The sequence below is a fragment of the Gekko japonicus genome, unplaced genomic scaffold (genome assembly GCF_001447785.1).
Source record: "Gekko japonicus isolate JY-2015 unplaced genomic scaffold, Gekko_japonicus_V1.1 scaffold563, whole genome shotgun sequence".
Taxonomy (NCBI): Eukaryota; Metazoa; Chordata; class Lepidosauria; order Squamata; family Gekkonidae; genus Gekko; species Gekko japonicus.
Window position 1 is genome coordinate 705,677 of NW_015166439.1, and position 54,748 is coordinate 760,424.

The 54,748-nt window shown below is 45.4% G+C and overlaps 2 protein-coding genes across 3 annotated transcripts in view; one reads left to right on the forward strand and one right to left on the reverse strand.

Annotated features, from left to right (window-relative positions):
- Window positions 1-10,217: 10,217 nt before the first annotated feature.
- Window positions 10,218-43,069, reverse strand: SYVN1 (synoviolin 1). Of its 2 annotated transcripts, none has more exons than XM_015411950.1 (16): window positions 43,005-43,069; window positions 38,398-38,553; window positions 35,728-35,820; window positions 34,820-34,972; window positions 33,592-33,640; window positions 29,858-29,961; window positions 25,127-25,253; window positions 23,328-23,427; window positions 22,406-22,471; window positions 21,954-22,070; window positions 21,062-21,225; window positions 20,147-20,296; window positions 18,495-18,614; window positions 14,956-15,142; window positions 14,032-14,189; window positions 10,218-13,181 (listed from the first exon to the last, which is right to left on the reverse strand). In XM_015411950.1, exons 2-16 carry the CDS (start codon window positions 38,527-38,529, stop codon window positions 13,024-13,026), a joined length of 1,878 nt encoding a protein of 625 aa, XP_015267436.1. In that variant the 5' UTR covers window positions 38,530-38,553; window positions 43,005-43,069; the 3' UTR covers window positions 10,218-13,023. The 2 variants fall into 2 exon arrangements, with proteins under 2 accessions (XP_015267436.1, XP_015267435.1); XM_015411949.1 differs by having other exon boundaries at window positions 18,495-18,617.
- An 11,063-nt stretch (window positions 43,070-54,132) lies between these two features.
- SPDYC (speedy/RINGO cell cycle regulator family member C) overlaps window positions 54,133-54,748 on the forward strand; it is a 4,477-nt gene continuing 3,861 nt past the window's right edge. The window contains exon 1 of the mRNA XM_015411912.1: window positions 54,133-54,349. Coding sequence (XP_015267398.1) covers window positions 54,133-54,349 — 217 coding nt within the window. The remainder of the gene's footprint in view (window positions 54,350-54,748) is intronic.

A 54,748-nucleotide genomic window follows, 5' to 3' on the forward strand; every position in this document is an offset into this window, starting at 1 on the left:
GCTGAAATAAAGTATGAGAGCTGAAATCACTAGTAAGTCTCAGTACTTGTCAATTCCATTCCCAGAATACTCCCAGGGGCTGTCATTCCACTTAGTGGTCTCCCATTCCAGTTCCAGAACACTCCTACCACTTCCTGGGGAAGTCATTGCAGTCCAAGACCACTCCTGCTACTTCCAGGAGCTGTCATTCCACTCCGTGGTCTCTCATTCCAGTCCCAGAAAACTCCTGCTACACCCTGGGGCTGTAATTCCACTCTGGGGGCCCTCATTCCAGTCCTTGAACACATCTGTTAGCCGAATTGCTCTTTAGGATTGACAATTGGAACAGTTTTATTAATCGGGATTCAGGTCAATGTCTACGGAGGATGGGCTGCACAAATACGTTCCCAATGAAGAGACAGAGACAGAAGTAAAAATCACTTTAGTTTACTAAATATCATTCAAGGCACACAATAACATACACACACACAAGAACTGAATAAAAGCAGAGAGAATTGGTAAAGCACTTTCGCATTGGTAGGAATATCGTTGGTGGGAGATATTTACCTCAGGCGATGCGCAGCTCCTAAAGCTTCCAGCGGGAGGTATTAGGGAGGGAAGAAAATGTAAACGGGAGAAGCGTGTGTAATCAGACCGGCTGAAGACACGTGGGGCACTATAGATGCAGACTAGAATGTAAAAGCACGCAGACTAGAATGTAAAAGCGAGGCAAGGGTTGGGGATAGAGAGCTTGGCTTAAGGGGAAAAGAAGACAGGCAGAGGTCATAGGTAAAAGGGAGGGATGGCATGGCTGCTTGGGGGCAGGAGGGGGTGGGCTCAGGCGGCTTACCTGGTGTCCCTTCCCCTCAGGTCAGGGATTGTCTAGGGGGTCAATTTCCAATCTATTGATTAACTTGATCATTGGTACCTGGGCGGGGGAAAGAGGTACGTGCGGAGGCAAAAATAGCGCTGACTCATCACTACCCATGTGGAACTGAAGTCCATTGTAGTCTGGCAGAGGGGGAATGCTGAAATAAGCCTCTCATCTGGAGGCTTGGGCTAACTGAGCGTCTGGGCTAACTAATGAGTTTTCTGTACTTGCTGTAAACTTGTGTTTGCTCACACATGATAAACCGGAGACATTGGGGCATCTCTGGAACGATGTTGGTTCAGCAGATTATCAATCCCTATCAACCCCAGCTGGAATCTTCTTTCTCTGGACGCCCTCAATGTAAACCCTCCATTACACAGTCTCCTTTTATTAGCCCTTTGCATCGAGTTTTATTCATATAACACAGTCTGAAATAGCCCAATATAAAGCGTTTGGGCTAACACATCTGCTACACCGAGGGGCTGTCATTCCACTCTTGGGCCTCTCATTCCAGTCCCAGAACACAGCTGCTCCACCTTGACGCTTTCATTCCACTCTGTGGCCTATCAACCCACTCTGGGGCCTCTCATCCCAGTCCCAGGATACTCCTGCTACACCCTGGGGCTGTCATTCCACACTGTGGCCCTGTCATCCCAGAACACTCCTGCAGCACCCTGGGGCTGTCATTCCATTCCGTGGCCCGTCATCCCAGTTCCACTAGACTGCTCGTACACCCTTAGACTGCCATTCCACTCTTGGCCCTGTCCGTGGCCTGTCATTCCAGTTCCAGAACACTCCTGGTACACCCTGGGGCTGTCATTCCACTCCGTGGCCCTGTCATTCCAGTTCCTGAACACTCCTGGCACACCCTGGGGCCGTCATTCCACTCCATGGCCCTGTCATTCCAGTCCCAGAACAATCCTGGCAAACCCTTGGGCTGTCATTCCACTCTTGGCCCTGTCATTCCAGTCCCAGAACAATCCTGGCAAACCCTTGGGCTGTCATTCCACTCTTGGCCCTGTCATTCCAGTCCCAGAACAATCCTGGCAAACCCTTGGGCTGTCATTCCACTCTTGGCCCTGTCATTCCAGTCCCAGAACAATCCTGGCAAACCCTTGGGCTGTCATTCCACTCTTGGCCCTGTCATTCCAGTCCCAGAACAATCCTGGCAAACCCTTGGGCTGTCATTCCACTCTTGGCCCTGTCATTCCAGTCCCAGAACAATCCTGGCAAACCCTTGGGCTGTCATTCCACTCTTGGCCCTGTCATTCCAGTCCCAGAACAATCCTGGCAAACCCTTGGGCTGTCATTCCACTCTTGGCCCTGTCATTCCAGTCCCAGAACAATCCTGGCAAACCCTTGGGCTGTCATTCCACTCTTGGCCCTGTCATTCCAGTCCCAGAACAATCCTGGCAAACCCTTGGGCTGTCATTCCACTCTTGGCCCTGTCATTCCAGTCCCAGAACAATCCTGGCAAACCCTTGGGCTGTCATTCCACTCTTGGCCCTGTCATTCCAGTCCCAGAACAATCCTGGCAAACCCTTGGGCTGTCATTCCACTCTTGGCCCTGTCATTCCAGTCCCAGAACAATCCTGGCAAACCCTTGGGCTGTCATTCCACTCTTGGCCCTGTCATTCCAGTCCCAGAACAATCCTGGCAAACCCTTGGGCTGTCATTCCACTCTTGGCCCTGTCATTCCAGTCCCAGAACAATCCTGGCAAACCCTTGGGCTGTCATTCCACTCTTGGCCCTGTCATTCCAGTCCCAGAACAATCCTGGCAAACCCTTGGGCTGTCATTCCACTCTTGGCCCTGTCATTCCAGTCCCAGAACAATCCTGGCAAACCCTTGGGCTGTCATTCCACTCTTGGCCCTGTCATTCCAGTCCCAGAACAATCCTGGCAAACCCTTGGGCTGTCATTCCACTCTTGGCCCTGTCATTCCAGTCCCAGAACAATCCTGGCAAACCCTTGGGCTGTCATTCCACTCTTGGCCCTGTCATTCCAGTCCCAGAACAATCCTGGCAAACCCTTGGGCTGTCATTCCACTCTTGGCCCTGTCATTCCAGTCCCAGAACAATCCTGGCAAACCCTTGGGCTGTCATTCCACTCTTGGCCCTGTCATTCCAGTCCCAGAACAATCCTGGCAAACCCTTGGGCTGTCATTCCACTCTTGGCCCTGTCATTCCAGTCCCAGAACAATCCTGGCAAACCCTTGGGCTGTCATTCCACTCTTGGCCCTGTCATTCCAGTGTCTGAACACTCCTGCTTTTACCTGGGGTTGTCATTCTACTCCGTGGCCCTGTCATTCCATCCCCAGAGTAGTATATTTGCGCCCAGAGACCCTAATGGAAAATCCGTTCCGCATTTTTATTGCAACTCTACTTGTGCTGTAATGTTTTCCAATGGAGCCCATGCAAGTCAATTGGCATTCCCAGCTCCCATTATTTCCAATGGATCTTCCAGCGTCTCCCATTGTTTCCCTGGCCCGTGATATAAATCATTTTCTACTTGACCACACTTTGCACACACTGTATGATGACATCTGACTGGAGCTGTGGGACTGCAGGTGTGTGGATTACACTAAGCATCATCCAGTCCAGCAATCAAACGTCTGGCTCTCTATCTGTCAACTAATTTTTCCATCCCATCCACTGCTAATGAAGCCTAACAATGCTGCAACAATAGATATATTGAGTACATTTTAAATTTTAGATTTCCACTGCCACAGCAGAAGAGGAAAGTATTTGTTCACAAATTTTGCAATGTACCACGTGCATTCATATACTACACAAACAAGCACACTAGAATGTTACATGTTGTGGGCCATGTTCTCGGTGCTGTGTGTCAGTGATAGCAAAATTAGATAAGCCTCTATCCTAGACTCATTGGATAGCAACCAAGACCACACAACCATACAATAGGCAGAAAATGTAACATATTGTATAGTATGAGATCTCTCATCTGCCTTTTACTTTAAACCTGTTTATGAGTCCCCTTCATGGAAACGGCTTTGATAGATTACATTACCTCTTATCCCAACTTTTTCTCCTCTGAAAAAAATCGGAGATTTGGGGAATATACTGTTTTTTATATGCCTTATTACTTCCGAATTCTTTCTAATGGGTAGTCAGTTCCTATAGACTGTGTGTGTGTGTGTTAAGTGCTGTCAATTCATTTCTGAGTTCTAGTGACCCTATGAATTAAACCAAAACGTCCTATCGTTAACAGCCTTGCTCAGATCTTGCAAATACAGGGCCATGGCTTTCTTGATTGAGTCAATCCATCTCTTGTTGGGTCTTCCCCTTTTCCTGCTGCCTTCAACTTTTCCTGGCATTATTGTATTTTCCAGTGACTCCTGCCTTCTCATAATGTGACCAAAGTACAATTAGCCTCAGTTCATTCATTTTGGCTTCTAGGGAGAGTTCAGGCTCGATGTGATCTAGAACTCACTTATTTGTCTTTTTGGCACCTCACGGTCTCTGTAAAACCCTCCTCCAATGCCACATTTCAGAAGAATCAATTTTCTTCCTATCAGCTTTCTTCATTGTCCAACTTCATTGACCCATATGTAGTAATGGGGAATACTATGGCTGGCATGAATTAACTTGGTCTTGGTCACCAGCAACACATCCTTACAGTCAAAAATCTTTTCTAGCTCCTTCATGGCTGCTCTTCCCAGTCTTAGTCTCCTTCTGATTTCTTGGTTGCAGTCTCCCTTTTGGTTGGTGATAGAGCTAAGGAATAGAAAATCTTGAATAATTTCAATTTCTTCACTGTCCATCTTAAAGTTGTGAAATTCCCCAGTAGTCATTACTTTTGCCTTTTTGATGGTCAGCTGTAATCCTGCTTTGACACTTCCTGCTTTAACCTTCATCAATAGTCATTTCATCACTATTTTCTGCCAATAATGTGGTGTCATCTGCATATCTCAAATTGTTAATATTCTTCCACCAATTTTCACTCTGCCTTCATTTAAATCCAATCCAGTTTTCCTTATGATCTGCATATAGATTGAAGAGACAAAGAGATAAAGTACATCCTTGTCTGACACCTTTGCCAATTGGAAGCCATTCTGTTTCTCCATATTCTGTCCCTACAGGAGCTCTTGTCCAGAGTACAGGTTGTGCATCAAAACAATCAGATGCTGCGGCACACCCATTTCTTTTATAACCAACCATAGCTTTTCATGATCCACGCAGTCAAAAGCTTTCCTGTAATCTATAAAACACAAGCTGATTTTCTTCTGAAATTTTCATGTGTTCCCGCAACCAATGTAAATTTGCGATATGATCTCTCGTCTAGTGCCACTTCCTTTTCTGAATCCAGCTTGAACATCTGGCATTTCTAATTTCAGTCTTTGTTATAAGATTCTGAGCATCACTTTACTTGTGTGAGAAATTAATGCAATGGTCCGGTAGTTGCTGCAGTTTTTGATGTAGCCTGTTTTTGGAATTGGAAAGTAAATTGAGTGTTTCCACTGTGTGGGCCATTATTTTGTTTTCCATATTTGTAGGCATATTCTTGTTAAAATGTTGATGGACTGTTTCTGTGGCTTGGAATAGCTCTGTTGATATCCCATCTACTCCTGGTGATTTGTTTCTCCCAGTTGCTCTCTGTGCAGCTTTCACTTCACTTTTTAAAACTGTATGTTCTTCAAAAGATTCTTCCTGGAAGGAATCTGTCATCCTTCCATCTCATCGTACTGTAGATTACATCTTTTAAATTTAACTGACCAGCTTTGGATTCCTCCATCTTCTTCCACAGCATGTAGAAAAAAATGAGAATATACTTACCAAAAATCAAGTAATAAGCTAACAGGTAAAGTAGTTAGACTACTGTACTAGGGCTAAGATGACCCAGGTTCATATCTCTACCCATTCATAAAAGTTCACTGAGAGAGGCGTAGTCACTCAGCCTTACATACTGAATGAGCCTAGAAATATAATTGAGAGAATAAACTCATAGTCTACTCTGAGCATCTTGTAGGATTGTTTGACTACACAAATCTTGTAAGTACATAAAAATAAATGTTCAGAACTGGGAATCTATCTATTGCTACTTCAGAAACTGATCCTAGTAAAGGAAAAACTTAAGCCAAAAGGGAACAGCCACTAAGAAACCTAGAACCTTTTTGAAGATTTCTTGTTTTGTCTAGTGATACTTTGGTGGTCTCTCCATCCTGCCCTATTTCGCTGTGGGTTTTTGTGTGTATTTCAGCTTTGTTTTAATGGTGTGGGTTTCTTTGTTTAAACAGTTAAGACTGTTTTTAACCAGTTGGCTGCGTTGGTGGCCCTGATGAAGGCAGAATCATGGGGTATAAATTTTGCAAAGAAAACAAACTTCTAAGTGCCATTGCTCAGGGCATGGAGGGGTGAGGGGAGCAGCCAGGCATCCCTTGATCACACCTGGATCCTCCACAATTGAAAACTCTCTCCACAAGGAACATTTTGTATTTTGCTTTAATCATTATTTGTGCTAGGTTCTGATACCAATGAGCTCCTTTTCAGAGCAAATTTCCACTGCAAAGCAGGGTTAAAATCAAGAGAAATAAACACCCACCAGTTCTGTCAAGGATGAAAGCAATGTACAGACTAACTGCTGTTCTACAGTCTGCCTTTTTCACAGAGACTTGAGCTGGAATACATAGCATACCCTAAATCAATCCAGTCCACAAGAGGGGACAGCCAATAAGCAATGCAATAGGATTAGAATTGCAGAAATCCGTGTTAGCAAAGGTGTCATAGTCAGCTACCACACCACTAACTCTTACTAAACATATATGATGCTTTCTTACACTGTCAAGTCTTTGATCTGTACTGTCTACCCTTCAGCCACAGCGCCAACCTCCTTAAGCTGCAAAACAGCATCAGACATCTCATTAAATGGCTCAAAAAAGCAAACATACCTTCTTTGGCCAAAAAACCAGGTCTTGCCTACATATTACTATTTTTCATATGTAGATGCCACTGTAATTAATAAAAAACAAATTCATTTGAAAACATTACTGAATTCACAACAGCTCTGTCATTATTATTTCCCCCCCCCCCCAACCAAAGTATAGCTACAATCACCTGAGGGTCCAGGCAGACTGTTGGGGAAATGAGGAGAGCAGGAACCTTTTCATGGACTCCCATCCCCACTGTATTCATTGGGCAGGGAAACTGGCTTCCCAATTGCATCGAGAAAGTGTGTTGTTTCAAAACACCTTTTAACTTCAAACTCAAATGTTAAACCCTTTAAAACATAAGAATCTGGTATGCAGCATACAAAATTAATCAAATGAATCAAATACCTAATTAGAGTGCACTGTGAGTTCATAAAGGATATATCTTGGTTGCCTGCCCAAGACCCATAACACAGGGTGGTTGGCATACAACAACGAACAAGATTAAATTCAGACATTGAGTACCTTTTCCCATCTATATGAGCTAATGTAGTTTATTATTTATTTGATTTAAACCCACCCACCCCCAACCGAGGCAGGCTCAGGGTGGCTGTCAGTGAAGTCTGCTGCGGAGCACCCTATCTCTGGGGTCAGGAAAGTCAGGGAAAGCTAGGGTGACTCATCAAGGAAGCTAGTTACAGATATCCTATCTATTTAGAATTTGATAGTGTATAAACATTCCAAAAGGCAAAAGTCATGTACAGGTTTATCGGTACCAGAAGGCCACAGCACCAGCACAGTCCTGAAGCCTCCTGGGAAACACAGCCAAAGGTTCAACTACACTTTACTATAGAAATTAAAGTAACATAGGTTTAACAAAGGACTCAATCCAGGCCCTTATTCCGCAACATAAGAACATAAGAGATGCCAATGTTGGATCAGACCAAAGGCCCATCCAGTCCAACACTCTGTATCACACAGTGGCCAGAAATACCAGTGCCATCAGGAGGTCCACCAGTGGGGCCAGGACATTAGAAGCCCTCCCACTGTTGACCCCCCCCAAGCACCAAGAAGACAGAGCATCACTTGCCCCAGAGTCCCTATCTATACTGACTGTGCATGCTCCAAGGGAAGAAGTCTTGCTTTTCCTGCTCAGTTCCTTTATTTCTGCTGCAGCAGAGGTTATTTTGAAACTTCTGGATGGGTAGATATATGCATTCTGCATTTTGATTAGAATATTCTGCCATTCACTGTTGGGATTCTGGATGGTATAGTGGCTTTTTAAAAATATGAAATTACTTCTCTTCATTTTATGCCCTTCCCCCCCACTTGTGGAAGTATCCTTATGTGTGGAAATATTCAAAAATGATAATGCTATTTCAGATAGTATTTACCTCTCCAGCCAAAAGGAAAAGTCTAAACAAGCTATAAGGTCTGTTGTGCATGACGATTAACTTATTTGCTTATTTTAAAATGAAAACTGTGAAGAGTATCAGTGCTTGGAAACAAATGATACAGAAGATAGAAATCTAAACTGAATACCAATTTGATTTACGTGATTACTTGAGAAGATGCAGGGATTTATGTAATTAGTGTATAAATAGTATGTTGAATATTATGTGTAACCTTGCAAGACAAAATAGTTTTAAAAAAGAATTACAGCTTAGTCATCCAGCTCAGTATTCAATGCAAGTTTATTTGCTGTGTATATACACAATTCAAGCTATTAAAAATTATACAGTATTTACAAAAATTAAATAGTTAACCAAACTTTCTTCACCTCCACATGTAACACAGCTGAAGAAAAGCTGCAAGGATAGAGAGGTCAAACATTGTTTTGCTGTGGGCTTTCAGCTTTCCAATCAGCTCCTTTTACTCAAAAACAGAAGAGTGCTGGCATTCAACAAACCCTGTGCCAAGCACCCGCGACATTAGAAGTCTGAAGACAGGAAATAGAACTCCCCAGAACAGTTCCATGCGCCCTGCTGGTAAAAGTTCAAATCAGGATTTTTTAATTTTTTTAAAAGACCATTTGCGGGTTTGACCTATAACCAAAATTTTTAACCTGGCATCTCCTATGTGCAAAACAGAGCTTTTTCTACAACACAGAAATTTTTCCATGCCAAAGAGATTTGTCAGGAGAGAAATCCAAAAAGACAGTAGTCTGGGGGTCACATTCTTGCCTCCTTTATTGCCACAATTTCCTTTCACTAATGAGCCAGAATGTAAGTTAACTTCCCAAGGGACAGAGAGCTTTACAGAAATGCAATGAAAGAAAGTATGAAATGTTGCAGGCAGAGAGATGAGAAAGGATCAGCCAGTTCTAAAAGGGACCATTTTTAATCGTGCTCCTTTGGAGGAGTGAAGGCCACTTGGGTTTCAGAAAAAAATTGCATAAACTCAAAAAGTCTTTAGAGGGGGTGGAAGAGAAGGAAACACAGGTACACATGTGGTCATTCCAAGCAGCCTAGTAGCCTCCCTGTGAAAAAGGTCTCTTCTAATTTCAGTGAAACCCCCAGTGGTTGGCTGCTTGCAGCTGCTGTGGGGAAAACCCACTAGCAAGACACTGTAACCTGCCCCCCAGTCACACCTCCCTCCTCTGCACCCAATTTTTTTTCTCCCCCCCCCTCCCTTTTGGTCTGTCAAAACTAAGTCTACACGTGCCCTCTCATTGATCGGTGTTTGCTCTCCCCTCATTTAAAGTTTGCCCCTCAAGACTTAGCAAAGGTACGCCATAGGTCAATGACATTGCACTTCCAAGAGCAAGGTAGCCTGCTCCCTTGCTTCAAAGTAATATGAAACGGGGGCCACTTGAGCCCTGCTCTGCCTCCTTCCTCCCTCCCCTATCAGGTCCCTCTTCTCAGTCCAAAGTGCCTCCCTCCTACTGCTGCTCTCCAGCGGGAAAAGCCACTTGGTGGTTTCAAGTTACATTCCTGGCCCACGTTGGTTTTGTATGGCAGAAGAACCCATTTTTGTCTGCTCTCTAAGAGGTAGGAGTGCAGATATTGACACACACACACCCCAGGTTGGAATCTACTTTGAATATCAGAATTTGGAGACGTGGGTAAAAGAGGTGCAGGTGCAACCTCATGAGATCTGAACGGCAGGATCCAGGATTAGTGAACGCAGTGAGCAGGCAGAGAGAGTTTTTAAAAACTACTCGGCTTGGTCAAGCCTCCCACCTTCCACCCCAGCACACACTGGCATCGCGCTTCCATTCAGCAGAACTCACCCAGGGTCAGCTGCAGCTTCCTGATATGTATTCATTTAGGTGTATTTTACAAATATTGATTATTTTTTTTGGCAAAGACAGACACACACCACCTTGGTACTTGAACGACAAGTGTTTCAGCTGCCAAACTTAAAGCTCCCTGAAGAGTGTTTTAATAACCAACAGCTACATGGTTGGCCACATGCACTTGCCAAGTACAGAAAGATTTGCATGTCACTTCTCAGAGGGAAGTTGACAGTTCGGTGGATGGTTCGACTTCATGATTGTTCTGCACATCCCTTACAAGAGGATTGTGCTTGCAGAAACACCTGGGCGTAGTCAGTTATTTATCACATTCTTACAAAAGCAGCTTTGCTCCAGAGACAGACTGGCTGTGGGACTGCCAACTGCTTCCTGTCCAAAAACGACATATTCCTCTCACCCTCACTGCAGGCAGGTGGGCAAAAAAGCCACTGTATCCAGACTGAAGTCCTTCTATTCACTACCAAGGAAGTTTAAGTTATTAGAAGCCTTGACCGAAATCTTCTATTTAACGCAATACTTTGAACAATCCCTGGCGTGCTTCTTCCAAACACAAGAACAGAAGAGCTACGCTGCTTTCACCCCAAGCAGCAAAGTGACAGCCCAGGAAGTAAAGCAGGTCTACATTACTCACTATTCTGCCAAAAAGCCAATTTTAATACTGCATCTGAGAGTTAATAACCACTCTTAAAACTACTATTCTTCCTTAGAAAAAAGCCCTGGGGCTTTTTAAAGAAGAAAAGGTGACACGCCTATCTTGAAAAGCGGACCGGGTCTGATCTCAAGAATCTCAGCTATAAAGCAGGTGTACCTGAATGGAACAAAGTTCCAGTTTCCTGAAACACCACAGTGTTGAGCTAGGGATGTGGGAAGATGGTGTAGGACAGACAACACCCCCCTTCTCTGCAGAAGCAGCAGTACAGAGTATTTCCCCCTACCAAGCATGTATATAGGGACCCCCCCATAAGAGAGTCAAGCAACTCCACCCACTTGGATTATGGAAATCCAAAGTTAGAAAATACTGTTGGCTCCAGCACTCAAAGCCCCTCCCCACGCCGGACATGTCCCAATTCCTGCCATAAACACCTACAGCCGTTTAAAATTATAGAGACTTCATTGCATCTCACACAAAACCATGGTTCCAAGAGACACGCGCACACACTGATGGCGCTCTAGCAAATACTTCTGAACATGCACTGGGGCTTCTGTGGCGGTTCTTGCTCATGTGTAGGCTTCCTTGTACTGTCACAGCAGGTCTTTTCCAAGGCTTGGGAGCAGTTTGCCACCTAGTCTGGTTTGTCGTTGGCAGAAGCCCCACTATATGCACAGAAGTCCTCCCTCCACACACACACAGTCTTTTGGATCCTAAGCATTTTCTATATACACCATTAATGGGTGGAAATACAAGCACACTACACCAGACAGATAAAAGGGAACATTATGTCCAAAAACCCAAAAAGTTGGACCAACATAGGAAGTATAGCCAAATTCAGTTTCCTAGCACCTTCTGCAGGGAGATAAACGACGACCTGTACTGCCTGCAACAGCTTTTGCACGAGCTTTGCTGTGTTGGAGCAAGACTGAAAAGCTCGTGCACAGAGCAGCGGCAGATCCAAATTCTAAAAAGCTGTTTCGGAGAGGGGGAGGCGTGCTAGTCAGAAACTCAGGGCTTGATTCTAGAGAACTACACAGCAGAGTTCTCCTGGACAAGAATATACTTTAAGTGAGTTCCTAAGTCAGTTCTACTGGGCTTCTCTTGACCATGGTCTGTAGCAGATTGCTCAGTACTAGAATCAAGGAGCAGCCACCATGGAGCTCCTAGGGCTGCATCAGCAAAGTCCCCATCACCACCTGACCCATCCTTAAACCAGGAAGGTGAAGCAGCCAAGGACGTTTGGCAGGGCAAGGCAGATACCTCCAAGATCACGCATCCCTTCCCAAACCCCCTTGGGGAACACCATGCCAGAACTGCTACAGCTAACTATTGCTTGCCTTAACTCACACCACAAGAATTGTTGTTGGGGATGTGTTTCGTGGTTGTTGTTTTTTAAGCCAAATAAGGAAGCACAAGGAGAAAATGGATTCAAGTCACAAGTTTACTGCACTGAAAAGCCACCCCACAAATCTGTGAAAATAAGGAGGGCACACGCAAGTTTACAATCCAGTCAGATGCAGCCAGGAGCAGAAAGATCTCTCCCTGTCTCTGCAGTCTCAACGCTGGCCCAGAAACACAGTTCAAAGTCCGCAGGATGCAATTCCAAGCTCCTCCTAGGCAACTTTGGCTCCCACCACAGGCAGGTGGTTTTGGAGATGGGAGCGAGGCCTTGGGAAGACGGCTGTGGTTCCACGCTCAGCTATCCTGAGAAGGCCTCCTGCATTTTACCTCCACCTACAGGTGGCAAAACATACACACCTCAGTCAGCTCTTCCCCATTTATTACTGCTGCTTTCCTCCCAGGAAAAGGAGGAGTCCACACAAAACCACTACAGAACTAGAAAGCTGGCGGTCCAAACCGGGGGGAGGGGGTGGTGGTGAGAGATTATATGTAGGTGAAACAGCTCCTTTCCAGTTGGGGGAAGGTCCCTTAACTGGCAGCTCCCACCCTGTTTAGGGGATAACCCAAGGAAGTTCTTCCCCAAGCTCAATGCGCTGCTCTTGCAACTATGAGTCTGTCCAGCTGATATCCAGATACCAAACATGACTTTGGAAGCAAGAAACATTACCGCACTGGTGAGAGTAACTGGATCAGGGCCAGTCAGGATGGAGGGACGGGTGATTTACGCCCCCCCCTTAGAATTAGGACATCGAGAGGCAGAACTGCCGCTGCCACCACACAGCCACCCCTGCCGAACGGCATTCCCAGTGACCTCTCATCGTGTCGGCACTTGTTGGTGCAGCAGTTGAGCTGTCCAGTTCTCGTTTTCCCCCTCTGCTCTCATCCCATGTTTGCTGGGGGTTGGGGTTGGGGGCCGAAATCAGTCAGACTGTTAACTGAGGCACAGAGCAAGGCTCGCCGGAAAGGGGCAGGAGGGACGTCAATGAGAAGAGGAGGAGGAGGGCAGTTCCAGTTTTTGAAGGCGACGCCTGCGCAGCTCTGCTGTATCCGGCTCCTCCAGGGAAGAGGGCTCGTCATCTTGCTCAGGAGGACCGGTTGGGGCTGTGTAACCCTCAGCGCCTGCCTCTGGGGAAGGAGCTGGGGGGGGGGGGGGGGAGAAAAAACAGTAGTCAATCAAAACAAAGAAAATATTCCTTGGTATTAAGTTGCAGCACCTGACATTCAAACTGATCTGTTCTTAATGCCGGCCTTCTCTAATCCACACTTCCTTGATTCTTCAACTCAGCATACGCTTATCTACTGCCAGCCCCACCCACCTTGCCAACAGCTTCTGCCACACTGCTCCCCATTCCTCCGTCCATCAATCAAAGCAGTTCTCTCTCTTAAGACTGCCAGCCATGCCTTTCTGGAGCCTTGCCCTGGTCACCTTAGCCACAGCTCTCCCCAGTCACAGAGAGCTGCATGGCTTCCGTTAATCCACACAATATTTAGTTAGCATCCACCATCAGTGGCTTTATAGTAGCAGTGGTGGCAGCTAGAAATCAATCACAACCGAGCAGCTTCACAGGTATCAAGTATTTCAACAATATTTCTAGTCCCTGGTGAGCTTCTGTCAAAGAGTCCGAACCCGCTACTACAAAGCAAAGCCTCCCTTCCTTGACACTGTCAGTGCATCCAATATTTGAAGAAGTGAGCGGTGACTCATGAAAACTCATGCCCTGCCACAAATGTTGTTAGTCTTTAAGGTGCTGCTGGACTCTTGCTCTTTTCTACTGCTTCTCTACTACTATCAATGCATGCTGTCCCAGAACACCACCTGAGGCAGACAGGCAACCCTCAGGACAGAGGCTGAAGTGCAGCTTGGTTTTAAGAAGTGAAAAGCAACGCCCATAAATTAGAAGATTTCTAAGGTGCCAAACTGGGGATGTTTGCATGGTGCCCAGTGAAACAGCATTTTACAATGAAGGGACCCACCCCGGTTGCCCACCTGCTTGGGTTGAGGAATCTGGGACCACTGCTGCCGAAGTAGTGCTGTCAGCGGACTGGAAAGTGGTGGGTTCGCTGGTGCTGGGCTCTGCACTGGCAGTCTCCTGAGAGGATGCTGAAGTGGCTGGAGCGCTTGGTGGTGGTGCAGAGCGGGGCGTCCTGTGCAAGACAGAAACAGGTCCATTAGGATGGATAGCGGACAAACACCCGTACCATCCCAACCCCACCAACAACTCTCTCCAGCTGTGTCTGGGCACCAACTTGTTTTGCTGCTTCCATTCCCATTTTACAGATAGGGAAACAACGGACTTACTGAAAAACTGAACTAGGGAAAAAAGGACCAATGGCTGCAGCATTTAGGTCAGACCTGAACAATCGAGGCTGAAAAGGAAGAAGCAGCTGCTACCACTCAAGCCTCTTTTTGGAAACAGGCTAGATATTTTGTTTCTCTTTCTCAAAAATTATCTCTTCTTAGCAAGTTGAATCTTGTCGCTAATATTGCATGCAGCAGTTTTTCTGCAGAATGAAGACAGCCCTTCCAATAGGGAGTGGGTGCAAACAGGGAACATTCCTGTAAAAAAGGGTCAAGGAAGTAGGTGAATTGGGAGACAGTCACTTTCCTTGGGCCTACTCCAGATGATCCTCTACACACCAAATACCACACATTTGGGGGGCAAGATGCCCCCCCATTCTCCCCCCCATCAACCATAGATACTGGCCAATCCAAGCTGAGGAAAAATCCTCGCTGATATTCAAATGAGGCAATCACTCACAGTGAACAACACTCACCTACCAAGCTGTCTCACCAAGAAACTAAGTGTTACTGTAAAGTATTCTGCTTGTAGCTGCTGCAGAGTGCATTTGTTTAATATGCTTTGCCCTGACTGACGGACATGCATGTAGAGGAAAGAGCCAGTCAATTTACCCAATAGTGGCCAGGACTGTGAGATACTGGTTGATCTGCAACATGGCCGCATCGAGGAGCGTGTGAATGTTCTGCAAGCACTGGAGCCGGGCTTCCAAGTGCTGCCGTTCATGGCCTTCCATGGCTCGCAGCTCTTCTTCAGTCAGTCCTGCAAACCCGGAGGGCGGAACCGGCATAGGAGGGAAACCTGCGGGGGGTGGGTGGGGTGGGTGAGAAGAGAGAACATTGTGTGAGACCAGCATGACAAGGGGGCAGCTACGGGCTACAACGAAAGCCACTGAGGACAACATAGGAAGGAACACAGAACAATTGCCACAGAGTGGCCACTCCTAACATGCCATCACAAGGTGTTAAAAGACATCCCGCTCCTAAAGAGTGCTGCATTCAAATGGGCTGGAGGACCAAGCTGCCTAACCATCAGATATCCATCATTTTTTTCTGAAGAACCACTCATTTTTGATGAGGGGGACTGATTAACTTAAAGGCGCCCTTTCGCTATTCAACCTGTGCACTTCTCTTCGTCCTGCCAAAATACCTTCACAGCTGCTCCAACTGCTGGCTTCCTACTCCACCATCATATTAAGCCTTCCTCCTCACGTGGCACTGTTTGCCTCTGAAAACACAGTCAGGGGGTCAAAGCTGATGCCCACCTCTACACATCCTGGTCATTTAACTGGGAGTGCGGGAGGCTGTTGAGATATGCCTCCTTTGCCCCAAGAAAGACAGACACAACTTCCTAGGCCTGAAGACAGTTCTGCGATCTGGGTGGAATGTGACAAACATGCTGTGGGCCCTTACGTTTGACACCAATTCTTTAAATAGGGACCAAAATGTCCGGTATCACTACTAGTATGTCTACACTTGATAATATTTTACAGATATTCATAAATAAGTAGTATGTGCTACCGTGTGAGGGAAGCACCCTTGTGGATACCAGCTGATCTGGCAACCACCAACAGTCCTCTCTTCTGCCTGGAAACTTGGCACTTTGGGCTATGTGAAGGGTTAAGTGGCTGCAAGGAAACAAAGGCTGAAGCATCTAAGATGGGGAGAGACTGAGAAAGGACTCATCAGGCAGCACTGAGAAGGGAGGGAAGGACTTTTGCTATTAGTGGTGGTTCCCAAAACAGGGCCTGCTGGAACATCAGTGGCTATTAGCCACAAGGTATAGATAGGGACTCTGGGGCAAGTGATGCTCTGTCATCTTGGTGCTTGGGGCGGTCAGCAGTGGGATGGCTTCTAATGTCCTGGCCCCACTGGTGGACCTCCTGATGGCACTGGTATTTCTGGCCACTGTGTGATACAGAGTGTTGGACTGGATGGGCCTTTGGCCTGATCCAATATTGGCATCTCTTATGTTCTTATGTTCTAGCAGCATTCAGCCAGAAGTCCTAGACAGTCACTCTCAGTTTAGGAAATTCCCTAGTGAAAGGAGTTCCCTACAAGGCAACATTCTAGATAGCAGTTTCCAGCCTTTTTGGTACAGTGACCCACAAGTCCAACTTTTCTTGATATGTGGACCAGAGGTGTGCAAAAAAACCCCCAAAAAATGGTATTTTCCAGCTTTGGGTAAATCAGAATAGAAACATATCGATAAATGCTGAATTTCCCCAGTCCAATACCGGTAAGGTATTCGGATTGGGGAAATATTAGGTATTGCTGAATATATTCGGAGCTGATTTACACCACCACAGGGAAAGGAGGCATGTTAAAATGCTTTCTTTCCAGCTGGAAGCCCCTACAGATTTTCCTGTCAATTTCACTCCAGGCTAATCAGCTGAGAGTGAAATTGACAAGGGAAAGCCTCTCTCTGTCTTCCCTTCTTTAGCTGACATATTCTAGCTGAAGAAGGACAGATCGGGAAACCAGGCACGTTTAAAATGCCTTTCTTTCCCTCGCCGAGATCAGGGAGGGAAAGAAAGGCATTTAAACATGACCCCCGCACTTCCCTGAATCTCTGCGCAAAAGTGGAGAGGCTCAGAGAAGAAAGGGGGCATGTGTGTATGCCTGCCTTCCCTTCCCCAGCCTGTCTGCCGCAGCGGGCAGGCTGGGGAAACAAGGCAGACATGCTTGGGTTCCCCTCCTGATCTTCTCCAGGTGCCCCGTGGCTGTGGGGCACCTGGAGAAGATCAGAAGAGGAACCCAGGCATGTTTAAAATGCCTTTCTTTCCCTCCCCGAGATAGCAGACATGCCTGGGTTCCCTTCCTGATCTTCTCCAGGTGCCTCACGGCTTCGGGGCACCTGGAGAAGATCAGGAGGGGAACCCAGGCATATTTAAAATGCCTTTCTTTCCCTCCCCAATCTTGGGGAGGGAAAGAAAGGCATTTATACCCAACAGCTGACTGGAGGCTCAGGCTGTTAGGTTTGAGTCCTTCTTTTTGGTATAGCAAAAAGAACTCGAAAAATACTGGCGTTTTCGGGTTCAGCTACACAGGTAGCCAAATACAGATTATATGATACCCAAAAAATACTGACAAGGTATTTTCGGCTATCTTTTCAGTTCGGCTGAATGTGGTCCCCCCTAATGTGGACTCATCCAGGACTGGCCCAAGGTTTTTTGGTGCTCTAGGCAAACTACAACCTTGGCATCTGTCAAGTTCAGCATTCCATTTTCTACAGTGGTTAACCAGAAGTTTTTGAGAAACCAACAAACATTGCACAAAGGGCACATCCCAAGCAACTGGCATTCCAATGTACACAGCCTTTGCATATGGAGGTTACAATCCAGCCTTTGACCGTCCTAGCCTTCTCCCTTACTCCCTAATCCTTCCTAAGATTGTAAGAACTTCACTCAAGTAACCATTACGATACATTTTACTTGATTAACATGCATATGCAATGAGCAAAATATCAACTGATGTATGACATGGAAGATACTGTTTCCAGCATCAGGTCTTGCTTTCCAAAATACAAAAGAGAGCAATGGGAAAGGGAGGGGTGGCCATTAGAGAAGTCCAGCCTGTGACCCACTTTCAGAGGCTTTGCAACCCACTTTTGGTTCTTAAACCACAGGTTGGGAAGCCCTGGACTAAAGAAGGGAAGACATATGTATATCTAAGTGTATGGGAATTCTTCCCTGCCTTATCATCAATTACACTGTTTCCCTGCTGTTCTTCCCAGGAGCTCAAAACAGTGCAGTAGCCTAATAACCCATACAGAAGTCATTTATATAGTTTGAGGCCAAAGATACGACAGCCCAGGGTGAGGTGGAGAAACCAAGGAAGTTTCCCTAGAGGGCTTTAGGAGAACCTTCCGTAGCCTCAAATATTTCCAGAAATTGAAATTGTACGTCCCTGCCTGATGCATAATGACTTATCCCAGACTATCCTCTGGCCTTCATGGCTCAGCAGGGGATTTTTTCTTTCTCACAAGCTTCTTTCGCCCCAAAACCAACACCATATCAACCATGTCACACTGACTTTCCCACCCCACTTAGTGACGCCTCACTCACCAGCATCTCCAGGCAATTCAACAGCCAGCTAGAACAATATACCCCCACATATGCATTAGTGGTGGCTGTTCAGCTTCCAACACTCACCAAAGAGAGGGGGGAAGGGCATCCCCATCCAAGGTGGAGGGAAGGGGAAACCTGGCACTGTTCCTGTAGGGGCAGTGGAGTCTGATCCAGATGCTGAGCCTCCACTGGGCCGTGAAGTGCCTGCTGAGAAAGATGATAGAAACAGAAGCTCAAAGCCAGAGTAAACTTTTCCATTTAATGCTGCATTATGCACACACTCAACTCAGAGGCTGTAGGCATCTGCTGTAGCACACATTCCCCATGACAGAATGGGAGGCTCGTGGACAATTTTCACATCAGACCTCCATTCAAATCTGGGCACCAGAGTCACCTAAAGAAGAGTAGTGCCTAGAAAAAGCAATCTCCCTGTCAGTTCTATATAGGACATTACCAGACATATGGTTGAGAATAGCAGGCAGTTAGAGAGATCTGCTAGCCTCCCTTTTCCCTTCCCTCCCCCTTCCCTTTTTTCTTTCTCTGTACCGGCTGCCCCCACTCGTCCAACTGTGATGGATATTAGGCCACCATCTGATGTAGTAAAGAAGTCTTAGGTTTTAACTTAAAATAAAGTGGATTTTAAAATTGTAAAAAATGCTGAAGTATTGCATCTTGATTGTTGTAAACCCCTCGAGCCCTGCTTGGCAGGGAATGGAGTGGGATATAAGTCTAATAAAAAATAAATAAATACCAACCTGGTTTTCGCTAACATTTTAATGCTGCCGTTGCTCTAAGAAGCTCCAGGCAGCATAGAGTTTCCTCTCTACCTTTAAGCCTTAGAAGAATACTGAGGTAGGCTAGGCTGTGAGGCAGTGACTGGCTCTAGTCACGCAATGAAAGTCATACAGTGAACGAGCAGAGATTTGAACCTGGTGTTTCCCAGATTCTATTCAGACACTCTAGCTACTACAACACACTAGCTCTTCAGCTTCCCTGGTGGTGGCCTGGAAGACAGACGTAACACGGTGGGAAACAAGAGAACAGCGCTCACTCATTCCTCCAGAAATCTATGCACCTAGATCTTTTGCTGGAGTACGCTTCAGCTGAGAGAATGCAGTGGCTTCTTCAGACAAGTCTAAGAATGAAAATCCTGGGCTAGCGTGGGAGGGGACCAAGATATAGTAGGAGAAGTCTCTCTTCCTATCCAGGGGACAATCGCAAAAGGTATTCTGAGAATTCAACTGGGCACAAGAGGCTCAAAGAGCAAAATCTACCCAGCACGGCTGGCTGTTCTGATCCCCAAAGCATTGTGGGATGTCCAATACCCAGTAAAGCACATCAGGGGTGCACTACAGTTATACTCAAGCAAATTCCACACACTGTACTTCATACAGACACAATCTCAGGGGAAACAGGCAAAAAGGGAGATATGCACTGATAAACGTAAGTCTACCAGAGTCTGAGGATTCCGGGTGGACTGTACTCTGCTCCTCCCAATACACATCAAGCTGTGCCTCCCTCCCAGGCCAGGGAAGGGAACACAGCTGAGCTCTAGAGACTGCCCCCTCTCTTCCCCAGCCCTCAGAGAGAAAGAGCTGCCTGAGTGCCGTGCATCTCATGCTGACCATAAACCACCATCCCCACCTTTCCACAGCTGCACATAATTGTTCTTACTGGAATCCCTGGCTGCAAGTCACTTTGGAAGCCATTTTTAGATGGGGGGAAAAGCATCTCACCTGCGGGTTGCGTCCCTGATGTGGAAGGAGCAGCTGAAGCGTTATCTGCGTTGTTGGGTGGCTGGGCACCAGGCACTGGAGGAAATGGGCCCATGGGGGGCCACAACGGAAACATCCCAGGTGGAAAAGGAGGCAGGACGCCTTGGGGAACTGCAAGAAGGAAGGAGAGGGGAGCATGTAAGAATGATGTATAAACGGTTCTCACGAGCCTGCTACCTGGCCTATTACAACTCTTTGGAATCTGCCACAAGGGAATGTAGACTCCGGAGGACAACGGAAGACAGGAGGGCCTGGCGTGATGAGGTCCATGTGGTTGCAAAGAGTCGGACTCGACTGTGCGACTGAACAACAACAACAACAACAAGGGAATCAGTCTGGCCACCAACATTTTAGGAGAATCAGGCCAATTTAACCCTATTTATAAAATTTTGAAAAAAACTTTAATCTGCAGTCACACAGTATAGCCCAGGATAGGCAATCCCTAGTATCTGTAATGAACAGCAGCAAACCACATCATTTTGCTTGGCAGACAGGGACAGTTCTCTGTAAGCAAGGTAAGCCCCCAAAGTGCTGGCGGTGTGTGAGAAGGCGACAGTGACCTTTTATGCCTGTTCTTGCCACCTTCTGGACCCATTCATCTGCAAGCTGGACCCTCGGCAGTGCCACTGGAGCTCTGCTTCCTCCCAGTGTTTGTCCAAGTATAATCCTAATTTCTCCCAACTCTTTTCATTTGGGACATTAACATCACCACAGGTAGATGTGTTTTTCACTTGAAGCAAAAAGGATATCTGCCCTGGTACAGCCAGTTGGGGTGTTTTGTCCATGAACTACAGCTGCCAAAAGCCACCTTATGATAACGAGATGGAAATATAATGAGGAAAGATATTTTTGATTTATGCAGCATTACAGACTCACAATTAGGTGGCTGAGGAATCAGCGGAGTCTGGTGTGCTGGCGGCTGCTGCCCTGCCTCCTGCTGCTCAGGGGGCGTCTGGGACTGAGTTGGGAGGGAGGCACGGAGGACATCCATCCGGCACGTGGGGCAGGTTTGCTGGCGCTGGAACCATGACCGCAGGCAGCTGTGGAAGGGGAGAGACAGCCTGTGTTGGTGCGTATCCATGGAGACTTGGAAAAACCCCCACTTTTTTGCGAGGGGACATGGGCGGGCGCCAGAACTACCACTGGAAACGCAACCAGACGCCCGCCCTTGCCCCGCGGTTTCCAGAAACTAGTACCTCCGAGGTACTAGTTTTTTACCCTGCATCTTCAGCGGGAAGCCTCGGGTGCGCCACGGGAGCTCTATGCTTCCCAGATGTGGCGGTGAGATCGCGCCTGGAAAATCCGCCTATCTTCCATCTCTCTAGCGTGCCTAATGCTCCGTGTGACCGAGGCCTTTGATCACCTTCCCTTCCTCTCCCCACAAAAGACACCCTGTAGGTAGGGCTGAGCTCCAAAAGAACTGTGACTGACCCAAGGTCATCCAGCAAGCTTTTATGTGAAGGAGTGGGGAATCAAACCCAGTTCTCCAGATTAGAGTACACAGCTCTTACCCCATTACACCACACTGGCTCTCCCACTACACCACAGAAAGGAACATTCCTCAGAGGAAAAGCACATGCCTTAAATTGCCTGTTACCTCCTTTTATAGAATATTAGGTAGCAGAGCTGGGAAAGATCTCTGGCCTCCAATCTGAGCAGATCATATGGGGCTAGATGGTCTGACTTACTACACAGCAGTTCCATAGGTTAAGTTACACAAGACAGCTCTGTCAACAAATTTATCAATCACACAGAGGCTTTTCTTCACCTGGTGTGGAATATGTGGTTGCAAGGTAGGCGTTTAGCACCTGTCACCATCTCCTCCCGACAGATAATACACACATTGTCCATGGCCTGCAGCTCTTCTGGGGTGGCATCAGGATACCTGAGAGAGAAAACCTTGAATTAAGGGTGGGCATATTCCATATATCTGCAGGACCTACTATAATGGCCTGTCCTGCACCCTGAGATGTACACATTTTTGTTAGCAGCTGTTTTGTTCTGTTCTGTTCTCTATTGAGGCAGTAAAAGTTCTATAACACCCAAATGCTTTGTTCTGGATGTAACCCCACCTTCTTGGTTTATCTACTGACTCTCGCCTAGGTGGTTCCACCTCCTCAGTAGTCACAAGACCCTTGCAGACACCCAAGGAGAACCATCTCCTCCTCCTCCTCTCTCTCTCTCTCTCTCTCTCTCTCTCTCTGAATGATGAATACTCACAGGGTGTTCATGTTGCGTATGGCCCGGCGGGACATGATGGCATCTGTCACAGCCTTTTTGAACTGTCTGGAAAGATACAAAGAGTCCATTTTACTAGATAAACACATAACACCATTATGACACAGTGACCCAAGAGCAAAAGACTACACAGTTTTGTATGGGAAAGGTTCTTCATGAATATATTGGAACCAATACCAGTCTGTTCTAATATTGCTTCAATTTATTTTAAGATGCCCATTAAACATATGGTACTATACTCAAAACAACAATGCTCTTCCCACTGGATTAATCTTTTGGTATGTTGGATTGTTCTATCAATTACAAAAAAAATTCTCTTTCACAAAGCAAATGTAAACACACTATTGGTAGGTCATGACTAATGTTCCCTCTAAGCTGTGGAGTCTTGTGAGCAAAAATTCTACTTTGTGAGCTACTGGCATTAAAGTTGTGAGCGAGCGATTTGGCTGCTGCATAAATTAGTTTGTTCTGGAGCCATCCTTCCTGAGCAAAGACAAAAATGTGTGAGCCAGGGGCTAAAAAACTGTGAGCTAGCTCACACGAACTCAGCTTAGAGGGAACACATGACTGGGCAATTCAGCCTCATTACTCACACAGAAGCAATATTAATTTTCACATGGGTATGAAATGTCCCTCTAAAAACAGATGCAGTAGCTGTCTTGGTCTGAAGCAACAGAACCAAGTTTGAGTCCAGTGTCACCTTTTAAGACCAACAAAGTTTAATTCTGGGTATGGTACCTGATAAAGTGTGCACACACACAAAAGCGTATGCCCAGAATTAAACTTTGTTGGTCTTAAAAGGTGCCACTGGACTCAAATTTTGTTCTATTTCCTCCAAAAACAGTTTCCAAACAGTTTTTCAAGCTGGAATAATCAGATGTACCATTACACGCCACTCACTCACCTCATAGCCAGGTACATGGGCCGGATAGCAAACAGCGGGAAGGTATGTACTTTGATCATGATGGTCATGAAGGCCATGTACAGCAACACCTTGATGAAACCTGGAGCAGGAGGAGGTGGCAGCATTAGCTTTGCTTTCACTTCCACAAACCACTATTTCTCATTACGCAGGAGAAGCAAGAAGAAGCTGCCTTGAAGCACGTACAAATCTGAGACGCAACAGGAATCGGGACACAACTGCTTAGCCGGTGCAATACTGAGGGGCAACAGAGAATCATAGAATTGGAAGGGACATCCAAGGTCATCTAGTACAACCCCCTGCACAATGCAGGGAATTTACAAATAACTTTCCTCCACATCCCCAGTGACCCCTGTTCTATGCCCAGAAGATGGCAAAAACAAAACCTGCAGGATCCCTGGGCAAACGGGCCTGGAGAAAATTGCTTCCTGACCCCAAAGTGGCAATCAGCATGTCCCAGGGCATGAAAGAAAGGACCATGAAAACGAAGCACTGATGCAACCCTTCCTGCCCTCCCTCTCGTGATCTGCCTACATTCACAGAATCAGCATTAATTTCAGATGGCCATCTAGCCTCTGTTTGAAAACCTCCAAAGGAGAGCCCACCACCTCCCAAGGAAGCCTGTTCCACTGAGTAGCTGCTTTGTCAGGAAGTTCTTCCTAATGTTTAGCCAAAAGCATTTCTGATTTAATTTCAACCCATCGGTTCTGGTCTGACCTTCTGGGGCAACAGAAAACAACTCCACACCATCCTCTATATGACAGCTCTTCAAGTACTTGAAGATGGTTATCATATAACCTCTCAGTCATCTCTCCAGGCTAAACATACCCAGCTCCTTCAATCTTTCCTCATAGGACTTGGTCTCCAGATCCCTCACTATTTTTGTTGCCCTACTCTGGACACATTCCAGCTTGTCTATACAGTTTGTCAACAGAAGGTGATGCAGAAGCTAAAGCTACACCTGTGCAACAGCATCAACACACCACCTCTATGCCACACCAGCCTCACCTCCTTGAGGTGCCTCTGGGAGAAAGAGGGAGAAAAACAGCTGGAAAAACTGAAGATGAGGGCACAGCAGCCAGTCATGGCTTGATAAGCTGGGGCCGTAGCTACCATCTGGCCGTTGTACAAAGATAGGAGAACAGCATGAAAGTTGCAAAATCATCCTGCATGCAGTTGAAAAACACAGTACAGGGGCTGCAGAAGCAATTAACACTGGGCGAAAATGGCTGATACGAGGACCAGGTCTCTTACCATGCAGGCAAGATCAGCTCAAGCCTAAAAACAACCCAACCTCTTCATGTTTAAAACCATGCAAAGGAAATCAAGATATCCGGAATACAGTGACCTGGTAGAGATTTATTTAATAGCATTTATATACCACACCCTCTCCTGTGCAGTCTCGGAGCGGTCCCTCCTTACTCTCACAATAGCCTCAATGGAATATCCCTTCAGTATGTTGCCACAATCTTACACCCCCAGTATTGGAAACCTACAGACACACGTACCCCTTCTGCTCATATATGGACGGGCCATCTGGACTAGGTCCACACTTGCCTACGTTCAGAAGCCATGGCATTAGTGATGTTCAAAGACCATTCACTGAACCCAACTTGATCTTTGTTTTTTTAAGGAGGGGAGCAGCTGGCAGGCAAACCCAGGAGGACAGAGAGCAGCCTCTTGCATTGGGCCAGTCACCAACACTGGCCCGAATGTTACAGAAAGGACCCAATAGAAGTAGGCCTCTGATCGTTCCCTTTCAGGAAGGCAACAGTCATTACCTGTGAAGAGTTCTGTGTAAAGCATGTACACTGCCTTGTTGTCCCAGGGATTCTCACTCTGGAGGTCGATGGAGTGCAGGATGTATTTGATGAAGATGGTGAGCACCATTGTCATGAGGATGGCATACTGGAGAGAAGGGAGGGGGGGAAAGAGAAGGAGAGGAATCAAAAGGATGCAGCATCCATCTGCCTGCTTCTCTGTAATCCTGTTGTCACGTCACTGGTCAAACAAAACAAAACACAACGCAGGATGGGATCAGAAGTCCCATCTCCTGCCCTCCCAGAAGCAATCCCCCCCCCCAACACCTGTATCACATAATCCACAGCAGAGATAAAATCGAAAACAACTGAAGACCAAAATAAGTCAACATCTAAATACATATATGGAAAAGTAAAAACTTTTCACCTGGTGTCTAAAACGCAAGAAATTTGATACCATATGAACAAGCTGTGGGAAAAGGAGTTCCAAATACATTTTTTTTTTCAAACAGCAGAGAACATAAGAACATAAGAGACGCCAATGTTGGATCAGGCCAAAGGCCCATCCAGTCCAACACTCTGTGTCACACAGTGGCCAGAAATACCAGGTGATATCAGGAGGTCCACCAGTGGGGCCAGGACATTAGAAGCCCTCCCACTGTTGACCCCCCCCCCCAAGCACCAAGAAGACAGAGCATCACTTGCCCCAGAGCCCCTAGCTATACCTTGTGGCTAATAGCCACTGATGGACCTCTGCTCCATATGCTTATCTAATTCCCTTTTGAAGCCGTCCATGCTTGTAGCCGCCACCACTTCCTGTGGCAGTGAATTCCAAGTGTTAATCACTCTTTGGGTGAAGAAGGACTTCCTTTTATCCGTTCTAACCCAACTGCTCAGCAATTTCATTGAGTGCCCACGAGTTCTTGTATTGTGAGAAAGAGAGAAAAGTACCTCTTTCTCTATCTGCTCTATCCCATGCATAATCTTATAAACCTCGATCATGTCACCCCTCAGTCCTCCTTTCTCCAAGCTAAAGAGCCTTAAGCGTTTTAACCTTTCCTCATAGGGAAAGTGTCCCAACCCTTTTATCATTCGAGTTGCCCTTTTCTGCACTTTTTCCAAAGCTATAATATCCTTTTTAAGGTGTGGTGCCCAGAACTGCACACAGTATTCCAAATGAGGTCTCACCATTGATTTATATAGGGGCATTATTATATTGGCTGATCTGTTTTCAATACCCTTCCTAATAATCCCCAGCATAGCATTGGCCTTCTTTATTGCAGTCACACACTGTCTCAACATTTTCAGTGAGTTATCCACTACAACTCCAAGATCTCTCTCTTGCTCAGTCTCTGCCAGTTCAGACCCCATCAATGTGTATTTATATTTAGGATTTTTGGCTCCAATGTGCATCACCTTGCACTTGGCCACATTGAACCCCATTTGCCATGTTGACGCCCACTCGCCCATCCTTGACAGATCCCCTTGGAGTGCCTCACAATCCTCACTGGTTTTCACCACCCTGAACAACTTTGTATCATCCGCAAATTTAGCCACTTCACTGCTTACTCCCATCTCCAAATCATTAATGAACAAGTTAAAAAGCAGTGGACCAAGTACTGATCCCTGCGGTACCCCACTGCTTACCACCCTCCACTGAGAAAATTGCCCACCTACACTCACTCTCTGTTTTCTATGAACTAGCCAGTTTTTGATCCATAAAAGAACTTGTCCTTCTATCCCATGATTTTTGAGCTTACTTAGGAGCCTTTGATGAGGAACTTTATCAAAAGCTTTCTGGAAGTCAAGGTAAATAATATCTATTGGATCCCCCTTGTCCACATGTTTGTTCACCCCCTCAAAGAACACTAACAGGTTAGTGAGACAAGATCTTCCCTTACAGAAACCGTGCTGAGTCTGCCTCAATAGGTTTTGTTCATCTATGTGCCTACTAATTCTTTCCTTAATAATGGTTTCCACCAATTTACCCGGTATCGACGTCAGACTGACTGGCCTGTAATTTCCCGGATCTCCTCTGGAACCCTTTTTAAAGATGGGAGTGACATTAGCTACCTTCCAATCCTCAGGAATGGAGGCAGATTTTAAGGAAAGATTACATATCTTTGTCAGGAGATCTACAAGTTCACATTTGAGTTCTTTCAGAACTCTCGGATGTATGCCATCTGGGCCTGGTGATTTTTCAGTTTTTAAGTTGTCTATCAGTTTTAGGACCTCCTCTCTCATCACCTCAATCTGACTCAGGTCTTCCAACACCCCTCCTGAAATCAGTGGTTCTGGAGTGGGCAAGCACTTCTCATCTTCCACAGTGAAGACGGAGGCAAAAAATGCATTTAGCTTCTCAGCCATTTCCCTATCATCCTTCAATACTCCTTTTACCCCTTGGTCGTCCAAGGGCCCCACTGCCTCCCTGGCTGGTTTCCTGTTTCTAATGTATTTGAAGAAAGTTTTATTGTTGGTTTTTACGTTTTTTGCTATATGCTCCTCATATTCCCTTTTTGCCTGCCTGACCTCAGACTTGCATTTTATTTGCCATAGCCTGTGTTCCGTTTTATCAGCCTCACTGTGACTAGCTTTCCACTGCTTAAAGGAATTCTTTTTACTTTTTACAGCCTCCATTACTCTGTTTGTTAACCATGCAGGCTTTTTCCTATACCTGTTTGTGCCTTTCCTAACCTGCGGAATATATATTTTTTGAGCTTCTAGGATCGTAGTTTTAAATAGATCCCAAGCTTCCCCAATTGTTTTGACCCTTTCTACTTTTCCTTTCAGTTTCCTCCCCACGTGTCCCCTCATATCAGAGAAATTACCCCTTTTAAAGTTAAAAATGGTTGTGTGAGTCTTTTTGGCCAATTCTCTATTTGTACAAATGATGAACTCAACAACATTATGATCACTGTTTCCAAGCGGTGCAATCACTTTTACATCTCTCACCAGGTCTTGAGTGTTACTTAGGACCAAATCAAGGATCGCCTCTCCCCTGGTAGGTTCCGTGACCATCTGCTCCATAGCACAGTCATTTAGAGTGTCTAGAAACTCAATCTCTTTTTCCCGGCTAGAACACATATTGACCCAATCAATGTGTGGGTAGTTAAAATCACCTATTATTACACAGTGTTTTTGTCTAGTTGCTATCTTTAAGGCATTCATCATTTTATAATCCTCCTCTATCTTTTGATCTGGTGGGCGATAACAAACTCCCAGTGTTAAGTTTCCTTTTGGCCCCCCTATTTCAACCCATAGAACTTCCAGAAGCGAATCCAATTCACTTAGCCTCTCAATCTTTCTAGACTTTATACCCTCTCTGACATACAGAGCTACCCCACCTCCAACCCTTCCCCCCCTATCCTTCCGATATAATATATAACCAGGAATCACTGTGTCCCACTGATTTTCCTCATCCCACCAAGTTTCAGAAATACCCACAATGTCTATTTTTCCCTCCCTCACCAAGCACTCCAACTCCCCGATTTTACCTCGGACACTTCTAGCATTTGTATAGAAACAGCTGTAATTTCCCTTACAAGTTAAGCCTGCATCCTTCCTCTTGCTATCTCGAGTCGTTGTCCGGCAGTCCATGTCACCAGCCATGGCCTCTGTGGACAATTTCAATCCACCTCCCTGTAGAAAAGAAACCGGTACCCCCTCACCTCTCTCAGATGAGCCAACCCGAACCAGAGACTTTTCATCTCCTGTCGGCTTTCCCCCAATATTCAGTTTAAAAGCTGAGGGGACCCTACCACATCACAAAGTGCTTATGAAATGCCCTGTTTTCAAATGTGGGTGCCATGTGACATAGAAAACTGTTGCTTGACACACTCTGGACACAGAACTACTCGTGCCATCCTGTGGGTGCAGGCCATGGGGATGAGTCAGAATTCACATAAACCAGGTCCTTTGCACTGGCTGGGAAGAGGAACCAGTCCACCTTGTACCCTGATCTGTAAGTGCAAGCATTTTTAACACTAGCCCCTCCCCAAAACCACACCTAGGAATAAAACCCTTCCTCACCCCCATGAGCACGAATCACAGGCTGCTTTAGAAGGAAAAGCATCATGCAACGCCATTAAAAACCAGCCCACTTCTTGCCTAGAAACCAGCTAGGATTTTTGCTTGGTATTTTTACACTTTTACCAGTCAGAAACTCTTGATATGCAATTAAGTCACTGGTTATTGTTTGTGCTCTTGAACACCCTGTCAGTCTTCGATCTTTCGCGATGGAGTAAAAGCAACAGTTCCCACACTGCGTCTTAGCTCTGGTCTGCAGATAATGAACTCCCTTATGAACTTGGCTGACCACTAGGGTCATCTATGGAGGCCCTGCTTCAGGTGCCCCAGCCTGGCGGGTGGCAATGCGGGAGAGGGCCTTCTTGGTCATGGCACCAGAACTCTGGAACTCGCTTCTCTCCTGCTGCTGCCTTCCACTAGCAGATGAAGACTTTTTTCTATTGCCTGACATTCCCTCAATGATCCCTCCTTCCTGCCTAATGTTGTTGTTGTTAGTATTAGTAGTATCTCTTTGTATGTATTTTTGCACTGTTTGTAATTATTTTAATGTGTGTTTTTTGCATGGGGTGGATTGGTTTTCAAATGTGATTTGTATTGGTTTTTAAATGTGATTTTACTATGTGTTAATTTGTCAGCCAATGTTGATAGCCCTTGTGTGGACAGAAAAGCAAGATATAAATTTTGTAAATAAATAGGTCTGTACATTTGAAAAGCACACCCACTCACTTCAAACCCAAACACCAGCTGGACGGAAGCTCCCCGTGTGAGGATACTGTGGTAGGCGTGGTTGACAAACAAGAAATCCAGGATGCCCAACAGCAACATCAGAGCTGGAAAAACAAAACATGATTTCACCAGGAGAAGGGCATAAGCAAGCAAGACATCAAGATTTCACACAATCTCCATGCCCACTACATTCCAAGCGACTTAAGGAAGCACTACTAGGTTCTCTCATTAATGGTAGAAGGGTAAGGTTAAAGGTTAAGGCAGGGGGGCAGATCTGGGACGCCAGGATTCCCACTACAGCTTTGGAAGTGAGAATTGGTAATGCAAGACTTTTGTTCTACAATTATTTCTTGGTAATGTCCACAGGCAGAGCAGCTCTCCCTCAAACTGCCCAAGGAAGTACAGTCTTGCGTTCAATGGCTCAGTGGGGCTGTGTACTGGCAGAGGCCACATGCAAATTGCTGCCTGAAATCATCCTTCCTGGCCAGCTGCTGCTCTTTGCAAATTCACTGGAAGGAAGTGCTTAAGATGAGAGGACAATGGCACCCATGCATCTGACAGGGGACACCCCAGAGGCACACTTCCCCTACTCTCCCCAGCATCTAACCACCTGTGCAAAACCACAACACGCAGACTAACTGCCACTCTGCAGCCGCAAAAGGATCTTTGACAGGTTTTTTAACTGGCTCGGATGAGGTGCGCATGAGCAGCTGGACCTCCTTCCTGTTCTGGTTGGAAACGCCTGGCAGAGCTCCCCGCAGTTACCCACACAGGAGGAGGAAGGGCTGGCAGAAGGTGATGGGAGGAAAGCACAAAACTCTCCAAGAGGAATTTGCACTCCACAAATTCCCCACAAGGAGAGCCAGTCCCCCTTGGGGACATTCAAAGCCCCTTTTCTGGTTTCTCTCAGCTTGCTCTGGAAAAAAATTAAGTCTCTGGCCCATTTAGGTGTGGAGACAAAAGGCAAAGTGTGCATGCATTATCATAACCACTGCCCAGTAAGAAGTCAACCTGCTCTAAGTTCTGGACAATGAATCCAAAAGCACCAGAATGACTGGGGCCATCCTCATCTTATTCAGAGCTCCCACAAGGGGATCACTGTAATTGTAACACCACTAGACAATATTAAACAGTTAATGTTTATTAAGCTGATGTAACTACTTAACGTATTAGGCAACTTAGTTCTGGTTGTTCTGTTTTCAGATCTCTGCTTCCTACCCCACAGCTTAGGGTACCTTTAAGCCTCCTAACCACACAACACCTAGCTAGAGACCTTTCACTCTATTTGCTACAAGCCTCGTCCCTACGTGGCCTGAAGTTCATGAAGAATCACAGGAACATTTTAAGAGCTTAGCCTAAGCATGTGACCTAAACAACCTTTCGGCAGGGCTGGTTCCTGTGGTATCTGGATCCTAACTCATCACTACCCCACAAATCTGGGTTTAAGAGGATTGGCCTTAGGGAAGGCTTGAACCCCCCACCCTTTGCTATTAAGAAAACCACTGGACTGCTGAGCCGGATGATGTGTCAGCAGCGCCTGGCCTGAACACTACTTCCTGTGCATGTGAGAGTGGTGTTGCCTGCTTTGTCAAGTATGTCCCACAGAGGGGCTGACTTTGAAAAGAAGCTGCAACTTATATAGCTTATGCAAATAATCACTTACACGATTTGTATTTTACTTTTGTTCTTTATTTTTATCTCTGCTTTATCCCATGAGGCTCATTAGACTGACACTGTGTGGCTGGTTCAGTAGGGCTATGAAACCAGGTCTCCCCAGTCAAGTCTAATACTAACAGCCGTCAAGAACTGGGAAAAACGAGCACCCATATGGGCACTAAGGAACCCACTATCCCTTCTGACAACAGGGGAGCCCACCTCAAGCCCCCACCATATTCTTCCACAGTGGCTCCTGAAAAAATGAATCTATACTTAGAATCATAGAGTTGGAAGGGACCTCCAGGGTCATCTAGTCCAACCCCCTGCACAATGCAGGAACTTCACAAGTACCTCCCACCTCCACACACACCCAGTGACCCTTGCTCCATGCCCAGAAGATGGTAAAAAACCTCCAGGTCAAACTGGCCTGGAGAAAATTGCTTCCTGACCCAAAAGTGGCAATCGGCACTTCCCTGGGCATGTAAGAAAGGGCCACAGGAACTAAGCACTGATGCAACCCTTCCTGCCCTCCCTTCTCATGATCTGCCTAAGTTCACAGAATCAGCAGAAATGTCAGATGGCCATCTAGCCTCTGTTTAAAAACTTCCAAAGGAGAGCCCACCGCCTCCTGAGGAAGTCTGTTCCACTAAGGAATCGCTCTCACTGTCAGGAAGTTCTTCCTAATGTTCAGCTGAAAACTTTTGATTTATATTCAACCCGTTGGTTCTGGTCTGACCTTCTGGGGCAACAGAAAACAACTCCACACCATCCTCTATATGATAGCCCTCAAAGTACTTGTGGATGGTAATCATATCACCTCTCAGTTGTCTCCTCTCCAGGCTAAACATACCCAACTCCTCCAACCTTTCCTCATAGGTCTTGGTCTCCAGACCCCTCACCATCTTCACTGCCCTCCTCTGGACACTTTCCCGCTTGTCTATATCTTTCTTCTATTGTGGTGCCCAAAACTGAACACAATGCTCTAGGTGAGATCTAACCAGAGCAAAGTAAAGCAATATCATCACTTTGCGTGATCTGGACACTATACTTCTGCTGATACAGCCCAAAATTCCATTCACCTTTTTAGGTACCGCATCACACTGCTGACTCATGTTCAGTGTATGGTCTACTAAGGCCCCTAGATCCTTTTCGCACATGCTACTGCCAAGACAAGTCTCCCCCATCCTATAACTCTGCATTAATTTTCCCTACCTAAATGCAGAACTTGACATTTATCCCCATTAAAAATCATTTTATTTGTTTTAGCCCTGTTTTTCAGCCTGTCAAGATGATCCTGTATCCTGACTTGGTCTTCTACCGTATTTGCTACCCCTCCCAATTTAGTATCTGTAAGTTTAATAAGCATTCCATTTATTCCTTCATCCAAATAATTTATAAAAATGTTGAACAAAACAGGTCCCAGGACAGATCCTTGAGGTACTTCACTTGTCACTACTCTCCAAGAGGATGCGGAACCATTAACAAGCATTCTTTGAGTGCAATCTGTCAACCAGTTACAGATTAATCTAATGGCAATAGGATCCAAACCACATTTTACCAACTTGCCAACAAGAATATTATGTGGAATCTTATCAAAAGCCTTAATGAAATCAAGATAAACTATGTCTACAGCATTCCCCTGATCTAGCAAGGTACTAACTTTCTCCAAAAAGAGATAAGGTTAGTGTGACATGATTTGTTCTTGAGAAACCCATGCTGGCTCTTAGTAATCACAGACATTCTTTCTAAATGCTAAAGGACTGACTGATGATTTTTTCCAAAACTTTTCCAGGTATAGACATCAAGCAGGTCGAATCCTCCTGCTCGCCTCCAGTCTTCTGGCACCTCACCTGTTCTCCAAGAATTCTCAAAAATAATGGACAAATGCTCAGAAATTACATCCTCAAGTTCTTTTAGTACCCTTGGATGCAATTTATCTGGCTTTGGGGACTTTGTTTCATTTAAAGAGACTAGGTGTTTATGTACTACACATACGCCAATCCTAGACTGCAACTGCCTTCCCCCATGTGTTCTTAGCACACTTACAAGTGACTGTTCAAAAGAAGACTCATACTTACAGACAATGCGGAAATGGAAGAGCCAGGAAATGTTTGGACTCCTCTCCATCTGTAGGGGCAAAAAACCAAAAACAGATGAAGCTGAACCAGCCAGTTTCCTCAAGCCTCACCTACCACCTAAATCCACTTGTATCTTTATTAAATAAGTTGCCACAGGATTTTGGTGGTTTCCATTGCATGTAGCTCCTCTGTATCATGGGCAGATATCAATGTTTCTCAGTGCCCCCAGAAACCTGAAGAACAGGGATCACTTGAAGACAGAAGGATTCACAAGGCATGGCCTCATGGTCAGAAGAATCCCAGACACTTAAAATTGATGTTGGTGCTAAATAATCTTGCTTTGTCCCTCCCCAAACAGGGTTAGTGTCTAAATGTTAGAAACTTGATACATTTTTGTAGCTTTGTGACTGCAGTCACAAACTTAGTTTGAAAGAGAGGCTGATAGGAAGGAAATGACCATAACTACATTCTTGAGTCTAAGTGAGAAAGGTGGACTATAACTGACATAAATAAATGAATGAATGAAAACTAATAAAACTACCAACACAGGCTGCTCAGGTAGGGACTAATTTTTTGGTAGAATTACTTTTACAGGCTCCATTCACTGCCAAAAAAAAGCTATACTTCCCTTCACACTGTGCCATTTCCACCTGAAAAACAGTGACTTTCAAACTTCCTACTCTCAGGAAATGCTCTTCACATGAGCATTCAACTGCCACATGAACCAAGAGCACATCCTAGAAGGCACCTGGTACCTGCAGACTGCAAAGGAAGAGTAAAGGTTTAAAGGTAAAGGTTTCCCTTGCTCGAAAGCCAGTCAAATCTGACTCTAGGGGGAAGAGTGCAGCAGGTCAAATATTTTTCAGGAAAGCTCATATACCATTACAGATTGTCTTATGGAAGAAGCCCCCCGATAAGTCAGGGAGTTCCTTGAAAACAGTTTGAAAGCCATCACTATTAAGTTATATCAAATTTGCTTCTGTGCTAAACTTCAGCTTAAGCTTCCCATTGCACTTATTTGTAAGGCTACACTAAGAGGCTACAGAATTTCCAGGTTCAAAAGGAAAAAAATTAGCATAGTCAAATTGCCCTTCTGAATACCAAAGCAAAATAAAATTATTTCCCACTATGCCGTATTCCACTGCCTTTGTGCAGTAAGGCACAAATCACATATTTAGCGTGCCTTCCCAAAATGCTGATGTCCTGTATATTTGCATATCGTACTCACAAAGTCCACCCGGTCTTCTGCCAGCCAGTGGAAGCACTTGAGAAAGAGCAGGAGTGTGAAAAGGGCCACAAAACGAGGGCTGAAGTCATCCCTGAAGACTGTGAAGGCAAGGCAGGTCTCGGTCACTGCATACCATGACCGCTCAAGCAGATGCTGTGTGAGAAAGATTGATTTAAGGCGCTCTCTCTAATCCCCAGATCCTCCCATCTTCAAGGTGTGTATGCGGGCACACAAACAGTGCTTCAAACAGAAGCAAATTCTTCATTTCCTAACAGTTGCTCTTTGTAGGCAAGTGGAACTGGAAACCTCCACACCTTTAGGTTCACCAACACATGGGGAACCTAGCTGGCTGGCAGATAATACAGAAGCATGTGTCAAATCGTGACATGTCACTGCTTTCACATGAAGGGAAACATGCTTCCTACGAGACCCCCACTGGCTCCATTTTATTCCACAGCTCAGCAATTAGAAGTAACTGTATAAGATAAGCTTTCCGAACGAAGGAGAACACAGAGATCCTGGCTCCTTCCAGCCCATAAATGTATCCACTTCCCATGATACTCAAGCTGAGAGCCAGTTTGGTGTAGAGGTTAAGTGTGCGGACTCTAATCTGGGAGAACCGGGTTTGATTCCCCACTCCTCCACTTGCACCTGCTGATGTGACCTTGGGTCAGTCACAAGCTCTGGCACAGCTGTCCTTGAAAAAGAGCAGTTTGTGTCAGATTTCTCTCAGCCCCACCCACCTCACAGGGTGTCTGTTGTGGGGAGGGGAAGGGAAAGGAGTTGGTAAGCCGCTCTGAGACTCCGAGTGAAGGGTGGGGTATAAATCCAATCTCTTCTTCTTCTTTCCAGTTCCCTATCAAGGCCACCATTTCACTCCCACAATCACCTTTCACCAGCAGGCTCACCTCCATTTCCGCTGCTCGCAGCTGTCCAAAAAACACTTTGCCCATGAATTTGCCTAACAGGAACACCAGGACAAAAGCTTGAATGTATAGAACCTGCAATACACAAAAAGATGATTTTTAAAAATAAAACACTGCTTCTTAAACAGACAACACTGCACTAGTGAAATTAACAAGGCATTCCACTGAATACAGTCCGCTCTTCTGATCCTTGCAAGGTAAATACCACCACTGCTGAAAAAAGGATCTCCTCAAATATTTTTAATTCCTTTATCACAGTCTGACCAAGGACTATTTTTTGTCAAGTATAACAGGAATGCCCAGTATAAAACAGGCAAGCAGAAATGGAAAAATTCCAAGGTTTGACTGTCCAAGCACTGGAAAAAAAGTATATATATCAACGTATCTAAAATAAACATGCAAATACTTAAATCCACAGAGCAGGGCTATGTTGACAGAAGGGAGGTTTCTCTTCAAATCTGGGGGGCCCAAGGAAGTTTCCACAAAGTTTATTTCCCAAAAAGAAAACCCCCACAAAAGACAGAGCGGTTGTCTGTGTTTGCGCAGACAAACGTCTCCTGGGAGCTTCCCCTCTCCTGCCTCCCACTAAGGCAGCCTTGCTGGAGGTGTGCAATTTGCCAGGAGAACCTCTGACTACCATCCCGCCATCAAAACCACCACTAAGATGGCAGTGATGGAGGCGGGGGAGCCTCCACTGCCCCCCCGTCCTTCCTCCTGTCAAAACCACCACTCAGGTGGCAGCACAGGAGGTGGGCTAGTGAGCAAGAAAGGGGGGGGGAACCATCTGCCACCTCCAGACCCAGGGAGGGGGATGGTGTGTTAGTCACAGTTCTATCAGAACTCTCCCAGCCCCACCTACCCCACAAGGTGCCTGTTGTGGGGAGAGAAGGGAAAGCGATCGAAAGTCGCTTTGAGACTGCTCAAGATACAGAAACGTGGGGTATAAAAACCTACTCTTCTTCTTCATTACTTTTTTTATTGGTGGAAGTTAATTATTATTTACTTCATTTATACCCCACCTTTCTCCCCAATGGGGACCCAAAGGGGCTTACGTGGTCCTCCTCCCTTTTATTCTCACAACAACCTTGAGCGGTAAGGCTAGGCTGAGAGCGTGTGACTGTACCAAAGTCACACAGCAAGTTCTCATGGCAGAGAAGGGATTCAAACCTGTGCCTCCCAGATCCCAGTCCAACACCCTACACGTCAATCAAGGAGGTTGAATACGCATGGGTGTTTGAAAAGATTCTGTTTAAAATACAGCTTGCTGCTAAGCACTTGGAATGCCAAATTTGCTCTGCTAGACCCCAGTTAGAGCAGGATGTGTGTTCCCACCACCAGCATAAATTCAAAGGAAAGATAATCACATCAGCAAACCACAATAAAAGCCAGAGATCACCTCCCCCCCCCCAACAAGACACACACATTCCTGAACCAATTTCGAGGTCTATGAGATTGAGGCACATGGACAAATCAAAGCACCTAAAATTTTCAGGCAGTATACATAAGGATACCAGATGCTGGGGGAAAGAGGCAACAAGAGGAGTCTTTGGCCTCTCTGCTCCTGCTTGTGGACCTTCCAGGACGTCTAACTGGCCACTACAGAATCTTGAAGGAGACAGACCATAAGCATGGTCCAGCAGACCATATGCCTGTGTCGTCAACAGCATCTGTCCTTTCTTCAAAGGGCTATTGCTCCTTCAGCAAGCTGCCTAAGGTCCCCCCCCCATTCTTGCCACCCGATCACCCATTATGCAATCAGTTATGTCAATCGTTAATCTATACTGTTGCAGTTGAAGGCACGTGTTAAGGCTCTGATCCACATGCAGTGCCATGGAGAATACTCTGAAATCTGCATCTTGCTTCTAGGCAGCTCACACACATGGGGCGTGTGCTGGAATATACATAAGGGATATGTTCATACACCACTCCCTGCTTGACTCCCTAGAGAGAAAGGAGTCCTATGCTCTAAAGTGGATATACTCCCTGAAAAAGACTGAACGGGTACATGCTCTGGTAATAAGCAGAGTCTCCATAGTAAGGCAAGTCATTCCTGCTACGTTCTCATTTTAATTCCCCACTAAGTCAGAACAGAACATACTGGGCAATTAACTTATTAAAACTGAAGTGTTCACAAAAACACGGACTGCTCCACGATAAATCACCTTAGTTCCATGTTCAGCGTAGCCCCTTGTATTTGGTTGATGCTGAAAATGTTAAGTGTATATACAATTTAACATCTCTTCAACATCAGCCACAAGTCAGCGACTCAGCAAACATCTGGAATATACAGTCTCATCATAATTGCTACGGCCAGCCATCCAGAATAATGAAAAAAGGGAAGTGTCGTAAGTTTGTCGAATATCAGTTAACCAGGTAGAATTACTAAAACCCAGAATAAGCAAATCTGTTCTCCTCATGCCCATCCCTCCATAACCACACAAGCTTACACTGGTTTATGGCTGAGACAGACCATGAGTCCATCTACCCCAGTACTGTCGATCCTGATTGTGAGAGTCATTCCAGAGTCCTTTTCTTTTTGGAGACACTACAAATGGGACCTGGAATCTTCTAGTTTGAAGAGACACCCCCCCACCCACACACACAAGGCTGAATTAAACCCTGCTCCTTGGCAACTGAGATGTGCACACTCACCGCCATGCTGGGACTGGACTTGGTCAGGTACACTACCGTCGGGTAGAACTGGTGCTTCAGGTAATAGGCATGAGCCACTACAGCAGAGGTCAAGGCCAGGCTGGCAGCCATCATGATGGCTGTTCGGAACATCTCCCCAGCCCAGCGTCCTGTAGCCTGTGCAAGAGAAAGGAAAAACACAAAGAGTTAGACCAGAGACACAGACTGAGGCAGCGTTTGTCTCAGTTTACAAAACAGGAAAAGCCATGTAATTTGCATTGCAATGGCCCAATGCATCCATACTGCTATTCTCAGCAGTCTGGTGAACAATCTAATTATTGTACATGCACTCTCTCCTGACACAGTGTACTTCATGCTTACAACTCTTATTTGCCCTAGGTAACTGCCTCACAGTGACCAGGAAGAAACCATAAAAGCTGGCTCTTCTTCGCTGCTGTAAATTAGCTACTTAAAAAAAAAAAATAGCCCAGTTGCCTATCCGGATCTAAGTGGGCATATATTTACTAGGCTTGTACACTCTATTCCAAACCCCAGATTTTAACACCCAAAACAAGAAAATAAGAAACTGCCTACATATTTTGATTCCACTCGTCATAATGCCCGAATAATCCTGATTAGCCTGATCTCATCAGAGCTTGGAAGCTCAGCAGATGGGATGGTGGATGGAAGACCCTGTGGGATCACCATAAGTCAGCTGTAACTTGCTAGCACATTCCACTATTTAATTTATTTATTTATTTATTGTTAGCATTTTTACCCCGCCCTCCCCACAAGCGGGCTCAGGGTGGTTTACAAATATCTACCTTATTTTAAATTAAGCAGGCAAAGTTGCATGCTGCCAAAAAGCACAGAGCTCATGTATTTTGGTACTTGAAATGGAATATCCAAGTGACACAAACAGGAGACACAATCCAAGCAGGAATATCCCTTGAGCATCCCTCATTGAAATGGAGCGGCACAAAAGCAGAGTCCGTTTCAGTAAGAATTGTGCAGCAGAACTTCCCAGCAGACTGTGTTCTGCCTTGTGCAAAGTGTCACATTCCCCTGCCTTTGAAAGTTCCAGAAATCTGACAATAAGCAAAATACTTTACTCTATCAGACAGAGTGGTTGCCCCTGGAAGTGGCATGTATCCTCCGTGCCCCAAGCCAGAATCACTAACTAATCTGACCATGGTGTAATGAGCAAACCCCATCTGAACTGTGTCCATTCAAGAGTTTTTCCCCCTACTTATGGCCCAATGGTCACTAGGCTGGCCATCCCAAGTTCTAAAAACCTTAGCAGTGAAAAGTACCCACCCATCAAAACAGACAGCTTCAGAACCATGAAAAAGAGTTGTCATAATTGTAGAGAAAACTTCTGGCTTGACTCACTAAGAAAAAGTAAGCTACATGTAAAAAAGACCGAATACTCATTTGGTGGAATGCCACAGCCTGCCTTGAACTTGCATTTCTTACATTTCTATTCCATCCTTTCACCAAGGCATTCAGGGCACTCCCTGCCCCCCTTCTAGTTTATCCTCTGAGTTAAACATGGCCGTGGAGTAGTCATTGGGCCAATATTACCCAGTGATCATCACAGCTTAGCAAGAATTTTGATATAGATCTCTCTGACTAAATTGCAACCCTTTATACACAATACACTGATCTCCTCTTGCAACATGTTAGGCTATAAAACCAGAAAGGACTCCCCCCCCCCACATCCCTCCCCAAATGCCTGACAGCCTGCTGCATTCTCTCTCTCTGAGACTAGCTGGGAAAATATTTAGTTGATAAATGGTGATAACAATTGGAATGTGGACAGAAAGCATTCCGCTTACATTTTAGGAATTTGTACTTTCCCCTCACAGGACAGACTAACTAATACCAGTCTTTAGGGTTGAATACACAAATTCTGCCACTTTCCAATAGACTGAGAGTCACAGCACAAGCACACTGCTCTGTGTGTATGAACAGCAGGAGGTATGGGTGAGCTGTGCTAATCCAGGCTTCTGGAGCGTAAGTATGACTGGCCCAAGCAGGAACTTCCAGGTAAAGATGCAGAAGATGATACTGAGCTGTAAGTCAAAGTGAAAACCAAGGCTAGCTAATAGACAGCAGAATCAATAATCTCTGCAGGATTGTTATCTGTAACAGGGCAACTGCATGCAACACTCCTCCAGCCTGCACAGACTACCAATCCTTCCTCCTCACTGGTACTGATGCAGAAAATGAGATCCAATGTAGTGGGTTAAAGTATCAGACTACCACGAGCAAGTCCAACTCTGCCACAAAATTCCCTGGATGATTTAGCCCTGTTACCACCTCTCTGCCTACCCTCTCACAGGGCTGCAGAGGGTAAAACAAAACCAGGGGAGGGAGGGAAGGAAGGGTATTTTTTTTGCAAGGATAACATGGACATGATGAGAAACCAAGCGAGCCCAAATAAATAAGGTTTCTCAGTACAACCAAAGCCCAGCTACACAAGCATTATGCGCTTGCTCCACCTGTTGCCCAGCCCCCATGCACACCGTTAAGAAATCCACTACTGTCCCCCTTCCAGTATAAGACCTCCACCTTTCAAAGTCCTTCTCCCTTATGAATCCACAAACCACTTGAAACATATGCCCCTGTATAGTAGTCTACTTGAAACATGTGTAGAGTATGTACAGTAGTTTACTTGAAACATATGCCCTTGTATAGTAGTCTACCCACCGCTAACAACCCCATCTGCACACTTCCCATGATCAAGAAGTACTTTTCTCCCTTCTCACAATACAAGAACTCGTAGCCACTCAATGAAATTGCTGAGTAGTCGGGTTAGAACAGATAAAAGGAAGTACTTCTTCACCCAAAGAGTGATTAACACATGGAATTCACTGCTACAGGTGGTGGTGGTGGCAGCTACAAGCATGGACAGCTTCAAGAGGGAATTGGATAAACTTATAGAACAGAGGTCCAAGGTATAGATAGGAACTCTCAGTCCGGGGCAAGTGATGATCTGTATTCTTGGTGCTTGGGGGGGGGCAACAGTGGGAGGGCTTCTAGTGTCTTGGCCCCACTGGTGGACCTCCTGATGGCACCTGGGTTTTTTGGCCACTGTGTGACAGAGTGTTGGACTGGATGGGCCACTGGCCTGATCCAACATTTGGCTTCTCTTATGTTCTTAGCCCCCATTAGAATTCCACAATCTTCCACGTGAGTAACCTTGTTGCCACCAGCTGTCCCAAATCAGCAGCTCATACCCCTTATTTTCAGTTTCCTCAAATCCCTCATAACACTTCCTCCTTCTCCAGACACTTTTGCCACATCTTATCTTTGCCTCCAACACCCCCTTCTGATCTTTAGCTTTTCTATCTCCCCACACCAGCTCCCACAAGGAAGCTTCACAGCCTCCATCCATGACATGAAAGCTTCCAAGCCACAGCTCTTGACAACTTCATTCTTCCCCATAACATACACAACTCCTACCAAAACTTAGACTCATCCCCCTTCCCCACAGTGACAGCCCTATTAAACCTTTTTAGCCACCACATCATGATTTTGACTCTCCACTCCCATGACACACACTTCAGCTTTCCCTATTTTCAGCTACCTGTCACTGATATCACAATAATCTGAGCAGTACAATGTTGAAATGTGGTAGCATGCACTAAAGCTTGCATTACTGGAGACTCCTGAGTATTAGTAGAAGCAGGTACATCGTAATGCATGCAACACATGCAAAAGCACTAAGGCTTTGGGATGCTTTGGATTTGTAATAACATAACATAAAATGCATCCGGTAGATTGGTTCTTTTCTATGCTGCAGACAACAGTGCAAACTTTGAATCACTAATAATATGTTATGGGTCAATGCCTATAATCTCCTTCCCCTTACACCACTACACATCACTGCCTACCAAAACATGATTTTTCTATTAGAGGTACAACCACATCAACTGGGAAATAAAACATCCCATTGACTCTCCTCCTACCCTTTTGTAATAAAAAAGTTACAACCCGCTTAACACAAGCCAAGCTGTCATAATAAGAGTAACACATAAGAGTAAACCTCCTCTTGCCCACCCCCTTCCCATACTGCAGCTCATGATACCCGTATTAGAAAGAAACATCAGGGCCTCTATGCACTATTTTGTGGTTTGGAGAGAGCATGATGGGCTAGAAGGGCCACTGGTCTGATCCAGCATGGTTCTTATGCTACTGGCCAACACTACAACGTTGCTGTAAGATGAGACAACACCTCCTGGGCACACAAAATCACTACAGCCATGCTAAAAATGGTGTTATTGAGACAGGGCCTTAAGAAACCACACTACACGAGAAAGTCGCCAGTCTACAAAACACATAGTCAAGCCCCCCCCCCCTTGGGCCTCAGCCCCACCCCGCAACAGGACAATGATGCTGGGCGCCGAGAACAGCTCGAAAGCGCTACTTAAGCGCGAGACCAGGCTACTCCTCAGAGGCGAGGGGCCTCAGGTAGCTTAGCTACCCTCGGTGACAGAAACACCAAAGCGAACGCAACTGCAAGGCAATTTCCTTGAGCCATGCACCCGACTGGCTCCCATAAGAACCGCCAGGCAACACCAGCCTCCCCACCCGAATGACAACCACCCTATCGCCATTCTCACCGGGAGCCCCTGCGCCCACTTCAGCCACCGCCACTTCGCCTGTTTCCCCAACCGGAAGTCCTGAAGCTCCGCTTACACCTCATTTCCGCCCGGGTCGTACCAAGAGTTTCCCCGAGCTGTTTTATTTGTTTCACTTCCTCCCTCTTGCTCAAACAGAAACGTGGTCAGTCCCCGCTGTCCTTTCTCCCCATATTGACCTGCGCTGTCAAAAAAGATTTAAAAAACGTTTCCAGGGGTTTTGCTCCTTTCCCCCCTCTTATTCTTGACCTCCCTCGCTCCCATTCTTTTTATGGTGCAGTCCAAACAGCTTCTCTGGGTATTGTCCGCGAACACAGAACGGGCGAAGAGGGTCCCGTGGCTCCCGCTGATTGGCCAAAAATGAGACACCTTCTCCAATTGGAAAAATCGGCCAATGGGAGCGGAACAGCCGTTGCTAAGTGAGGGGGGAGGAGAAAGGTAAAAAGAACGAGAGTCTGTCGGAATCGTTGTTCAAATATCGCCACGATCATGTGGTCACTGGACACGTCACTTTTTTGCTCTGCTTTCCTTTTTGAGTAGGACAACTTATGTAGCTGTAGAGCAGCAAATAATTTTTAAGGGAGATTATTTTTACCACAAAAACTATTATGTGAACTAACCTAAGGATTCTAGTCCTCAGGAAGTTTTATTTACCCTTAAAAATGTGATACTGAAGGAGTCAGAATCCAGAAGGGCCGCTGTATTAGGTTTTAGGCTGCAATCCTTAGAACACTTTCATGGGAGAAAACCCTATTGAATAAAATTGATTTTATTCCTGATTGGGCCAGTCACCCTCAGCCTAACCTACTTCAGAGGTATAGATGATCAGCCGTGTTGGTCTGAAGCAGAAGAACAAAGGTCCAGTGGCACCTTTAAGACCAACAAAGGTTTATTCAAGGTATGAATTTTCGTGTACAAGGCACAATTTTTCAAATACATTGAAATGATAGATGAGGTTCTAAACTTATAGACAGGGATTTAACAGCAAATTAACATGTAACATGATGATGTTTAAGTTATGCAAAGTGAAAAAGTAAATAAGGTTATTAGGTCAACAGTTGTTATTACACCACTTGGAACAACCCCCCCCCCCCCCCCAGCACAACAGGGATATTTGATGACTCAACAGGGATATTGGATTTTTATCCCATTACATATGCTAACTCATTCAGTTCTCATGTATGTATTCTCAACAAGAAGGACTATGAATCCTCTGTATTTTAGTGTATTTCTTTTTCAGAATAGTATATTAGAATACTGAATGCAAGGAATATTGGGATGCCTGGTGGCAATTTTACATCCAGTTTAGAATATGCTGTTAAGTGCCCTCCATGCCTGAGAGGAGATAATTAAGATTCTGTTACTTCACACAATTAGAAAAAATAATTTATCTGCTATTTTGACATATTTATTGCTTTACGTTGACCTTATAACTGTAACTTGTTGTTTAGTTTTTCACTTTGCATAACTTAAACATCATCATGTTACATGTTAATTTGCTGTTAAATCCCTGTCTATAAGTTTAGAACCTCATCTACCATTCCAGTGTATTTGAAAAAGTGTGCCTTTGCAAACGAAAGCTCATACCTTGAATAAATCTTTGTTGGTTTTAAAGGTGCCACTGGACTCTAAATGTGTTCTACTACCTCAGAGGGTTGTTGTGTGAACAACGGGAGGAAAATTATGTACGTCAGCTTGCATTGCCACTGGGGGGAAAGGTAGGGTATAAATGAAGTAACACATAGGGAGCAGTGAGATTTGTTTTCAGCTGTCATCAGATTTCTGCTTGTTTTCATATGTCTGCAATACAAACCCTATTGTATTTATTGGGTGTCCCATCGTGTTGATTGTATTTTACTTACACCCCAGGGTGCGTGTGTGTGTGTATGTATATATACACACGCACGCGCGTGCGCCATGGGGTGTAAGTAAAATACAATCAACACGATGGGACACCCAATAAATACAATAGGGTTTGGATTGCAGACATATGAAAACAAGCAGAGATGCCAGAAAAAAAGAGATGCCGGAACTCTTAGCTCTGTCACCAATCTGGTGGAATGCCCTTCCAGATGAGACCTGGGCCCTGCAGAATTTGATTCAGTTCACCAGGGCCTGTCAAACAGAAGTGTTCTGCCAGGCATACGGTTGAGGTGGCAAAGTTTCCATCTAACTTGGCCTCCCTCAGCCCCCCTCCCACCACTCACAAACACAGGTAGTTCAACCTCACTCAGATAAAAACTGCTTATCAGTGCCTAAATCGCATCTGATTTTATCTTTATTATTGTATCAGTGTGTTTTAATAATGTATTGTATGGCTGTTCGAGTACCACCGTGGTCGAGGTGAGCTCTCGACCTTCGTCCCAGCTCCCGCCTACCCAGCGGTTTCGAAAGCAACCTAATTGCAAGTAGATAAATGGGTACCCACCCTTAGAGGGGTGGGGGGCACCCTGTATGGCTGGTTGGAAGACGGCGGCGGCGATGACGGCGGCGGTGAACACCGACTTGGTGCGGACGGCGCGGTGGCGTTGCGGCGGCGGACGGGCGCGATCGGAGGAGCGCGATCGAGCAATCCCTGGTGGCCGAGAGTGAATACACCGAAGCTGTCGTTAAAAGAAGAAGGAGTGTGCGCGGACGCCGAGCACCAGCCCAGCGGAGCTGGAAGGGACGTTGCCGGGCCGGAAGCAGGCAGAGCCGCGCGCCTCAGGAGGAAAGAGCCACCACCGGACGCCAGAAAAAGAACACCCGCCAGTCCAGAGACCCGACCGGAGCCGAGCCAAGCCGATGAAAGAAACAACTACGACAACAACCACCACCATAGGGGGGTGCCGGTAGGCTGTCCCATCCCCGTATACATTGTGGCCCTAGTTAGGGGAAAATGGTGATTAGCACCACCAAACCTATAAGCCGCTCAGAGACCCCTAGCCAAGGGATTCGAGCGGGATAGTAAGTTGAATGTTAAATAAATAAATAAATAAATTTTAACTTCTTGTTGCCTGCCATGAGCCTTGCAATGCTGGGGGGGAGGGCTAAAAGTCCAATAAAAATAAATAAATTAATTAAACCTATTGATAAATTCTAGTTCAGCAATTATTTATCCTATGATAAATCCCTTGTTCATTAAGGTGCCACAGACCTTTTCGTTGAAGGGGAAGAAGAGCAATTGTCATATCCATTAAAATGTATTTTGGCATTGAGAAATAATCCTTTGCAATGAATAAATAAATATATTTCTTACAGGTCCAAGTACTTAAAAAAAAAAAGTACATTGCAATTTCAAAATGCTGTACTTTTCCCCCTTGCACTTCGATTAAAAGGCAAAACAGAGGCAAGATGTTTTTGTCCCATTCAGGGTAAGATGGGAAAACTGGGGGGCAATACATATTTTTTCAACAATAACATTCCCTTTCCCATGTCTGCTCAGAACTCAACCTTATGCACACGGAGCTGGACATACGTCTCATCGCATATTCTACACTTATCCCTTACTACACGCAATCCCTATAGTATTTTATGATCCTAGTACATTGTACCTGGGGTTTCTTGGTAGTGACACCAAAACTCTGGAATTCTATCCCCAGGAAAACTTGTCTCTCCCTTCTGTTGCCATCTTCCACCAGCAGGTGAAGACTTTTTTATTTCATTTGATGTTCCTCCCTGCTCAGTGTTTTAATTGTTGTCTTTTATGTTTTTGTATGTATGCTAGTTCTTTTTTTAAAAGTTATTTTATTATGTATGTTTTAATTCATTAGCCACCTTGGCCCTTATCAAGACAAAAGTGGGGAATATATTTTCTAAAATAAAAATAAATAAAACACTTTCCTGGGAGTAAGCCCCATTGAATAAATTGGACCTTACTTCTCAGTTGAAGTTTCAGCCTCTTGGGTCTCTAAACTGTTAGATGCCTAAGTGGAGCATGGACGAGACTTTAGTGCACATGCCTAGCACAGCTTAATGGAACCTAAATATTCGTATTATCTGCACATAAATAATAGTTACTGGCCACTGGGGCAAAGGGTGCTGGAAACAGATGAGAACATAAGTAGAGCCTACTGGATTAGACCAGTGGTCCATTTAGGTTGAACTTGGTGGGACTAAAAAGGGTTCTTCTTAAATTCTTTTGCAGACCAACACACAAAACAGTGCTCCAGACTGAGGTGTGTGTGCCATTTAGGACAGATTAAAAAGCAGTTTCATCACTATTCATGCCCTCCAAATGGGGCCATAGCAGTCTGATTAGGGAAGAGCATTGACAAAAAGATCAGTGTCCAAAACGCTGGGTTATAGTCTGCCTCTCCACTCAATTATGAATGCAACCTTCTTCCATTCCAAGGAGTCTTCTTTTACCTTCAGAAGCCTTCTACTTGTCTAGCAGAGGATAAATCCCACTGACTTTGAACTTTGTGACAAATTACTTTGAGACATACAAATCTTTAGGACAAATGCAAGAGAGTATGAATCTGACAATATGTGTATGAATTGTGTACAAAGAATGTACAAATCTGACAGCCGCTCTGAGCCTGCTTGGGTGGGGTATAAATGGAATAAATAAATAAATGCAAAATGCTACCACATTGCTTTCCCCTTGTCCCTCCACCATAAACACTGCAAAATATATTTAAGTTTTAACTGTTTATGAAGAGGTACAAACAAATCCCTTACATGACATACCAAATGTCTTTAAAATTTGTAAAAAGGAAAATGGTTTTTATCAGGGCAGTTTACTGATAGGGTTACCATTTTTTTAAACAGAGCCTTTCACCTGTCCCTTTAATATCCGTTTGAGCTGCAGTAAACAGCTGTAGTGTATCTATCTCCACACCACAAAAAACTTCACCTGCCCATTCCACCACCACCCCACCACACAAGCATTTATTAAAGGGACAGGACACTTTTGCCCTGTTTTTAAAAAACCCTCTGTTTACTAACATAAGCCAGTATAGAAGTGTATGAATACAGCACATAACAAACATAGTATCTTGCCAGGACTGGGAGCAGGGAATAAGGTTCAAAATTCCACAGGACCAGTTTACCCCAGAAAATTGAGAGCTGGGCAATATGCTGCTGTGGTACAGTAGCAATATACCTGTTTATTCAAACATCTTGTGCTTCTGAATTTGAGATAACAACAACAACAATAGTATGGCATTGTCTGTAGTATAGGCAGGAGGTCTGAAGATTGTCTAGCAGTCTTAAATTCTAACTCTTTAGCATTATGCACCACTAACTGGTGAGCTAGACTAATTTGGGGGGGGGCTGAGAGAGCTCTGAAAGAGCTGTGACTGATCCGAGGTCACCCAGCCGGCTTCATGTGGGGGAGTGCGTAATCAAACTTGGTTCTCCAGATTGGAGTCCATCGCTCTTAACCACTACACCAAGCTGACCCAAATGTGATGTACTAGGAGTCACAGGAAATCTTCATCTCGGGGCCAGCATGGAGCAGTGGTTACAAGTGGCGGACTCTAATCTGGAGAACCAGGTTTAAATTCCCTACTCCTCTGCATGAAGCCTGTTTTTGGGTGACCTTGGGCCAGTCACAGCTTTCTCAGAACTCTCTCAGCCCCACCTACCTCACAAGGTGCCTGCTGTAGGGAGAGGAAGGGAAGGCGATTGTAAGCCACTTTGAGACTGCTCAAGGTACAGAAAAGAGGGTATAAAAACCTACTCATCTACTTAATTGTAAGCCATTTTAAGACTCCTTAGGGTGGAAAAAAGCAGGGTATAAAAACCAATTTTCTTCTCTGGGGTCCATACTAACAGCACCCTTGCCTTTAGCAGTCCCTGACTGCAGGGGGAGGTTACCTCTCAGGGCATGATCCTTAGGTAGGGTTGCCAAGTCGTGGCGGGGGATCGTAGTTCTTCACAGAATCCTTCCCGCGGGGACAGCGAGATAGGTTGCACCCGCCGTCGCCAGGATCTGACGCTATGCATCGTTCTGGCAACGGCTCCAAACAGCCCCGTTGCCAGAGCGATGCATAGCATCATGTCCTGGCGACGGTGGTGCAACACATCTCGCCGTCCCCACGGCAAGGATTCTACAAAGACATGCAAATGTCCCCCCGCCGCAATTTGGCGAGATTTGGCAGGCCTATCCTTAGGTACAGTTGCCAACCTCCAGGTAGTAGCTGGAGATCTCCTGCTATTACAATTGATTTACAGGCAAAAGAAATCCGTTCACCTGGAGAAAATGGCTGCTTTGGAAGGCGGACTCTATGGCATTATACTCCTTTGAAGTCCCTCCCTCCCAAAACCCCACCTTCCTTAGGCTCCACCTCCAACATCTCCAGGTATTTCCCAGTCTGGAAGTGGAAACTCTATTGATAGAAGATGAGGAGAACAACAAAGCTTCCAGATGAAAACGAGCCTTGTGGCACCTCTTAAACAAACTGAGCCACCTTTTTAAACTAGAGGGCAATTTAGTATATACAATTATTAAAAAGGTAAAGGTTCCCTTGCTCGAAAGCCAGTCGAATCCGACTCTAGGGTTGCGGTGCTCATCTCCGTTTCAAAGCCGTAGAGCCAGCACTGTCTGAAGACGTTTCCGTGGTCATGTGGCCGGCATGACTAAACACCAAGGCGCACGGAACACTGTTACCTTCCCACTGAAGTGGTACCTATTTATCTACTTGCAATTTCTTGCTTTCGAACTGCTAGGTTAGCAGGAGCTGGAATTAGAGACGGGAGCTCACTCCGTCATGTGGCACCCGGGTCTTGAACTGCTGAACTACCGACCTTCCACAGCCTGCAGTTCAGCGTCTTAACCACTTGAGCCACCGCAGCTCCATACAATTATTAGACACATTCAGTTCTCCTAAGCAAGAATTCTGGTCCACAAAAGCATCTTAGAAAATCTGTTACCCCTTGTGCCATGCAAGACTCTTAAGGTAATGCAAGATTTATACTGGCATGATAATGACACAAGATTTTCCCATTATCTTGTGAAATACCAGAGAATTATGCCCTTGAATCAGTGGGACTTACTTCCAAGTAAGTAAAGGTAAAGGTTCCCTTGCTCGAAAGCCAGTCGAGTCCAACTCTAGGGTTGCGGTGCTCATCTCCGTTTCAAAGCCGAAGAGCCAGCGCTGTCCGAAGACGTTTCCGTGGTCATGTGGCCGGCATGACTAAACACCAAGGCGCACGGAACGCTGTTACCTTCCCACCGAAGTGGTCCCTATTTATCTACTTGGAATTTCTTGCTTTCAAACTGCTAGGTTGGCAGGAGCTGGAACTAGAGACGGGAGCTCATTCCGTCATGCGGCAACCCGGGTCTCGAACTGCTGAACTACTGACCTTCCACAGCCTGCAGTTCAGCGTCTTAACCACTTGAGCCACCGCTGCTCCTACTTCCAAGTAAACATGCCTAACAGCCCAGCATTTCCCACAACTATAATACATGGTGTACTCCATTAGTTCAAAACGTGTGCCCTCTCTTTCCTGTGAAAACATATATTTATACCTTATTTATAGTGAAAATATGCAAAACTAATATATGCTGCATACCCAAGTTTATTCATGAGTGGGTTATGTTTCTTAGGGTTTTTCTACCATTTGCATGGGATATCTTACCCAGTTTGTACTTTAAAAAAACAACAACCTGTAGTTATTTTAAAAAACTCCCTCTTTTGTTTGTTACAAGTTTTTTAAATGTCAGCTAATCAGATTATTTATAAAGGAAAAGCACACCACGTATGTTCACTTTTTCCACCAATCAATGCTGTTCATGTACTTGCCAGCTGTTCCCCTGTGCATTCCACTGTCAGAATACATGGGGTGATCTATGATGAACTACTTACCGTTACTTGAGTTCTTATTCTTTAAAATGGTCACTATGAAACATTAACACTTTAAAGATACATAATTCTCTGCCACAGGAGGTGGTAGTGGCTACAAGCATGGATGGCTTCAAGAGGGAATTGGATAAACATATTGAAGTGTAGTGGGTTAGACGCATGTAGAAACCACTGAAACAGATGTAGTGATCAGCATGGTTTACTGGTACACGACAAAAGACGAAAGACTAACGGCCGGCTGGCCAACTATATACACACCTGGGGACACCCCCTTAGGTCCCGTTGGTGGGTTTAAATCTCCCGCCACGGTCCTATTGGTTCCCAAGTGGACAGACTAGGAGCCTAGTCCCCATTGTTCTTACAGAGTCAAGCTCTGGGGGTATTCGCTGGTCCCCATTGTTCTTACAGAGTCAAGCTCTGGGGTATTCGCTGGTCCCTGGTGGCGGTCAGCAGACATAACACATATGGGGCAGAGGTCCATTGGTGGCTATTAGCCACAAGGTATAGATAGAGACTCTGGGGCAAGTGATGCTCTGTATTCTTGTTACTGGGGGGGGGGGGGGTTTCCGTCAACGGTGGGAGGCTTCTAGTGTCCTGGCCCCACTGCTGGACCTCCTGATGGCACCTGGTATTTTTGGCCACTGTGTGACAGAGTGTTAGACTGGATGGGCTATTGGCCTGATCGAACATTGGCTTCTCTTATGTTCTTAAGGGGCTTCAGATTAGTACACCACCAAATGAACAGAAGAGCCCCAGGATATTCTTGATTTTTTAAATTGAATCTAAACCAGCATAGCATTGACCATCTCCGCTGTGAAGCTTATTACTTGTTCTATTCAGAGGTAAGAGCCACAAATTTGGGCTCTTCCACAATCTGATTTTTGTCACTCCTTTGTCCCTATTGTTTTGGGTCAACCCCCCCCCCCCTTCCATATCTGTTTTGTTCTCTCTGGGACTACTAGAGAGACCAAAACACATGGGGGGGAGGACCCTGAAGCAATAGGAACACACAACTGAGGAAAACCAGAATGCAGAAGAACCCAAAGTCCCCCAAGCACCTACTCTCCACGCGTATACCAAAGAAATTGCAGCTTTTGATTGACAGACTGCCCGTCGCGAAGCGGGGAGGAAGATACAGCGTCCTTATAGCTTCCTCTTTCCTCCAATGATTGGTTTAGCGGCACGCCTGACTAAGCCTATAAAAAGTGGCGCTGAGAAACTGGGCGGAGTTAATGTTTATTTCCACCCAGCTAGCAACACGCTGTGCTGGGTGGTTTGCTCTATGCCGGTGGGTGGGTAAGAGAAAGTATAGAAGGGGGGTGCGAAGGCGGGAAATGCAGTTGGCTGGAAGGGGCGGGGCTCTTCGCGTAGGCGGTGCTTTGTCTTTTATTCTTTCATTTTACCTCAGTCATTTCCTTTCTTTTCACTAACTTATTAACGTGGTTGTTTTTCTCTCTCTATGTTATAGCGCCCCCTTGGGGAATATTATCCTACCGATTGTATTTCAAAATATAAGGGGCTTAAATGGAGTGTTCCATAATTGGGTTATAAGTACTTGCACTCTTGTTATTATGCCTGTTTTATAATAACAGGAAACTTTTAAAAAGCTTTTCCCGTGAGGTGTGTGTGTGGTATTCCTTGCTAATTTGCATGCACGGATATATGTTATGTGTATATGTCAAACAAATGTTGCGTTATCACGTGAAAACAGCTGCTAGAGCTTCCTTTATGAACCAGCCAAAGCTGGGATAATTTTTAGGACACATTCATTTCAATTAGAGAGCTAAAGATTGTGCATAAATACTGCCTCCTAAAACCTGTGGGTTTTTAAAGGTTTGACTTTGGTTTAGTTGTGGTAATATATTTCCAGTATGTGACTTCAGTAATGAGAGAGGCTTAAAATTATTAGTTATCACTGAACTGGATATGGTTGAAGAGCAGCATTCAGCATCTGTATACTGTTCTAATTGAGTTTTAACTTGAAATCCTTCCCCTTCCCCTTTATTTAATGGAGAATAGGCTTCTCTGTTTCTGCACCAATGTAGTATTCCACGTTTTATTTGATAAGGTATTGTTATGTCTTGTTTCCCCCTGCTTTTAAAGATAATCTGTGGAAAACTAGTATGTGATTTCTAGGGTTGTTGCAGCTGCTTGTATTGGAACATTTACTTTCTCTTCTTCACCTACCTCCTCTAAAAATAAAGAGACTGGTGCACAGAAGGTAGAATAAGGTTTTAGCCTCTGAAGTTACCTAATAATGTGCCTAAAAGAAATCAAAAGCCTACTGAAGGGATCTTAATTATGGTGATTACCAGTTTCAGTATGTGCTTCAAACTATGTGTAACTGGATTTTAGGAGTTCTTGTATCCAGCTTCCTGGCCTCTTTATACCAAGTCAGAACAAAATTATGCATGGGATAGAGAAAGAAGCACTTTTCTCTGTTTTCTCACAAGCCAAGAACTTGTGGGCACTCAATGAAATTAATGAGCAGTAGGTTTAGAAAAGGTAAAAGGAAGTACTTCTTCACCTAAAGAGTAATTAACATGTGGAATTCACTTCCACAGTAAGCAGTGGCGGCTATAAGCATAGACAGCTTCAAGTGGGGATTAGAGAAACATGCAGAGCAGAGGTCCATCAGTGGCTATTAGCCACACGGTATAGATAGGAACACAATGTCTGGGGCAGTGATGCTCTGTATTCTTGGTTCTTCGGGTGCAACAGTGGGAGGGTTTCTGGTGTCCTGGCCCCACTGGTGGACCTCCTGATGGCACCTGGGGTTTGGCCATTGTGTGACACAGTGTTGGACTGGATGGGCCATTGGTCTGATCCAACATGGCTTCTTTTATATTCCTATGTTCATTAGTTTATCTTGCCTAGCGTGTTGTCTATTGTAGCTGGCAGCAGCTCTCAAGCAGAAAAGAATTACTTTTAAAAAGTGCAGAGTATTGAACTGGGGAGTTTCTGAATGTAAAGTAGGTGCTTTGTGGTCAAACCACAACCTACGTAGCTGCCAAGTGTTCTCCTTTCCTCAGTTTATAGTATTTCTCCAGATCACGAAAATTTCTTGCAATTTGGTCTGCGTGCTTCAGAACTACAGTCTGGGTATATGACTTCCCTAACTCTTGTTCAGGTTTTCCATATGATTATACTTATTTAATATTTGCATAGCAAAAGAGGATTTGCAGTCTTGTATGACATAATTTTGCTGATTTTTTATGAGATATTATTTTCTGACATTCTATGGCTGATACTAATCTTTGCATTTAAACTAATTTTGCAGAAGACCCCTTTAAGCCTCTGCTATTGCCACTCAAAAGAAAATGAGACACAACCAGAGTGCTTGTGTCCTTCCTTTGGTCACCACTGGGGTGAAGCCAGGGAGCACAAAACAGCGCCGTCAGATCACAAAGTTTGTTGGAACACACAGTAGTGTACGAGTGGTTGAGAGAGAACTTTCCAGAGCAGCCCTGAAAATCGCACAGCAGCCACTGTCACACCTACGCAAAGAAGAACAAGATGCCTTCTTCAGCCTCTTGGGTGAGAACCCCAAACAGCTGTGGTAGCTCGTATTAGGGATGGCTAGCTAGCTGAGAGTATGTGATTCACATCTGGTCTGCAAAACAACTGTGACCCATTGCAACCTTCCCAAATAAATTTTTTGTACAGTTCCACTGAAGATGAAAAATAGCTTGTTTTAAAAGTTGAGGTAGATGTAAAGGTATAAAGCAATGCATGTATTATATAGCTATAAATGTCTTTCTTCTGGCAGGCTTATTTATTTACTTCATTTATACCCCGTCTTTTTTCCCAATGGGGACCCAAAATGGTTTATATTCTTCTTGCCTCCATGTTATCTTCACAACAGCCCTGTGAGGTAGATAAGCTCAGTGTGTGATTGGCCCATGGTCACCCTGAAAGCTTCTGTGGGGGGGGGGG

Bases quoted from the DNA above. Each gene is read 5' to 3' on its own strand.
- SYVN1 (XM_015411949.1), bottom strand. From the start codon at position 38,529: ATGTTCCGAACAGCCATCATGATGGCTGCCAGCCTGGCCTTGACCTCT. The intron at 23,428-25,126 runs GTAATGACTGTT...CTCCTGCTCCAG, and splicing joins TTACACAGAACTCTTCACAG to GTTTCATCAAGGTGTTGCTG. The intron at 22,472-23,327 runs GTGAGTGAGTGG...GTATCTTTCCAG, and splicing joins CCCATGTACCTGGCTATGAG to ACAGTTCAAAAAGGCTGTGA.